General features: G+C 33.1%; 6 protein-coding genes and 1 non-coding gene across 7 annotated transcripts; 4 read left to right on the top strand and 3 right to left on the bottom strand.

Moving 5' to 3' along the window:
• The first annotated feature begins 37,951 nt into the window (after positions 1-37,951).
• On the top strand, positions 37,952-39,637 carry LOC107909305 (ethylene-responsive transcription factor ERF054-like). The gene has a single exon (XM_016836785.2). It carries the CDS (start codon positions 38,065-38,067, stop codon positions 39,298-39,300), a length of 1,236 nt encoding a protein of 411 aa, XP_016692274.2. The 5' UTR covers positions 37,952-38,064; the 3' UTR covers positions 39,301-39,637.
• A 2,800-nt stretch (positions 39,638-42,437) lies between these two features.
• LOC107909304 (protein STABILIZED1) lies at positions 42,438-46,100 on the bottom strand. The gene has a single exon (XM_016836784.2). The coding sequence runs from the start codon at positions 45,965-45,967 to the stop codon at positions 42,866-42,868; it is 3,102 nt and encodes a 1,033-aa protein (XP_016692273.1). The 5' UTR covers positions 45,968-46,100; the 3' UTR covers positions 42,438-42,865.
• A 1,537-nt stretch (positions 46,101-47,637) lies between these two features.
• Positions 47,638-51,775, bottom strand: LOC107909303 (uncharacterized). Its single transcript, XM_016836781.2, has 2 exons — positions 49,829-51,775; positions 47,638-49,262 (listed from the first exon to the last, which is right to left on the bottom strand). Exon 1 carries the CDS (start codon positions 51,265-51,267, stop codon positions 50,263-50,265), a length of 1,005 nt encoding a protein of 334 aa, XP_016692270.1. The 5' UTR covers positions 51,268-51,775; the 3' UTR covers positions 47,638-49,262; positions 49,829-50,262.
• Positions 51,776-52,225: 450 nt separating this feature from the next.
• Positions 52,226-52,298, top strand: TRNAF-GAA (transfer RNA phenylalanine (anticodon GAA)). The gene has a single exon. It is a non-coding gene; the product is annotated as a tRNA-Phe (tRNA).
• Positions 52,299-53,106: 808 nt separating this feature from the next.
• On the top strand, positions 53,107-55,558 carry LOC107909302 (probable polyol transporter 4). The gene is made up of 2 exons (XM_016836780.2): positions 53,107-53,627; positions 54,094-55,558. The coding sequence occupies exons 1-2, from the start codon at positions 53,411-53,413 to the stop codon at positions 55,455-55,457; spliced, it is 1,581 nt and encodes a 526-aa protein (XP_016692269.2). The 5' UTR covers positions 53,107-53,410; the 3' UTR covers positions 55,458-55,558.
• A 574-nt stretch (positions 55,559-56,132) lies between these two features.
• LOC107909301 (clathrin light chain 1) lies at positions 56,133-57,855 on the top strand. The gene is made up of 3 exons (XM_016836779.2): positions 56,133-56,720; positions 56,823-56,976; positions 57,063-57,855. The coding sequence occupies exons 1-3, from the start codon at positions 56,293-56,295 to the stop codon at positions 57,522-57,524; spliced, it is 1,044 nt and encodes a 347-aa protein (XP_016692268.2). The 5' UTR covers positions 56,133-56,292; the 3' UTR covers positions 57,525-57,855.
• A 7,535-nt stretch (positions 57,856-65,390) lies between these two features.
• LOC107909300 (expansin-B3) lies at positions 65,391-67,567 on the bottom strand. The gene is made up of 4 exons (XM_016836778.2): positions 67,066-67,567; positions 66,630-66,939; positions 66,356-66,485; positions 65,391-65,940 (listed from the first exon to the last, which is right to left on the bottom strand). Exons 1-4 carry the CDS (start codon positions 67,256-67,258, stop codon positions 65,746-65,748), a joined length of 828 nt encoding a protein of 275 aa, XP_016692267.2. The 5' UTR covers positions 67,259-67,567; the 3' UTR covers positions 65,391-65,745.
• Positions 67,568-72,089: the final 4,522 nt, after the last annotated feature.

Here is a 72,089-nt window from a genome sequence, read left to right as displayed (position 1 = left end):
ATTACTTGGCTAATATGATATAGATATGTATTTAGATTATGGCCATGTTGATTTGGATATTGCCTGTATACTTACCTTATATGTGAAATAATGGTAAGTTAACGAACTTACTAAGCTTAAAAAGCTTACTCTATTTTATTTCCCCTGTTTTATAGTAATTCGAAAGCTCGTTGGGTTGGAAGCTTGACAGAGATATCTCACACTATCCATCAGTTCATTTAGGTATAAATAGTAAATTAATTTTGTTTATTATGGCATGTATAGGATAATTAGCCAATGTTGGCATATAAATGTTTTAGTTGTAACCAGCCATTGGAATGGCTTGTGATAGACATGTTTTGATGTATATATAAGAGGCTATATCATGTTTGATGAGAGTGTTTGAAATGGTTGAATGATGTTTAACCAATATGCATATTAAGGCATGGTTTGAGTTAGTAAATTTGTTAAATTATGCATATATGTGTATATGATTCTTTTGGTAAGTTTGAATACTTGACTATATGACATGATATGTTAGGTATAACACATGAGTTTGACTTGAATTGAAAGTCTTGTTGTGATTTGTGATTGTGAAAATTGATGTGTTTAGGTTAATGCCAAGTTTGGGTGAGAAATAAGGCTTGGAAATGGCCTATTTTTGTCCAAACGGGTAGAGACATGGGCGTGTGTCTCAGCCGTATGTGACACACATCCTTCTGCACGGGCATGTGGTTTGGTCGTATGTCCCCATACATCTTGTAAATTGCAAAACAGAATAGCCAAAAATTTTCACACGGCCTAGCACACGGGCGTGTGACTTGGCCGTGTGACCCCTACACTTATTTAATGCAAGTCAGTATGTTCACACGGCCTAGCACATGGGCGTGTGGGTTGGCCGTGTGACCCAATCCAGTATACTCCCAAGTTTGGGCACGGGCTGGGACACAGCCGTGTGTCCCTATTTCAAATGTCTACACTGCCTGAGACACGTGCATGTCTCTTGATCGTGTAAGACACACGGCCTAGCCATACGGGCATGTGTCCCTACATCTTGGACAAATTTTGATATTTTCCAAAAAAATTTCTGAGTACCCGATTTAGTCCTGAATTGTTTCTAATATATGTTTTGGGCCTCAATGGCTCATATAAGGGACATTATAATTGATTTTGAACATGAATGCTAAATGATATGAAACTTCTGATTATTGATCTATAGGTTTCGGTAATACTTCGTAACCCTATTCTGGCGACGGATACGGGTTAGGGGTGTTACGAATCTATTGAGAAATATAGATATGGAATAAATTGATCAAAATAGAAAGACGCAACTCAAGTACAATTAAATTCATGAATTTTTTGGACCAGTAGTCCAAATATCTAAAGGTATAAAGCCAGTGAGTGTTCAATTGTAGTTTTGCAAAAGCGGAATAAAAATATGAAGTTTTTCACTAAGTCCTGGCATTGATTATGAAAAGATATAATATTCTTCTATGGTGGATGCAATAACCTTTATATATATTATTAAATTGACAATTCATAAAAGATTTAACTTGCGTCTAATGATTATTGTTACAACCTTTTATGAATCACTATATAGTAAAGTTTATATTAAATTCTTTGAAAGATTTAGTATGCTTGAAGCATATTGAAATTCTTGATAAATTGTTCATTTATATGAATTGAAATAATTTAAACATATGTGGTAAATTTGGCTTAGTGAATAGTAGTTGAAGGAGGATTATAAAATGATCCAAAATACCTATTTGTGTTTTTATAAAAGAATCATGATTAAAGTTTGTTATGATTATTGTTGAATCTCCTGAAGAGATCAAAATATATTTTCCCAAATTTCCCTCACTCATGACTTTTAAAAGAATGGTAATATAAATGCTTAACAAATACATTCAAATTGTGATAACACTCTAGAATAACGTATTTTTATGTATTAATTATTTATTTATTCTGAGTATGATCCTGCTAATTTGAGCTATTTATGATTTTTTATCTCATAGGGACTAAATTTGAGACAAAAGCAAAATTAAGGGCCAAAAGCGTGAATTTAGAGATAAAATGGTCCAATGTGTGACACATGGAAAAGTTGGTGCCAAAAGTGCAAGCATGGAGGACACAAGGGTTGAAATGCAAAAAGAAGAGATTTTATTCTATCAGACTCTATTTTAATTATATTAGGATAATTAATATTGAGATAATTATTAAGAATTATTTTTAAGATTTTATTTTATTTATCTTTAATTAAATGTATTTATCTTTTGGGAATTTAAGTAGGATTAGACTATCTCCCCTAGCACTATAAATAAGGGGTGAAGTGACTCAAAAGAGGATCCCATCTTTTATCTTTTTCTGTAAACACTCTCTCCCCAAAAGTTTAGGCTTTTGTTCTTCTCATATTTCCTTTCAATAAAATCTTCATTTTTATTTTATTTATTTTCTTTTCCACCACCACCATGAGCCACTAAACTCATCTAGCCGAAGGTTGTCGATATTCCCTAAAAAGGGTTCTTGAGGCTTAGAGTCCGTACTTAGCCTCCTCGCTGAGTATTCATCGTTTCTCTGCACTACGGGGCTGACGCTTCCGTCCATGTCACTTAAGAAGTAAGCTTTTCAACGTATGCAAAGGCGACCGCTTTGTATGTTTTGGGAAGGTTGCACAGTCGGTTCATTAGCTTACTGCGTCAGAGGTTGGCGAGCCCAAGAGACAAAATGGCATGGGATTCGCCATTGAGAAGTGTTGATCTAGCATAAGACGATCCCACAGAATCGATTATTGGCTAGAGTCAGGTTTAACTAAATCGTAAATCTAAATCCTTGGAGCTGGTGGTCGTAGGCGTCCTCTTCCACTATAACTGGCTTATTTGGTTTGGGAAGGATCATTTAAAAGCCGAGGATTGAACCTAAGGTGAAACAAGACAACTGGAGGCTAGAATCTCCATAAGAACGCAACTTTTCTTGGGCAAGATTCTGCCTGGGATTTCACGAAGCAAGATATTGTGCAAATCCAATCCTTGAGGATTTGACCCTACTTCCCATTTTACTATTCTTTTCATTATTTATTAAGGATAGGATATTTTTGGTGCTTTCAACGACCACATCAAATGGTCATTTGAAAAACTAGTATTCAAGATTGAATACATAAAATATGAAAAAATATGTGATGTTTTCATCAAAAGGGAGTAAATACGCGTTGCACTCTTTTTTCCCTTAATCGAGGTTTTGTCCCATTGGGTTTTCCTGGTAAGGGTTTTAATGAGGCAACATATTATGCGTATTATAGATTGTGTACTTTTTTTCCTTCATTAGTTTTTTATTCCATATGGTTTTCCCTGATAAGTTTTAACAAGGCACATTATCTACCAATGGACATCCAAGGGGGAGCGTTATGAATATCTTATTAAGTGGATATACATTCTCTATTGCTTTCATATTTTCTTTGTTCTTAATTCTCTTCATCTCTCTTTATTTTATAACAATCACAACCTGTTTTCCATATATTATATGTTTGCAGATCTATTCAAGTAATAACTCTATTTTTAAATTAGCACAATTTTTTAACTAATAATTATAATTTAATAAATGTGTAATTATTACAACTTCTATTAAATTATAATTTCTCTTTAAATTTATAATTATTGCTACTTCTATTTTATTTCAACTTTTTCAACTAATAATTCTAAATTAAATATTATAATTATTTTAAAATATGAATTTAGTAATATGCTGAAAAATAAAAAGTATTTTTTTTAAATTCTAAACTCATGTTTATATATATTATACATAGAATATAGATTATATATTAGTCGGCGGTTTATTTTTCAAAAAGCGCATGCGATGAGAAAATTAAATACTAATGCTAGTGATGGATACCTAATTTAAAAGAAAAAAAATGGTATCAACTCTCACCACTTGTTACTATACTAAGATATTTACGTCTAACATTATTTTAGACAAACATACTCGCGTTACCTTTTAAGCTAGCCAAAGATGATTCAAATTCCATAATCCATTTTGTAAAGGCCAAAATTCGTCCGGCCCAATAAACAAAACAAAAAGGAATAATAATAATAACAAAGTCTAGTCCATCATACAAGCCCAAACCGAGACCCAAATACATTACTCAATCTAACAAAACCCTAAAAGCCCAATATTACCTCAATCCAAGCCCACAACCCTAAAGATTAACAGAAACCCTAGCAGCTTCAGTGACGCTCTTTCACAACTTTAGCGAACACGCTACCCAAGGTCCCTCCCCCTCCTTTCACTGAAATGGCAAGGTGCGGCTCCCCAGCACCGTTGACCTCTGCCACCACCACCTGCAAAGAAAAAAGAAACGAGACAAAGGACTGAGATAGAAGAAATAGTGAAAAAGAAAAGAAAAAATATATATGTAATATGTAACACCCCTAACCCGTATTCGTCGCCAGATTAGGGTTATGAGACATTACCTAACACAAAATGGTCTAACACGGTCATTTATCACAACTCATGTCTACTAACCATATCTCATATACAAACCATACTTCTTTTCCGTGCAAATCAATTTCACAATACAATTCATACACTGAAATTCAACCAAGTCATAGCCATTCTACTATTCAAATTTCGAACCAAGTAACAAACATCGAATCATATTACATTATAACAAAACACATCCACCAACTAAATCAATACTCAAGCCGAATCTTATAACCAAACATTATCATACATATATACCTTGAAACATACTTCCCAAAAGAGCTTATTACATGACTGAATATACATAAAAATTAGTATCTCTAACAAGCCATTTCACATGGCTACTTATATACAATTCAAAATTAGTCATAGTCTATACACGCCATATGTCATAATATCAAGCTTTCCAAATACCGAAATGGCGATTGATAGTGTGACAATAATCCTTGACGATCCCCGAGCTAGAGCTAGCTTTATATATCTATAAAACAATGGAAGGATGCACAAAGTAAGCTTTGGAAGCTTAGTAAGCAATAAGAAAATAAATCATCTCAATGATATTTATAATTCAATTCAACTAGGTCGAATTCAAAAAATATCTCAAACACATATACATTTAACTAACTCATATCAATTCATATTATCACATTAAGTACTAAACTTACATTAATATTTCATGAACATATAACTTCACACATACATGAACCATTTAACCCAAATTCACATTCGGAATTTTTAAGAACACACGGAAATCATATAAAGCTCGTACAATGTCATATAATACATCAATCCAAGCCCAAATTCACATTCGAAATTGTTAACACATATCGATGCCCCTGTCCCAGACAGTGTCTTATACGAATTATATACGATGCCAATGTCCCAGACATGGTCTTATACGTTTTTTCACTTCGATCCAATGTCCCAGACATGGTCTTACATGAAATCACACCTCGGAAGTCCTTATATCATGACATCAATATCCTATACATTTCCTAAGGTCCATTCAGACCTTTCGACTTCGTAATTAAATCCATTCATGCACGAAACCAGTCATCCAATGCTCAAATCAATTCGGCAATATATATGTATACATATACAAATCATTTCGGCAATATATATACATATACAAATCAATTCGGTAATGTATATCTATATACAAATCAATTCGGCAATGTATATCCATATACAAATCAATTTGGCAATGTATATCCATATACAAATCAATTCGGCAATGTATATCCATAAACAAATCAATTCAATAATGTATATTCATATACAAATCAATTCGGCTATATATATATTTATCTATATACAAATTAATTCGACAATATATATATCCATATACAAATCAATTCAAAAATATATAAAATATATACATTTGAATTCAAAAACATTTATTTACTTATGAACTTACCTCGTACGAGAACGAACGGATCGGATCAACTAGTCGTTTACTTTCGATTTCCCCCGATCTACATCTGATTTCTTTCTTTCTTGATCTATAAGAATTTAAATTTAACTCATTTAATCACCTATTCATTCAATTTCATCCAAAAATACCTATTTGGGCATTTTTGCACTTTACCTCCTCAAGTTTCACATTTTTTCAATTTAGTCCCTATTTCACAAATCCACAAAATTCACACAATTCAATATAACCCAAGCTTATCTGATTCACAATTTAATCTCTATTTGACATTTTTTTGTCAAAAATCACTTTACAAGACATCAATCTATCAACAATTATTCATTTTCCATCATCAACATTCAAAAACATCAAGCTATCATTAATGGCAACTCACAAATTCATCAACCAATTCAAAATTTTGGGCATGGGCTACCTAGAACATAAAGCAACGATCTCAAAAATGTAAAAATTATCAAAAATCGAACTCAAACCGTACCTTAATCAAGCTATGTCTGTGTCGAACCCTAAGTGTTCATCAATAGTGTAACAACCCGATTTTGACCCAAATCGGAACAGTGGTTTCGGGACAACACATCCGAGTCTGAAAAATATTTTAATATTTTTTTCTGTGTTTATTATGTGTGAATTTATATGTGTGAAAGTTTCGTGAATTAATTTTATTGTTTGAGTACTTAATTTGAGAATAGGGCTTAATCGAGTAAAATAAAAATTTAGTGGTTATTTTTAGAAGGGCCAAATAATGGTTGTTCTTTTAATATGAAGGTTTCATGTTGCAATTTTTCCATTGAATTAATGAATGGACGGCACTATGTATATATTATATAGTTTTTATAGTAATTATAAAGGTTATAATAATAAATAATATATTATAAAGTTATTATAATAAAAAAACAAACATAAATTAAAAAGCCATTATCATTTCTTTTGTTTCTACTAACCGAATGTAAAAGAAAAGAAAAAGGAAAGAACAAGCTAAGGGTTCGGCCATTTTGAATTTTGATTAAGGTTAGTTCTTTGTTCGGTTTTTGATAATTTTTACGTTTTTGAGATCGTTGCTTTGTGTTCTTTAAAGCCCATGCTTCAATTTTGTGAATTGGTGATGATTTTGAAATTTGCCATTGATGTTAGCTTGATGTTTTTGTGGTTTGATGATGAAATATAAACTTTTGTTGATAGATTATTATGTTTAATTAAGTGATTTTTGATAAAAATGTGTATTAAGGATTAAATTGAGAAAAGTGTAAAATTCAAGGTTAAATGTGTGAATAAACTAAAAATATTGGCTGCTAGTAGTATGGGTAGAATTCGACCTAACAAGGATTTAGTGAAATTTTGTGTATTTTATGTTATTTTGAAATAAGGACTAAATTGAGAAAAATGCGAAATGTTAGGGGCTAAAATGCAAATTACCATTTATATGTTCTTGAATGAAAATTTAATGAAATGTTGAATAATTAAGTTAAATTTGATATTAATTAGATTGGAAAAAGTGGAAATCGGATTTGGATCGGGAAAATCGGAAGTTATCGATTAGTCGTTCCGGTCCGTTCGCGTCCGTACGAGGTAAGTTCATAAGTACATAAATGCTGTTAAATTTGAATGTATATAAGTTATATGTGCTGAATTGATCTTTAATAAATATATGTGTATATGCCGAATTGAATTTAGAGTTGGAGAACTAGTTACGAGCTTGAATCGATAGAATTATGACGTCCGAAAAGCCCCGTACGAACCATAGGAATAGTTAGGATACATATGTCATGACATAGGATTTCGATATGTGTTATCGTGTAAGACCACGTCTGGGACGTTGGCATCGATTTGAGATTTATGTATAAGACCATGTCTGGGACATCGGCATCATATTTGATTTCGTGTAAAACCCTGTCTGGGACAGTGGCATCGATATTGATTACATGTAAGAACACGTCTGGGGCGTTGGTATTGTACGAGTTTTTTTTTGAGCTATCCAAGTATCCTATTTGATTCCAAACAGTTCAACGGGCGTTCCGAGAAATAAATGAGTATATGAATGTGCATCCGAATCAGGTATGTTTGTGATGAATATGAATTTGAGCAATGAAAGTGAGTATGATTATGATTATTCGTTATATAATTTATGTGAAAATGAGATGTGAATATTAGCAAGTGAACTATGAACAAATTAATCATATAAGAAATGTAGAATTGTAATTGTGGTTTTGCCATATATGATTTAGGTAAAAATGATTTGTATATGAAATTTTGATATGAAATGTGAGTATGATTAAAATGATGATATATATGAAATATATGATAATGAATGATGTGTTATATATGCTCGTTATATGAAATAATGGTTCTATGTTTCGAACATGAGAATTATGAAACACGGAACATGGTTTTGATGTGTGAATTATTATGGTTATTCGGGCTTGGAAGTGTATAAAAAGAAATTCATATATTTTTACGAATAAACTGCAATAAATAACCATGATTCGGTTGGTATGTAATGAAATTGTGGAAGCTTAATCCTACGAATGAGCTAATGGTAGATATATAAATTTGAAAACACGGTTTATATGTCCATCCATAATTAAGTCTAGTGAAGTTACCTAATGTGGTCTTAAGAAATTACAATTATGATGAATGTATATGTGGTTGAGATTTGTTAAATTCAGCTTAGTTAAATTGAATTATAAACATTATTGGAATGATTTATTTGCTTATGGCTTACTAAGCTTTCAAAGCTTACTCTGTGTGTTTTTCCCATGTTATAGAGTTTCAGAAACTTACTCGGGTTGGAAGTCTCGAGAGATCTCATCACACTATCTAGTATTCATTTCGGTAAATAAACGCTTTGAGATTTGGTTATGTGGCATGTATAGGTTAGTTTTGATATATTTGATTTTTGAAATTTGTATATGTATATAGCCATGCGAAAATGGCTTGTTCATGATGCAAATGTTGGTAATTATATTTGGTCATGTTATAAGCTTAATTGAGAGGTATGATTTATTGTAAATATGTTGTGATGTTGGTTATATGATTTGACAATGAGAAGTGGTAAGTAGGGTATATATTCGGCTTATTAATTAACTCACTTTGGTGGCATGAAAAGTGGTATAATATGGTTTGGTAAAGGGGTCATTTGAATATCTATAAATGACATATTGTTTTGATGTTAAGATATGAGATACTATGTTTATCTTATAGACTGGGTGATGGAGATGTTATGATTTATTGAGTTAAATTTGATAACCGAAATGTTGTTTTTTTTTTAAATTGTTGGACATTTGAGATATGAATACATATGCCTATTTAATGTTTTCTTGTAGTTTCGTTTTAAAAAGGTCAAATCATTGATTCAATGATGGTTATAAAATGTGTTATATATATAGGTAGTTATATGTTCGGCTATGGTATTTGACTATTTAGGCTCGATTTTGAATGACAAATAATGTATATGATCTAATTGATATGGAGGTTAATTGAATAATTGATTATTGAAAATATTAATTGGTTGTGTATATGAATTATAGGCATGATAATTCGCATGCGAATTAGGTATGGGGTTCATGTGTGTGGTTGAATATAACATGTTAGATATGCTATTTAGCTTGCAAATTAGATATTTTATGACTTGGCATTTGTATTCGAAAATGGTTAAATTTGATTTAGTAAAATGTACATAAGGTTATAATGTTTAAAATGCTATGATTTGGTAATTGAATTTAGAAATGACTTTTGGTTTTAGGGTGTTATGCACATGGTTGGATGATGTAAAAAAAAACTTAGTTGGTCATGTATAAAGTTACCTAACGTTTTATGTGCAAATGGTTATTAAACTGTGAGATATGGCTAAATTAGTTTAACAGGTGTATGTATAATTTTTATTAAATATTACATTTGTTATTTAGTTTGGTTTTGATATTTGATGGCTTGGCTTGAAAGTTTTGAATTAGCAAACGTAATTGAAATGGTTAGATATTGAAATATAGTTCGTATAAGAGAATGTTCGATAAAGCATGATCTGTGTGGTTAGATATGTGATTCGAATAAATGATTTTAACTTGTATGAATAAGAGGTTGGTTTATTAATTTATTTCAAAAATTTTTATAAGGGAGAATACATTACTGGGCCTATGAATTGTAAAGAATGTCTGTTCTGAACTATGTTTTGTTTGGTAATACCTTGTAACCCTAGTCCGGCGACGAACACGGGTTAAGGGTGTTACAAATAGTGTCTTTCTTCTTCAATATTCTGCCAAGGAAGAAAAGATGGACAAAATTTTAGCTTTGGTTTTATTTATTTTATCATTTATTTACTTATTTACTATTTTACCATTAAAAAAATTAGTAATTACACCAAATGCCACTCCACTATCATCCACTAACTCACAAATGACCTATTTACCTCTTAAGAACCTTTACTTTAATGTTTTATAGCTATTAGACACCTTTAACTTATAGAACACAACTTTTACGCTTTACGCGATTTAGTCTTTTTACCGAATTAAGCATACAAACAGTAAAATTTCTTTACGAAACTTTCAGACATATATAATCACATGCTGTAAATACCAAAAATAATATTAAAATAATTTTCTATCCTTAGATTTATGGTTTCAAAACTATTGTTCCGATTTAACTAAAACCGGGCAGTTACAAACTTTCCCCCGTTAGGGATTTTTGTCCCCGAAAATCTTACCAGCGAATAGATTTGGATATTGCTTTCTCATAGCATCCTCAGGTTCCAATGTAGCTTCTTCTATCCTGTGTCGATGCCATAATACTTTCACTAATGTAATTTTCTTATTTCTTAGCTCTTTGATCTTACGAGTTAGAATTCGGATAGGTTCTTCACTGTATGACAAATCTGACTAAATCTCAAATTCAGTCGGGGAAATAACATGTGAAGGGTAGGATCGATATCGTTGAAGCATCGACACATGAAATACATTATGTATCATTTCTAATTCAAACAGCAATGCTAACCGATAAGCCACTGGTCTAACTCGTTCGATAATTTCATACGGTTCGATGAATCTCGGGCTTAATTTGCCTTTACGACTGAATCGAATTATTTTTTTCCACGGTGACACTTTTAAAAAATCTTATCCCCGATCTGAAATTCAATATCTTTCAATTTCAAATCTACGTAATATTTTTGTCAATCTGACACTGCTTTCAAACTATCACGAATTAATTTCACTTTTTCCTCTGTCTCCCTAATTAGATCGACCCCGTGAATCTTATTCTTGCTTAACTCAATCCAGTACAATGGTGTTCGACACTTACGACTGTATAGAGCTTCGTATGGTGCCATGTTTATACTCGATTGGAAAATATTGTTATACGCAAATTCAATCAACGATAAATATTTTTCCCACGTACTTTCAAACTCAAGAATGCAACATCTCAACATATCCTCGAGCATCTGAATAACTCGCTCAGATTAACCATCTGTCTGCAGATGAAAAGAAGTACTAAAGTGCAGCTTTGTACCCAATGCATCCTGCAATTTCTTCCAAAAATGAGATGTGAATCTCGAATCTCTATCTGAACCAATGGAGATAGGTACTCCGTGCAACCTTACAACCTAAGAGATATATAGCTTTGCTAACTTATCAAGTGAATAATCCGTGCGTACCAAAATGAAATGAGCCAACTTAGTCAGTCTATCGACAATTACCCATATCGCATCTTTCTTACTCGGTGATAGAGGCAAACCCGATACAAAATCCATCGTGATTTTCTCCCATTTCCATTCAAGAATCATAATCGGCTGCAGTAACCCAGACGGTACTTGATGCTTAGCTTTGACTTGCTGACAAATTAAACATTTCGAAACGAATTCTGAAATATCAAAATTTCATGCCATGCCACCAAAAGAGCTATTTCAAATCATTATACATTTTTGTGCTTTCCGGATGAATAGATAAACGACTACTATGTGCGTTATTCAAAATCATTTGAATCAACTCTAAATTTCTCAAAACACATAATCGACCTCTAAATCTTAAACAGTCATCGGAATCAACTTGAAACTCTAAATCAGGGTTTGAATCACATTGAGCTTGTTTTGCTAATATTTCATTATCAACTTTTTGAGTTCCACATATCTGCTGCAAAAACAACGGTCTCGCTTTCAACTCAACTACAACCGAGCCATCGTCAAATAGAGTCAACTAAGTATTCATTGCACGTAAAGCAAACAAAGATTTCTGACTTAATGCATTAGCAACAACATTTTCTTTTCCCAGATGATAGTCAATTACTAACTCATAATCTTTCAACAATTCTAACCATCTTCGTTGTCGCAAATTCAAATCTCTCTGAGTCATTAGATATTTCAAACGCTTGTGATCAGAATACACATGACATTTCTCATCGAACAAATAATGGTGCCAAATCTTCAATGCAAACACAATGGCTGCTAACTCTAAATCATGTGTCGGATAATTCTTTTCATGCGGCTTCAACTGTCTCGAGGCATAAGCTATGACTTTGCCTTCCTGCATCAAAACACAACCTAGGCCATTCAAAGATGCATCACTATAGATCATAAATTCTTTACTCGATTATGGTTGTACTAACACTGGAGCTTCAGCTAATAGGGCTTTCAATTGATCGAAACTTTTCTAGCACTTCTCGGACAATTCAAATTGATCGAAACTTTTCTAGCACTTCTCAGACAAATCGTCTATAATAGCCTGCGAGTCCCAGAAAGCTATGAACTTCGAATACATTTCTCAGAGGTTTCCAATCCATTATTGCAAAAATTTTGCTCAGATCAACTCTTATATTTGATGCTAACACTATATGTCCCAAAAAACCAACTTCTCATAACTAGACTTCACATTTACTGAACTTTGCAAATAATTATTTATCTCGCAGAGTCTGCAACACGATTCTCAAATGCTCGGCATGCCCAATTTCATCTCGTGAGCAAATCAATATATCATCAATAAATACGACAACAAATCGGTCTAAGTACGGTCTAAAAATTTGGTTCATCAAGTCCATAAACACTGTAGGAGCATTCGTTAATCCAAAAGGCATAACTAAAAATTCATAATGTCCGTACCTTGTTTGGAAAGCGGTTTTTGGCACATCGAATTCTTTTACTCGAAACTGATAGTAACCAGATCTTTGATCTATTTTTGAGAACACAGTAGCCCCTTTCAACTGATCAAACAAATCGTTTATTCTGGGCAGACGATACTTGTTCTTGATTGTCATTTTATTGAGCTGTCTATAATCAACGCACATTCTCATAGTTTCCTCTTTCCTTTTCACAAATAATATCGGAGCACCCCAAGGAGAGAAACTCAATCGTGCAAATCCTCTATCGATTAATTCTTGCAACTAAAATTACAATTCTTTTAACTCAGCCGGAGCCATTCTATATGGAGTTATTGATATCAGAGTAATTCCCGGTACTAGTTCAATACCAAATTCAACTTTTCAAATCAGTGGTAATCCCGGTAGCTCTTCGAGAAATACATCTGACTATTCATACACAACTGGCACAAATTCAATCTTCATTTCAGTCACTTTTGTATCAAGAACATAAGCAAAGTAAGTTTCATACCCTTTTCTCAAAAAACTCTGAGCTTTCATTGACGAAATCACAGCCGGCAACCCATTCATATCATCTGACTCAATCCGAATAATCTCATTATTCTGACATCTCAAATCGACCATCTTTCGTTTGCAGTTCACAATTACATCACGTAACGTTAGCCAATCCATACCCAGAATTATATCACATTCATCAAATGGTAACAACATCAGTTCGGCCGAAAAACAAAAATCTCGTATCATCAACGGACAGTTCTTGTACACTTTATTTACCAATACACACTTGCCTAAAGAGTTCGATACTCTAATCACAAATTCAGTAGACTCTACAGGAAAAGTCTTACTAGATACAAAATTCATATATATACAAGAATAAGTTGAACCAGGATCTATCAATGCAATTACAGTAGTATCATAGAAAGTGAAAGTACTAGTAATAACATCTCGAGACGAAGCTTCTTCGCGAGCGCGAATAGCATAAGCTCTGGTAGGTGAGCGAGTTTCAGATCTAACAGCAATGTCTTTAGTTCCTTTCTAACTACTACTCACATTACCCGTGTTTCTGGGTGGTCTACCTCTAGCTGTCGTGTTACTCGGTCTTGTATTCAGCACAGTATATTTTTCAACCAACTCAGGACAACCACCAATGAAATGATCTAATGATCCACACTTAAAATAGGCTCGATCACTCAATCTACAATCATCGGGGTGACGTTTACCACAATGTATGCAATCGGGTCGATAGGTCTGATGTTACCAACTACTCACAGGTGGTTTGTCTCGATCTCATATAGAATGACCCACAGTAGCCTTTGAATGGCTAAAATCATCTTGGAACTTCTGTGATGTCAACTGAATGACTTACCCGATGATCTTTTTCGTGAATCTCTAGTTTCAAAGTCAGCTTTTCTTTTCTCTTTCCCGAGTTCTTCAGCTTTACATACTCGCTCAACAAGTACCACAAATGCTTTGATTTCCAAAATCCCAACTAATAACTTGATGCCTTCATTTAAACCATCCTCGAACCTCTTACATATGATTTTTTCGGTCGATACACATTCCCAAGCATATCTGCTGAGTCTCACAAATTCCCTCTCATATTCTGTCACTATCATGTGACCCTGTTTCAACTTGAGGAATTCTTTACGTTTCTGATCTATAAATCCGTGACTGATATATTTCTTCCTAAATTTAGTCTGAAAGAACTCCCAAGTAACACGTTCCTTAGGAACCACAGATACTAAGGTATTCCACCCATGGTACGCAGTATCTCTAAGCAAGGAAACAGTACATTTGATGCATTCATCAGAAGTGCAAGATAATTCATCAAACACTCGAATAGTATTATCTAACCAGAACTCAGCTCTCTCAGCATCATCATCAATAGTAGCTCTGAACTCTTCGGCCCCATATTTACGAATCTTATCAACAGGTGGCTTACTCAAGCGTATCGGATCAATAACTTGGGGAGCTACAAGAGCTTGCAGGGGTGAAGGTTGTTGAGCAGCCAAATTTGTTCGAACGAACACTATAAACCACTCATTCATCATTTGGAAAAAGAATTGCTTTGCCTCTCCTTCGTGGCTACTAGCAACAACTCTAGAATCAGATTGTAATGCCCTTTGAGTGGGAGCGGGTACATTACTTTCAACATTGTCAGCTATGGCTTGATCGAGATCCATTTGCTATACGTGAACACATTTTGAATTGTCAAGAATTCATCGCACTATCGCAGTATATAAATATGGCATGTATAGCTAAATACTCACACGCTACTTTAGTTTGAGAATCAACTAAACCGTAGCTCTGATACAACTTCAAATTTAACACCTCTAACCCGTATTCATCCTCAGATTATGGTTACGAGGCATTACCTAACACAACACAGTCTAACACAGTCATTTATCACAATTTATGTCTACTAATCATATCTCATATACAAACCATACTTCTTTTCCATGCAAACCAATTTCACAATACAATTCATACACTGAAATTTAACCAAGTCATAACCATTCTACTATTCAAATTTCGAACCAACTAACATACATCGAACCATATTACATTATAACAAAACACATCTACCAACTAAATCATTCCTCAAGCCAATCTTATAACCAAACATTATCATACATATATACCTCGAAACATACTTCCCAAAAGAGCTTATAACATGACCGAATATACATAAAAATTAGTATCTCTAACAAGCCATTTCGCATGGCTACTTATGTACAATTCAAAATTAGTCATAGTCTATACATGCCATATGTCATAATATCAAGCTTTCAAAATACCGAAATAGCAATTCATAGTGTGACGATAATCCTTGACGATCCCCGACCTCGAGCTAGCTTTATTTATCTATAAAATAATGGAATGATGCACAAAGTAAGTTTTGGAAGCTTAGTAAGGCATAAGTAACTAAATCATCTCAATGATATTTATAATTCAATTCAACTAGGTCGAATTCAAATAAATCTCAAACATATATACATTTAACTAACTCATATCAATTCATATTATCACATTAAGTACTAAACTTACATTAATATTTCATGAACATATAACTTCACACATACCTGGCTCATTTAGCTCAAATTCACATTCGGAATTGTTAAGAACACACGGAAATCATATAAAGCTCGGACAATGCCATATCTCGGATATGGTCTTACATGTTAACGCATATTGATGCCTCTGTCCCAGACAGGGTCTTATACGAATTATATACGATGCTCATGTCCCAGACATGATTTTACACATTTTCTCACTTCGATGCCAATGTCCCAGACATGGTCTTACACGAAATCACACCTCGAAAGTCCTAATATCATGACATAAACATCCTATACATTTCCTAAGGTTCATTTGGAGCTTTTAACTTCGTAATTAAATCCATTCATGCACGAAACCAGTCATCCAATGCTCAAATCAATTCGGCAATATATATGTATACATATACAAATTATTTCGGCAATATATATACATATACAAATCAATTCGGTAATGTATATCCATATACAAATCAATTCGGCAATGTATATCCATATACAAATCAATTCGGCAATGTATATCCATATACAAATCAATTCAACAATGTATATCCACATACAAATCAATTCGGCTATATATATAAAAATTAATTCGGCAATATATATCCATATACAAATCAATTCGACAATATATAAAACATATACATTTGAATTCAAAAACATTTATTTACTTTTGAACTTACCTCGTACAGAAATGAACGGATCGGATCAACTACTCGCCAACTTTCGATTTCCCCCGATCTACATCTGATTTCTTTCTTTCTTGATCTATAAGAATTTCAATTTAACTCATTTAATCACCTATTCATTCAATTTCATCCAAAAATACTTATTTGGAAATTTTTGCACTTTAGCCCCTAAAGTTTCACATTTGTTCAATTTAGTCCCTAGCATCCCAAAAATTAACCAAATTACTGTAATCCCTAACGTTTCACAAATACACAAAATTCACACAATTCAATATAACCAAAGCTTAACCGAATTACTATAGTTCCCCTAGCAGCCCAAAACTTTCATTTATTTCACATTTCAACCACTCAATTTGCATATTTCACAATTTAATCCCTATTTGACTTTTTGTCAAAAATCACTCTACAAAACATATTAATCTATCAAAAATTTTTCATTTTCCATCTTCAACATTCAAAAACATCAAGCTATCATCAATGGCAACTCACAAATTCATCAACCAATTCAAAATTTTGGGCATGGGCTACCTAGAACACGAAGCAACGATTTAAAAACGTAAAAATTATCAAAAACTGAGCTCAAACCGTACCTTAATCAAGCTATGTGTGTGTCGAACCCTAAGTGTTCATCAATGTTGTCTTTCTTCTTCAATATTCGGCCAAGGAAGAAAAGATAGACAAAATTTTAGCTTTGGTTTTATTTATTTTACCATTAATTTACTTATTTACTATTTTACCATTAAAAACATTAGTAATTACACCAAATGTCACTCCACTATCATCCACTAACTCACAAATGGCCTATTTACCACTTAAGGACCTTTACTTTAATGTTCTATAGCTATTAGACACCTTTAGCTTATAGAACACAATTTTTACGCTTAACGCGATTTAGTCCTTTTTACCGAATTAAGCATTCAAACAGTAAAATTTCTTTACGAAACTTTCACACATATATAATCACATGTTGTAAATACCAAAACTAATATTAAAATAAATTTTTGACCTCAAATTTGTGGTTCCAAAACTACTGTTCTGATTTAACTAAAATCGGGCTGTTACATTATCGGCTATAAAAGCCTAATCAACAAATTGTAGTTTTACAGAGAGAAATTCAAAAAAATTTGAGATTTTGAAATAACAGAGAGCAAAGAAAATAGAAGGTATTTTTTATTTTATTTTTTTTTGAAATCACTCATATATTAAAATAATTAAATAAAAAAATTTTTTTACCGTTGCTGCCATCGTCGGTGTCTCCTCTAGTCTGAAAGGCTGTCAAATCCTTAGGGATTCGCCCAAGGCTGCGGCAAAGGACGACTAGAACCGAAAGACCCTTTTATTTTGTTTTCGAAGTTTGATCGGATCTAGGGACTTTGACCCCAGATTCGGATTCCCTAGAAGACAGGGACAAAAAGGGGACTTTTTTTTGCTACTCCGGCCACTGAAGGCGTTGGCCACCATCACCAATGACTGGTGGCCATGGCAGATTTGCGGTAGCTCAATGGTCGGACTGAGGAGAGAGTTGAGAGGAAAAATGAGGCTTAATTTTTTTTTTTAAATCTAAGCTAAAATGATTTTTTTTTTAAATTTTCGTTTAAATAGGAATTACCAAACGGCGCCGTTTTGGCCAGGGTTCATAAGTGACAAAACGGCGTCGTTTCAGTCCCGACCAGTTGGCCCGACTCGGTTCCCCTAGGATCCGCGTGTTTTCGTGGGAATGGTCTATTTGTTGCCTTAGTCCTTCTGCCTCTGAACCCTCTTCAATGTGGTCCAAATTCTTTTTTTTCTCTTTTGTAGATTATACCCTTCAATTTTAACTCGCTTCCAATTTAGTCCTCAGTTTGCTGACCTTCTGGGGAATGACACGTGTCTTGGGGTTTGGAATAATTACCCATTTGGTCCCTGTTTATTTTCGTATTTTTTATTTTAGTCCTTTATTTATTTGTTTATTTATTTTTATATATAATTTATGCTTTTAATTTCATTTGTCCTTCATTTATTTAATTTCACCTCTTTATGAACTTTTTTTTATTTTTTTATCTCTTTACTTTTTTAAATACTTAAAATTTATGTTATTTATATTTTCTTTTTATTATGCATATTTTTTTACCCTTGTTATTTTTTAAATTATTCATATTAATATTATGATAGTAATTATAACATGATTATCACTATTATTACTACAAATTGACGTTTTTACTATCATTATAGTTGCATTATTATTACTCACTAGCATAGCATTTTTATTTTATCTCCTATTTTATTTATTTATTTACCTATCATTTTAATATCATCGTTTCATTTTTTTACCCACTACTATGTTACTTTATTTTGCTAATATCCATGTCGTGTATCGTATTAAAACATATCCATCCATTTTATTACTAGGCCTAGGCAAATCAAAAAGCATATCATTTAAAAAAAGGGTTGCATTCGTTCTACCTAATGAATAGGAAATATTTGAAACCAATGTAATGTTCATTATTTTTGAAATTTGGGGAGTCGTGCTCCTAAATTACGGAGTATGTCCTTTTTCTAAAACCGAAGTAATTGAATATCTAATTTTAAAAATAAAAAAACGAGATTTAAGTAATGATCAAATGGTGATTATTCTTTTTTTCGAGGATTCAAAGCATCGTGTCTTAACTTACGGGGTATGATCTTTTCTTCTTGATTAACTTGAAATAAGGCCTTTTTGTGAAAATTAATTTAGTTACGAGATATTTTAATAAAAAATATCATGCAAAGAGAGATCGTATTTTAAATTCTCTTCGAATTTTTAATTTTCGACATCAAAACATCAAGTAACCAACTAGATACCAATTTTGGGTGGTATGAGCGTGCTAATCCTTCCTCATACGTAACCGACTCCCGAACTCATATTCTTGAATTTTGTATGCTAAAAATCATCGTTTTAATAAAATCTAATCTTTTGTTAAGATGATTAAATTTTGAGGTTACCCGATCACACCTAAATAAAAATGATTGGTGGCAACTCCATTTTTATGTTTTAAATAAAAGTTGATTTCAAAAAAAAAAAGTTTCGACACATTTGATTAAAATTCAATCAGATTGAAATAATAACTCTAAATATATTGATATGGGTTTATCTTGAAAAATATTTTCAATTTAAACCGGTGGGCAATGCAAGCTGAAATGCGTTAAAACCATTAGTCCAATTTCTGAAAAACAAGAAGGAAATCAAGCAAAAGAGAAATAGGTGTTGCTTCCTTGTCAAAGCATATATGATGGCATATATATTGTGAATCAGAAGACATGAAAAGAGCCCTATAATACGGAACATACTTGTGCATGTTCCCGTCTCTGTTGAAGATTGCTGGTGCCGAAAGCGCCTTATAATTGTATGAAACGATCATGAATATTTTTGTCCTCAATATTTTGTGTCTAAAGAAGAAAAGATATGTTATGTTGGTGGCTGATCGTTTGTTTGGGGTCAATGGGACAAAAGGATGTCCCCAGCTTTGTCGCTTTGTCCCCCGTATGGACGTTGAACTTGAATGCCTCTAGATATTTTTCTTTTCCATTCCGATCATTATACTACTTTTTATATTAATTTTAAGCATATTTATTATATTCATGTATAAAATTCGTTTATTATGATTAATAATTAGATTGTATCATATATTAAAAGACCGAGACTTTCCATATTTTGCGATATTGAAGCAAACAAGAAACTCAATATTGATAACACCTGTCGACCTAGGATCACCACGTTTAAAGGAACCTTCATCGTCATCTCGGCAATTCGGGCTGTTAATATTTCTCCTTCTATAGATTTGCGGCTGAGTTAAGCTTGAATAAATAGATTTCTGTTTTATGTTTATTTGTTGGTAAATGGTTGGTGTTGTTAAGAATTTCAAGATTAGTTTATTGAAAATTATGTGTTTATTTTTATTTGTTTAAGTTAAAATGAATTTGTTTGTACTTGTTAGGGTAGAGAGAAAATTGGAAAGATGGAAAATATAATTTTTCTTTTCATAGGTGTACTTGGTAGGAAATATGAAAAAATTGAAAGAAGAAGTAAATTTGTCTCCATTCATTGCTTTATTGAATTGAAAAATGAAAGGAAAGAAAATAAAACATTCTAAAAATGTATAGTTTTGAACTAACATATGCATGTCTTTCATTTTCCGTCCTCTCATCATTTCAATTTTGTAACGCCCTGAAATTTTAAGAAATTTATTGGAAGAATATGTAGTAATTAATTTTTGTATCTCTGGTTTTGTGCTCTGGTTTTGTGTTTAAAGTCTGAAGTTCGAGTTGCATCGTTAAAAGTTTTGTTATTTTAAAATCAACCATTAATCATGCGTTACCCGGTTAAGTCCAATTTAATATGAGATTATGCCAAGAATGAGCTTGTTGGTTTACTAGTTAAGCATATGTTTGTATTTTATTAGGTCTCATGTTCGAGTCCCAAAAGGGACAATAAAGAAATTTTTTGTCAATTGCCAAAAGTCTGTTTGGAAGTTAGGAATTTAATTAACGTTAGTTTCGTTTATTTTTATTTATTCTTCTTCGCTTTCATTTTCTTTTTCGGTTCTCTTTCGTTGTGATTTATTTTTTCTAGTCAGAATCATAGGGATATGGGATTAACGGAAAGTTTGTTGTTAGTCATTGGTCAAAAGGCTATCGGGTAAGTATCTGGCAATGTGAACGTTCTCGCGATTTACTTTCATTTTTGTGACTTGCGAGGAATATGGTATTCTGTGAGTTCGAGAATCTCTGATAAATGATCATTTGTTTTCTAATAGGCGAGAAAATTAGCAATAAGGAATAGCAACTCAACAACTTCCGAAGTTGTTGCTGAAGTTTCAGTGAGTTTGTTTCCGTCGAAGGTTTCGTGTTGAAACTTTCAACATAAGCATTAAGTACGTAGTTGAGAAATTATGCTAATTAAATGGCTAAATTGTATTACTGAATGATCGTTCTAGACTCTTAGGATCTTTTGCGTTGTTGTTACTTTGAAATTTCTCCAGGTGCGTATTGAAAACCTTAATTTTTGCAAGTTTCAATCGCCGAAAATGGTGGTTGTCGATGCCACACGGCCGTGTAGCAGGTCGTGTAACTCACTATTTATTGAATTGGGGCCACACGGGCATGTGTCTAAGCCGTGTGTGGCCATGTTAGTGTAGGGTTCACACAGGCAACGGACACGGGCGTGTGTCTAGGCCGTGCAATTCACTGTTTGAGGAAAAGAACCACACGGCCAGGGACACGAGCGAGTGCTGAGGCCGTGTAACTCACTGTTTGTGGTATAAAAGCCACACGTTCAGGGACACAGGCGTGTACCCAGACCGTGTGAGTCATATGGGCAAGGACACAGGCATGTGTCCAGGCCGTGAAACTCACTGTTTATGGTTTGGAACCACACGGACAAGGAACATGGGCGTGTGACCTAGCCGTGTGGCACGTTATTGGGGCCCAAAATTTGTTTTCGATGTCAGAAATGTTACTTAACACTGAACTGGCCTATTTAATGTATGAATGATTGAAATTGATGATATTAGAACTATCTGATACTCTAAGATTGATCTATGAGCAACTTAGTTATAAGTACACTATAATGCTTGTTTAGATATTGAACTATCTTATTGATTGTGAAATGAATTAGAATGACTAAATACATGATATGGGTACTTGTGTTTTGCATCAGCATGGGTTGGGATATTACGAAGGAGGAAGAAATCTGTTCTGAACTCATGGCTATGCCACAATGAGTATAAATCTGATTTTGGTGCTTGTCGCATACTAAATTAACAGCTAAGTTGTGTTTCTGTAAAAGTGTCAACGAACACTTTATGGTGAGTAGGGTTGGTTGGGCATTGAATGTCCTTAGTGGTGTGTTGGGATGGCCGAAGACGGTGTGTAGCGGGCGGGAATAGGAATACTGCATCTGAATCTGATCGGTATCGCATATGAATTGGAATTACATATATACACGTGTAACTGGTCTGCTCTGAATCTGAACTGAAATTACTTCTGTACCGAACCGAATCTCTGAATTTGGGACTACGCTATAATGAGCATTAACTGAATAAATTTCTTTTACGCACTGAGTTTACAACTTATTCTGTTATTGCTTGGATTTTAGGTGATTCGCAGACTTTAACGGGTCGGTGCCGCGGGAGCTCGATCGAACTATTAGCTTTCTTAAAACTATTTCAGTAGGAGTCTCGTTAAACTATAACAAAATGACTTTAGTAGATTATATACTTAACTAATATTTGTGTTGAATTTTATGTGAATCATAGTTTTGTATTATTGTGTCTTGTGTGGTATTTGATTTTTCATGTAACTCTCTAAGCTCGAATTGGACATCTAGTCTGAGTTTAGGGTGTTACAAATTTTAAATTATTAATTTTTATACATTAGGATGAAAACTAATTATCTCTATAGGGATGGTAAAACTCAAACCGCCTATTGAATTCCAAACCGACCTACTTCAAGTGGAGTGGATTTTTTTTAAAGTAGACGCAATGTGAGGTGGAGTGAATTTTCTCTTTTTGATAGTGGATATGGAATGGTTATGGTAATTGCTTGCCCTGCCCCAACTCACTCTACTATATGAAATTATAATTTTATCATTGTATATATAAGCTATTAAAATGGTAAAAATGTAATAACGTAATATAGAAAAAAAAAACTCAAATATTTTATGTTAAAAAATTCTTTTTTTGAAGAACTATGTTTAAATATTCACTTAACTTAAAAAATTGAAAATATTAAAGATAAGTAGAAAAAATTAAATTGAAAAGGAGCAGGGTAGGGTGGGATGGGGTGAAGAATGATGCATTCAACATCCATAAAGGCGGGAGTGACTTTTAAGATCATATATCCATAGTGGAGCGAAGCAGGTGGTGAAATAGAGCATGTCAACTATGGAGCAGTGGTGGATTTAGCAATATTTGTCCCCTCCCCACCCCATTTCCATCCTTACATCCCTCCTATTTTCTTTATCCTCACTTTCTTCCCTCTCAAGTACACCCAATTTATTTTCTTCCACTTTTTCACTCTTACCAAGCACACACTAAATGAACATGTTTGTGAATATTAAACGAACAAGTTCACAAACATGATTATGAATATAATTGAACATGTTCATGAATAATAAACAAAAATTAGTAACATATAAAATAATCAAAATTTAATATGAATAATTATATCATAAATAAATAAAATAAGCATTAGGAATATGGTTACGGAGCATTACATGAATATACAGATCAAATACTGACATTTCATATTATTTAACATTCATATCAGAAACTAATCATAATCAATCATTTTGTCCCTTATATGAGTCCTCGAGCCCCAAAATACACATTAGAAACAAGTCGGGACTAAACCGAGTACTAAAAAAATTTTTGGAAAATTTCAAAATTTTTCCAAGGTGTAGGGGACACATGCTCGTGTGGCCAAGCCGTGTAGGCATTCGAAGTAGGGCACACGGTCGTGTCCCAACCCGTGTCCAAATTAGGGTGCTCTGACTTGGGTCACACAGCCAAGCCACATGCCCGTGTGCTAGGCCATGTGAGGATTCTGACTTACATTAAATAGGTGCAGAGGTACACGGCCAAGCCACGCCCGTGTGCTAGGCCGTGTGAAAATATTTTAAGTATTCTATTTTGCAATTTTAAAGATGCAGGGGACACACGGCCAAACCACACGCCCATGTCTCTGCCCGTGCGGATGAAAATAGGCCATTTCCAAGGCTGTATTTTTCACCCAATTTGTCTTCCACGTGCATTAACACTTTAACATATCATCAAGCCACACCAAAGCATTCAAATCAAGTCAATATCAAGTTTAATTCATGTCATAACACTCCATATGACCAAATATTCAATCTTACCTAATTGACCATATAAACATATATGCTTATTTATAGTAAACTTACTACCTCAACTTTTTCATCAACATGCCTATAAACTACCCATTATTCAACCACACCAAACATATATCAAGCATGATAAGATCACACACATATATATACATCAAAATATATCCAGCATAAACCATTCCAATGGCTAATTACAACCAAACACACACATGCCATCATTGGCCAAATTTAGCCTATACATGTCATTATAACCCAAAATTTAGTTTGTTACATATACCGAAATAAACTGATGGAAAGTGTGAGATATCTCCACCAAGCTTCCAACCCAACAAGCCTCTTAATTACTATAAAATAAGGAAAATAAAACAGAGTAAGCTTTAAAACTTAGTAAATTCGTATAACATGGAATTTAACTTACCATTATTTCACATATAAAGTAAGCATACAAAACATATTCCAAACCAATTTGGCCATATGCTTAAACACATATCCTTATCAAGCATGTTAGTCATATGATTCATATAGTAAGTCATAATCACAAATGTATGTAGTCACCAAGTAAGTTTCATACGCATGTATCTTATATCTCGTTTTTCAACATGTCACATAACATCATTTTTATGTACTTCAGGCATATAAGGGTAATAATTCATTTCATATTCATATTGTTTCATATTAGAATTTTGTCCGTTGATTTATTTAAAATATCGATGGATACACGGGTAGTACACACGGAGTGTACAAATCTGTAATCCGTTAATTCATATTCGGGAATGCTCATATGAGCACATTAACGGGAAGTTCTTTCGATCCATATAGCAGGAAGCTCATGTGAGCCATGTAACAGGAAGCTCCAGAGAGCCATTAACGGGAAGCTCATAAGAGCCATTTATCGGGAAGCTCTGAAGAGCCAATTATCGAGAAACTCTGAAGAGCCGTAAACGGGAAGCTCGTAAGAATCATATAATAGGAAGCTCATAAGAGCCAAATATCGAGATGCTCATGAGAGCTAATAACGGGATGGTCTTTCGAGCTGTAGTGTGTCTGCAACACATGCAGGACCACAACCAATTCAAGAACTCTATATCCATTGAATTTCATTTATTCAAACGGGATTTAATACTTATTGATTATTGCCGGATATGAGATTAATTTCATACATGGTAATTTACACAATTCACATACACAACATTTAATTCAAATATATAAATATACAATTTAGTTACACGATCTTACCTCGACAAGTGTTCGTGTACGCAAAATCTAGTAAACCGACACTTTTTCTTTTCCTCGATCTAACTCCGTATTTGGTCTATCCGAATCTATATGAATGAATTTAACATCAATTTAATACAATTCATACTCAACTCAATCCAATACACATCTTTGGAAAAATTATCATTTTGCCCCTATACTTTTAATTAATTACGATTTCATCCCTAGGCTATGAAAATGAAATTCATGCAATTTAATCCTTATTCCAAGCCTAGCCAATTTTTACATATAACATTTTTAGCCCATGTATTTCAAAAAATTTAGAATTTTTTCCATAAATTTTAAATCTTTTCAATTTAGTCCGTAAATCATAATTTCATCAAAATTTCATTTACAAAAGCTGTTTATCTATCAACAACCTTTCATTTTCTACCATAAAACTTCATAATTCAATCATATTCATCCATGGAAAAATCTTAACACTTTGATAACTTTACAAATTAATCCCCGAGATAGCTAGATTAGGCTATCACGATCTTGGAAACATGAAAATTATTAAAAACGGGACAAAGATACTTACCCAATTAAGCCAAATAAGCTTGCTACCTTCAAGCTCTTCTAACTAGGGTTTCCATGTTTTTAATTTGGGAAATATGATATAAAATGATTATATTAGATTTTTATTTTATTTATCATCTTTTATTTATTTACTTTCCAATTTAGTCCTTTTCTTTATTAATTTTTCCAATGATGAATAAACATACTTATCTACTAAATCCTCTAAATGGTCTATTTTTCATATAAGGACCTCAAAATTTTAATTCCATAGCTATTTGATCCATTTAGCTACTAGAATTCAACTTTTACACTTTACGCAATTTTGTCCTTTTATCAAATTAAACATGTAATCGGTAAAAATTCCTTTACGAAATTTTCATATGACATTTCTATCATAATGTAGACCATGAAATAATATTAAAATAATTTTCCTTTTGGACTCGAATTTGTGGTCTCGAAACCACTGTTCCAATTTTACTGAAAACGAGCTGTTACAATTAGTAATTATATAATAATTGAACAATATATATGTTTCAGTTAATTGATTAAATGATCTCTAAACAAACACAAACTTATTAGTATAAATGAATTCAACAAGCTTTATTAATATATATTTTTTGGTAGAAAAGGACAGCATTAGGCAATTACATTAGATAAAACCATAATCAAGAGGAAATAGACATGTTGCGATTTCTTTCCAGCAAGTTCATGACCGAAGCCGGCGGGAATCTAAATAAACGTATCAAAGAACTACCTGTATCAGCACATTTAGTCATGTGATCAGCAACACCATTAAGAATTCTCAAGATATGTCAAATATGAATCTCCCATTTTCAACGCAAAGCTTGATGTAACAACCGCAGTTCGATTAAACTACTACTAGCTCCTCCACCAGACAAAAGTAATTCAACCAACAGAGCATGAATAGACCAAAATTTTGTTCATAATTATTTGTTTTACTTAATAAATAGACCAAAATTGAATTATTTATAAATTATTCATCCAACGCCTAACCATGGAAAAGGGACATGTATATATTTGATGAAAATATAGAAAATATTCTTTCCCTAAGAAAATTAAATTAAGAATTTGAGTAATATTTATATTAATATATCTTAAGCTTAACAAATAACAATCAAATCATTATGAAGCATGAACTCAAACACATACAAACATGAACATAACACAAATATATGTATATGCCAACATTTGTATTAACAAAATAATTAACCATTAACATATTCATCCAAAAAGAAAAGCATGAAAGCTTGCTACCATTGTCTACAAATAGCAATAATTATTGTATAACAAGTCACTCTGACAATTGTTTTGCCTAGACCTATTTATTTTTGTTTCATGAATTTTGTGTAATATTTTGAGAGATTTTGTGAAGCAAGTTTGGTGATGTTATAAAAGAAGACTTATTTACAAGTAAAAGAATTTTGAATATGCTAGTCTCATCATATTTCCTTAAATATAAAATATGCCATCATATGTTATTCTAATCACACCAGTTGGGCTACAATATTTATATATTCAACACTAGTTTTACTATATTTCACATAGAATTAAAACACAATAATCTATACATTGTGGGAAACATTTCTAAGTACAATGGTTACATATTCAAAATGTCTGTATAAGAGTAATACGAAATGAAAGTGAGTGAAGTTGAGTTAAAGTCATTGCTTGTATTGAAAAAAATACAATAAATTACTGTCTGGATAAGACCTTGTAGATTTAAAATTGAATCTAAACTGCATAACCTATTGACTGTGCTCATTGTTTTTTTTTTCAATTTAAAGTTATTTCTTTAAACCATAACTAAATAAAACAACTTAATCGACAACTCAACACTTACAATTGGTACCAAAACTTAACACTAGATGGATTGGGTGAAGATTGGAATATTTTAATATTTATAAATCTTGATCTTAGTATTTATAAATTGTAATATTGATATTAATATTTTAAAATTAAGATTAAAAATTATTAATATTAGACTTGGTTCAAGTTAATTTTTATATAAAAATTAAATTACGGATAAGAAGCTATTTTTTGGAAAATGAATTATATTTTTCAAAAGAAGTCAATTTAAAAAAAATCTATTTTGTTGATTAAGTAAGCAATGTTGTCTAAATCAAACCAGTCAATCGGATTGGGAATTAGTCAGGGTATCAGTTTGAAGAGGGGCTTTGAACCAATTGAGTCGGGAATTAGTGCGAACTAATTGAACTAGGTAAAAAATTCGATTAAATCGGGGTAGTTGAACCAAATTTTTTTATTTTGTTAATTTTTTTTAATTGGACCAGTGGGACCAACAAACCAATAGCCTGACCGATTCAACCATTGATCCAGTTTAAAAAAAAACATTGTAACACCCCTAACCCTTATCCATAGCCGAAACAGGGTTTTAGAGCATTACTGGGCTTTACAAATTAAATACGAGCATTTCATAACATTTAACATACATTTCAGGAACCAATCGTAAAACACCCATATTGTCCCTTGTATGAGCCCTCGAGGATCAAAATACGCATTAAAAGTAAATCGGGACTAAACCGAAAACTCAAAGAATTTTTCCCAAAATTTCAAAATTTTCCTTAGGTGCAAGGGACACACGTCCGTGCGGCCAGGCCATGTGGGCATTCGATGTGAGGTACGCCATCGTGTCCCAACCCATGTCCATACCTGTGTAACTCTCTGACTTGGGTCACACGACCAAGCCACACGTCTGTGTGCAAAAACCTAGGCATTCTGTTTCTCAATTTTAAGGATGCAAGGGACACACGGCCAGACCACATGCCCATGTGCTAGGCCATGTGTCACACACGGCTAAGATACATGCTCGTGTCTCTACCCTTGTGGACGAAAATAAGTCATTTTAAGGTCACTTTTCTCACCCATTTTGATATCAACCTATACACAACATTTTAATACATCAATACATCCCAAACAAGCAATCAACACAAGCCAAAATCATTTTTTAAGCATGACTTAACATCACAAATACTCAATTACTTAAACTTACCTATTTAATCCATCTCATTAATTTTTCGAAATCTACTACTAATTACATACATATAAGCATATATCATTCACAACCACATTTCAAATTATTTCATTTCCAAACCAACCCTATACATGCCATACAAACCAAAATATACGTTGCAAAAGCTACCGGATTAAGTTGGATAGTGTGGCTTGATGTGTTGATCGGATCTCCCGACCTCACGTTAATCTACAAGAACATTGAATAACACAAGTAAGCTTTATGAAGCTTAGTAAGTTCGATAGGTTAAATATAAATCTTACCGAACTTAATATAATAAATTAAATAGTAAATTAGTCATGCACTCTCCCTATCATACACAACATAAATCGATGAACTCACTTCTTTCAAATCAATATCATTAATAAATGATAAATCTTTCAATTTCAATCACATAAGTCATTTACCAAATCTTAACAAATCGGAGAACGGCTTACGGATATGAGTACATCATTTTCAGAAGCCTAAAGGCTAAACAGAAGCACATAAGTGCTAAACTGAAACTCGTAAGGGTTGAACGAAAGCTCATAAGAGCTGAACGGAAACCCATAAGGGTTAAACATAAGCTCAAAAGAGCTGAAGGGAAACCCATTAGGGTTGAACAGAAACTCATGTGAGTTAAACAGAAGCTCGTGAGAGCTAAACGGAAAGTAAACACCAAAGTTCGCAACAAATGCTGACCTCAATTTACTTGGGTAATTTTCCGTCAATTCTTCCTTTGCTATCTATCGTCACACAACGATTGTACTCAATCTCGCGTTCTAGTTAAATGGATATTCACTTCAAATTCATAATTTAACAATATTTCAGTTTTCAACAACATATTAAATACATAATATCATTCATAAATTTAATATAATTACTAAACTTTAACCATACGAACTTGCTTGGGTTAAATTGTAAAATTTGTAGTAATTTAGGGACTATTCTGTTAATTTTCTTTTTTCACAATTGTTTACGGGCTCTTGATCTAAAATATAAAATTATTCATTCATTAGCATATATTTCAGTTCCAATTCACTTCACACTTAATACCAAAATTTTCAAAATTACATAATTACCCCAACGTTTACAACTTTTGCAATTTAGTCCCTTTTACTAATTAGTCTATCAAATGAATTTCTCAATTGACAATTTATATAAATATTCTAGGCTATCATACAGCCCTTAGTAAACATAAATTTAATACCAAACCCTAATACTTAACATTTTCACAATTTGGTCCTAAAATCAATATTTAACAAAATCACTTCATAAAATCATCATATAACAAAATTAAAGCTCTAAATCCATGTTTATTCATCTAATACATCCTATATTCATCAATGGTAACTTTCAAAATTACCTATAAAATCAAAAACTAATGAAATAGCTAGTTGGACCTAGTTGTAAAAGTCTTAAAGACACAAAAATTACAAGAAAAAAACAAGAATTAAACTTACATGAAGCTAAATTATGAAAAACCAGCTTAAGGAGCTCTTCTATGGCTGTTTTTGGAAAATGTCAAGAAAATCTTTTAATTGGTATTTTATTTGTTTAATTTTACAAAATTTACAATTTTGCCCTCCATTTGTTTTATTTTATTATTTCTCAATAGCATGCCGTCCAACCCTTTTATTTTGGGCTTAATTGCTTTTTAAGTCATCCCTTATTTATTTATCAAGCCATTTAATCATTATTTCTTTTAATTAGCAAGTTTTGCACCTTTTTCAATTTAGTTCTTTTTAATTAATTAACTATCAAAACGTTAAAATTTTCTAACGAAACTTTAATACTACCTTAATGACTCTCCTTAAATATTTATAAAAATATTTACGGCTTGGTTTATAAAATCGAGGTCTCGATACCTCGTTTTCTAAACCATTTAACCTAATAAATCCTTAAAAAACACAAATCACTAATTCAAAAATCTTTCTAAAATCACATTTGACTCATAAATACTAAATAATAAAATTTACGAGCTTAATCGTCAGATTTGGTGGTCTCAAACCACTATTTCCGACACCACTACAAGACAGGCTGTTACAAACATTGCTAGTAAGCCATTTTCTGTTAGCCAAACTATTTTTCATGAAACAAAGACAAGAAAATATAGAAAAAAAAATTGATCATAAGTTATTTTTCATGAAACAAATTTGTCCAAGTATTTAAAAATCAAGCTTAGAAAAAAATTATATTTTTTTAAAAATCGTTGAACTATTAAAATGTTTTCCATATTTTTGTGAATTTTCAAAAATTTTCTAAATTTTTAAAATTTTTAAAATTTTTAATTTTTTAAATGTTTCATAATTTTTAAATGATATTCTGATGTAATATTTAAAATAAAAAAGAGTAACATTAACAATTAAATACATGTGACACATTATATCAGTGAATATCGTTAACCATTAGTCAACTGATCATGTTAGTTTTTTTATCCAAATATAACCTATTCGATAAAATTTAAAATATTATAGGTGAAACTGAACAAAAAGTTACATTTAGAAAAATATACAAACATTAAATACAATTTTTTAAAAAATTACAAAATTTTAATTAAACCAAAAAATACAAAATTGAAATATTATGCTCAGAATTTTAAAAAAAAATCAGGTTTTACAAGCTAATTTTGTAAAGCACTATGGTTAGGGCTATAAATGAACCGAGCTTGAACGAACAAACCTCTGTTCATGTTCGTTTGTTTATTTTTAAGCTTGTTCGTGTTCAGTTTGTGTTCGTAAAGAATTTCAATTTTTTGTTCATGTTCGTTTATTTAAAATTATGTGTGATCATATTCGTTTGTTTAATGTTCACGAATATATTCATTTAACTTAATCAAACATGTTCACGAACATTAAATGAACATGTTCATGAACATATAATTGAACATGTTCACGAACAATATCAATAAATAATAAACAAACAATAAATAAATAAATACACATATATTGTTTAGATATAAAATAGTCAAATATAAATATTAATAATTATATTATAAATGAAAAAAATACAAACCAAGATAATTTTATTAATATATACTAATGGAACAATAAACCCTCTCCCTCTGTCTCTATTCATATTCCAAAATATCGAAACAGATTACTAATCCAAGACCAAAATATTCGGAGGATTCTTCTGACCAAAATAGAAAATATATAAAAAAAACTAAAAAGTATAATAATAAATAAAAAAATAAAAAATTACATATAATTTGGAATTTTTAATTGTACTTTTAGAATTATATAATGAGTTTTAAGATAATTTTATTAATATATATTAATGAAATTTTTATTAGTAAATATCATTAATAAATAAACGAGCTTTTAAATGAGCTTGTTCATGAATATAAACAAACCGAACACATCTTTGTTCGTGTTCGTTTGTTTATTAAATGAACACAAAAATTTTGTTCATACTCGTTTATTTAGCTTAATAAACAAACGTTATACGAACGGTTCATGAACAGTTTATTGAACTTTTCGTTCATTTATACCCCTACATAGTTGAAGTAGATAGCCCTAATTATCATGTGATAAAGAAAAAAGTTGTTACTAAAACTGAAATAGAAGACTTGGGTAAAATGATACGGTAAGAATAAGTGTTGGGTGTAATTATAAAATACATTATATTTTTAAAAAAATATTAAATTTAAAATTTGAAAAATAATATTATTAGAAGTGACAGGTTAAAAAATATGATGATTTATGTAAAAGAAAGTCGTGATGATTGGATGTAATATTCCCGTAGAAGCTGGTTAACACATTAAAGAGAGAGTTGAGTAGCATAGATCTATCTATTCGAGGATGTTGAGATAGACTTGTATATTTTAATAATGCATTTTTACTTCGGTGCTGCGCACTTCCTATTTTGCTTATTTCTTAATCAAACATGAAGAGTTATTTTGGTTGGGTAATTGTGCGAAAATGTTACCACATCATTTTTCTAATGTTCTAAAATTTTATATATAAATAACAAGGAGAAGAAGTATTAAATAAAATTAAACGTTTAAAAACACAGCATCTCATAATGGGTGGTATTTATTGATTTAATCTATAAAAAAATATTCGATAATATAATTTATTTTGTATAAATAATAATTTTTTAATCACTTTTCAATTTAGTTAATATCCGATAAATTTATAAATGATAGCACCAATTCAATAAATAATTAACTATTTTATTATATTTCAATTTAAAATATACTAAAAATTTGGTTTTAAATACTTAATAATAAAAGTATATAGTTAAATAAGAAGTGAAGATCAACTAAGTTACCATGTAGATCATAAAGATGTCAATGAATCCCAACTCATTTATGCAATGCCTCTAAACATACCTACTTAATATGATGCGTTTTTGCTCATAAAATTACAAAGTTTTTTCCATCTTTTAATATAATTATTAGTTTGTCATTCATGTATGTAATAGCAAATGAATTGCATTAGATTTTATGTTTAAATTTGAATAACCATTTTTCTTCCACCTTTAATTGAATATATATAATGATAGTATAATTATTGTTGAATTGTGAATTATGCTATTAGCTTAATAGTAAATTTGTGTGGATTTTAAATTAATTGATATTTCGTAAATTCTGTTCAAATTTTATTGTATATAATTATTCATTTGTATAAAAAAGGTTTAAAAAATAAAAGCTAATTATTTTAATGGATTAAACACGAAAGGTAAACCCATTGGTAATACTAAATCATCTCATGGTGGAAACAATTACTATTTGTTAATTAATTTGAATAAAAGAAGATGGAGATGGGCATCATCTGATTAAAGGAGAGCTTGAATTAATGAGTGTAAGCGCTTTGTGGAATAACCTTGGCCTCAAAGTAAAGATTAGCATAAAGATATTTTTGTTAGACCAAAAGTTTACAAAATTATACAAGTTGGTTTTAGGGAGGGGGGAAAATGATGATGTGGGAGAAGATGATTGGATGGGTGCCGATTTGCACCGACTTCTCACGTATACCCTTATTTTCTTGACATTTTAACGACAAAATGGATCCACCCTCACCATTATCATTTCCTTTTTTGGTTGCTCAGTCCCCCTTCCCACCGAAAGTGAAACCCTTTAGCTAACGTGTATGGTACACAACAGTTCACTGTGTTTGCACATTTTATACATGAACGCCACCTATATTTGAATACTAGTATGATTTTCCATAACATTAGATCGATTGTTTATTTATGTCAAAGTATTAAAATATGTTTTAAGTTTTTAGACATAATCTTACTATTTTTTCAAATTTAAAATTTTAAGTTAAATGTTACCGCTATTAAATTTACTGCTGTGATTTTGAAATTAAATATTTAGTAGTAGTGTAATAATAAAATAATGTTAAAAATGGTTCAAACTCGTCATTATAAAAAAAATTTGTTAAAAAGTTGACATTAATATTTTGATTGAAGTAGTTAATAATATTAAATATTTAGACTAACTAATGAAATTATAAAAGTAGAGGAATCAAATTATGTAAAAAAAAATTAAAGTATACAGATAAATTCTCAAGTTTCAACTAGTATAAGTACCAAAATTGAAATTTAACTACTAACTTGTGCAGTAAAAAAATGCAACGCTAATCCAAAAAAAGGAGAAGGCACATTTTAATCTCTAAAACTCTTGGGTCATTCAAATTATATATAACCATGTAATATTTTAAACGAAAAGCTAACAACATTAATTATTTTGACTAATTAATAACATTATAAAAATATAAATATTAAATTATGTTAAAAATTAAAATAGTAAAATTAAATTTTTAACCATGTTTGAAAAAGAAATTAAATGTGAGTATACTCTGGTCTAACCCATAAAATGATAAACACTTCTTAACCTCCTATATATAGGCCTTTGATTTCTACAAGAAAGAAGGACCAAAGGGCGACGTACGTTAATATTCAATCAAAACAGGCACTTTAAATGTCGCCCATTTGCACACTCGACAATTACAAGACCGAGATTATCTTGTCGAGGTTCATCTAATAGATATTGGCATTTCCAGGACATGTAAACTTCAGCTAAATTCTCAACGTAACTAATATCTAATGGGAAAAGATAGGATTTGGAGTAGGTTTAAATGTGTATTTTTTTCTCTGAGAGGTTATGGTAACAACACAATATTATATTTATAAGCGAGGTTATAATTATTATCAAACAGTGATAAATTTTACACTAATTCACCAAGTCGTCAACATTACATCCCCCATATTAAATTGATTAGATAAATGAAAATCCTTTTTTTTATTATATTTGGAGCCCACTCTTTTTCTCTCTTTTAGGAATTGATTTTCCGAGTCTACCCTAAATACGTAAACTAGAAGAAATTGAAATAAAGCATACCCTAAATTTGGGGGGAGAAATTAATTGCTTCTCCATAGATTATAGTCACGAGGGGGTGCTATGGATAGTCTTTTCTTTATTACTTTCTGGTTCACCCTTTATTACATGTGGGACTGTGGCCTATTTATAGCTTTGAAGTAGAAGTCAATATAAATAACATAGTTTTTCTTAATTTTCATCAATTGGTTTTTTTCTCAAACCATTTAATATTTATTAATTTTTAAAGTAAGTATTTAAGGATAAGTATTAATATTTTTTATCAATTGTATATAATTTTGATTATTATAATAATAAATTTAACCCTTAATGTTTATATATTTTATGTAAATGTTGCATGCTAAATTTGTTAAATTAAGACCAAGTTGACAAAATGTGTAAACTTTGAGAACTAAATTTGTTATTATACTATAAAAAAATTATGTACAATTGATAAAAATTTAACTATCTTTAATTACTCTAAATTTTTAGATGAACAAATTTATTCAAGAAAGTCAAGAAAAGTTAATTTTAAAAATATATTAATTCACTCCTACAAAAATGTTAGTGTAGTTATTATGGATGTCACACAGAAAAGAAGAAAAGAAAGTCGGTTTTGATGTGTCAATCCAAGTGGGAAAAATTCTACCGTACCCCAACTAGTAAAGCTCGTTATAGGAGAGGCCACCTATTATCTCTTTTATTTTCATCAGTCAATGACTAATGAAATTAATTCAACATTTTTATTAACGACAGACTTCTTAGTACTTACAAAGATTATCGTATGTTGGAAAATTTCGTAAGTTCCCATGTAAAGCGATTAAATTGAGTAATAAACTGGTTTTGATTTTAAGTATTGGAAATAGAAAAAATAATATTTGGAAAAATTATTTTCGTTACAATTTGATTTAATTAAAATTCAATATAACTTTAAAGAGATGAGAAAAGTGTTGGATTTATGTCTATCGAAATGTCGATAACAGACTGTTGATATAGACAAGTTGGTGGCAATGATTGTCGATCGATATTGTTTAGGATAAGGCGAAGCTAGAGTTGTTTAAAGGTTTTGATTGTCCACTCTCAAGGTGTCATGTGTTGAGTTGATATTGATAGGGTCAAAGGCAAGTGATTTGACACTAAAGTCTTAAGTAGAGTGGATATGATTTGCTATAGATTATCTCGGATCGGACACAATAACTAAAACTCCATATGAAATTTAATGAGTGAACTTAATTATCAAATAAGTTGCTAGCCGAAAATATCTTCATGAGGAGTCATGAGTGAAGATTATGCATGACTGTTCAATGCATGATCATTCAAGGATCTGAACGAGATGTAACAATGACCAAGTCCATAAATCTAGTCGAGTCTAGCCAAATACACAATACAGCTCATCCCAATAGGACCTTCTTGGAGGGAAAATGAGATTAAGTATGTTAATTGAAAACTTAAATGCCATGAAGAGCAAAGTATTGAAGACTGTTTTTATAGAAAAAAGAAAATTAAAAATCTTGTTCTCCCGAGTAAGTAGCGTGTTTGGAGTCGGGAAAGGGTGATTCCATGTCAAATAGTGGCACCTACAGCTGGGCCAGAAATGGGGTAAGGGGTTGCCATCGCCGTCGTGGTTGGCTAGGGAATGACCAGCATTGTGGGTTCGCAGTGTCGCAGGCCAGAAGGAATGAATCCATTTGATAGTATCTGAGAGGGAAGGATTGTTTGGGCTTGCACTCCACATTACCAGCCACAATGTCTCCTCTTCATTTTTTTCTCCCAATTTGTTTTGTATTCTCTTAGATCTAATTTCTAAAATAAGTGTCACCAGTTTGATATTTCAGGATTTTCCCACTTTTATTTGGTTAAATTTTACTATTATTTGTAAATTGTAAATTTAGTTCATGATGTCAAATTTGATTAGTCTTCTATTTTATATTTTTTAAAATTTTAAAATTTCAATTTTGAAACAAATATAGCTAAATTTAATGACGAATTTTTTAAAATAACTTAATTAATTTAACAACTGTGATTATTAAAAATTTCAAATTAAAAAAATATAAAAATGACGAAATTAAAACTACATGAAACAAAAATGACAATTAAAATATAAGTAATAGTACAATTCAATCATTTTCTTTTGAAATACAAAATAAATAAATAAAAATAGTATGCTACAAATACAAATCCCAAACAAATATTTAAGGCTCCAAATTCGTTCCTGCTTTTTTTTTTTTATTCTTACCGAGGATTGTCTTCCTCCACCTTCATTTGAGTCGAGTATTTCCAACGTATTTATTTTATTTTATTTATTGAATTTATCAAAAGCTTTATTTACATATATAAATAGAGAGAGCAAGGCAGCTGCCAGTGATTATCAGCACCAATGACAGAAGCAAATAACAGAGGCAAATCCCAGAAGGGTGTGGTTGATGAAACAGAGAAGATGACAACATTCCAGGATGGAGAGACTGAGAAAGGCAAGCATCTTGATTCTGGGTCGGAGAGGCGTCAATGGAAGCCAGTTTTTGATGAAGCTTCCATCTCTCAAAGACCTCTCAAGAAGATTTGTAGCCCTGAACGTCATCACCCTCTTCCATCCTCTGCTTCTTTGGCTCATCACTCTTCACCCTCTTCTTCTTCTTCTTCTTCTTCTTCTTCTTCTTCTTCTTCTTCTTCTTTGCCATCTTCCAGACTGGTTTTTCCTTTTGCTTTTGATGCATCTCAGCCGCCGATTTTCTTTCCTCGACAATATGGAAATACTCAGCAACAGCAGCAGCAACATGGTTTAATCTATCGGCCATTGTATGCTGCAGAAACATCCCTATCACCTCAACAACAGCAGCAACAACAACAACTTCTTCAGCACTGGAGTGATGCACTGAATTTGAGTCCCAGAGGGAGGATGATGACGACGACAACAAGATTGGGGCAGGATGGTGGACCAATGTTTCGGCCTCCACTGCAGCCTGTCCACACTACCAAGCTTTATCGTGGCGTGAGGCAGAGGCATTGGGGCAAATGGGTAGCTGAAATTCGTCTTCCTCGTAACAGGACTCGCCTTTGGCTTGGCACATTTGATACAGCTGAAGATGCAGCTTTAGCCTATGATCGCGAAGCATTCAAGTTGAGAGGTGAGAATGCAAGGCTCAATTTCCCCGAGCTTTTCCTCAACAAAGATAAAGATACGTCCTCCCCGACCCCAACTTCGACAGTTTCCTCTCCGCAAACTCCCCATGAAAGTTCAAAGCAAGAACAGGGACCAACACTGGAAATAAACCCACCACCACCAGCACAGCCTCAGGGAGATAATCCAGACAGTGATGAGATGCATATAACAGCTGCAGAGGGTAGTTCTGGAGCAGGGGAAGGCGTCTCTGGTTCTCAGGAATTGGTGTGGGGTGATATGGCAGAGGCTTGGTTCAATACAATTCCAGCAGGTTGGGGTCCTGCTAGTCCAGTGTGGGATGATTTAGATACCACAAACAATCTTCTTTTTCCCTCCAATCTTCCTTTCACCAATCAAAACCAGCAAGAGTTGAATGATTCTGATCACCAAAAACAACATGTCTCTGCTTCAGCTTCTTCTCCAATGAAACCCTTCTTTTGGAAGGATCAATAGAGTCTAGACCCTGACATATTTTTCACAAATCCAACTAGCGGTTCCTTGAATGGCATTATTTCTTAATTCTTATCATTTAGGCTTTGAAACATCCATTCCCAGAGATTTGTTATTCACTTCCATCACACCTGCAAAAAGGTTGCGTATTTTTCATGCCTTTTAGCAGCTTGTTGTTGTTGCACTAAGCTTTCTGGTCCTAGTTGTATCCAGTATATCAACCCAGATAGTGTGATTAGCAACCCTTTTTAGCCGATTATGTTTGATGTAATGTTGCAGATGTAGCTATAGTCCAATTTGATTGCAGGAAAGAGTGGTTATCTCTTTCTCTATTCATCTATATTTTGGAGTTGGTTAAATTCATAATCAATTAAAATAAAGATAAATAAAAAAGAAGAGCCTATCATAACAAATGCAATGATGCATTCAGCAAATTTGCAGCATTAGCATTGGTCATAAATCATGGTACTTTTAACCAATCCCAATGAAGATTTGGATTGCTTGCCCTACTTCATACATTTTCCAACATCATGTTTTAATTATATTTTCCTTAAGAAAAAAAAGTATGTAATGTTTATTACACCCTACTTTCATCAATGTGTTTGCATAAACTTTAATTTGGAATACTCAAAGATTAATTACTTTCTATGTGCTTATAGAATCAAGGCATTTGATGCTGAAAGGTGGGACCAATCACCGGCCCATGAGACCATTTTCTTAGTTGCGACGCCCTAATGATGAACCACACACATAACAATCTGATTTAATTAACACTCGTGCTGTTAACTTAATAACATGTCACATCAGTTGTTTAAACCAAATCCTACTCCTTTTACTTTCATTTTACCATATGAATAGATATAAAAGTTGACAAATTAATTAGAATTCAGTAAATTTATTGTAAAAGCTGCATACCCAACAATTTGAGTCAATTTTGCTCAAATTTATTTTATTTATTAGATAATAATTTTAGAAAAATTCAATTCCAACCAATTTGAATCAAATAAATTTAGTGCTTCTTTTCTTGGTGTTGCAATGGAATAGAATTCTTGATGATGGAAGTAAAGATGTTTATGGGCCGAATCGAATTGAGTTCGGGTCAGGCTTAAGTATGATATTAATGTATTTTATATTTGTCTAAACCCGATCCAGGCCGAAATATGAACTTCAAATTTCACCCAGACTCGCCCATATTTATAACCCAAACCCATTTTAATCCTGCCCATATTAACTTTTAAATTTTTTTAAATACGTTTAATTTTTTTAATTTAATATTTAATAATTATATATTTTTATTTATTAAAATTTTGTATATAGCCATCTTAACCTTTTTTAATATTATATTATAGTAGTATATAAAAATAACATAATATATATCAAAATAACATTTTTTAATACTACTATAGATTTAATTTTTATGTATTATAAATTTTATAATATATATAAAAATAACATAATATAAAAAGATTACAAACTTAAAAACAAGCTAACCCAAACTCGGGTTTTAAATGTTCAAACCAAAACTTGACCCATATTTTAAACAAATCTTTTTTTTTTTGGCTTTTAAGCTTAATATTTTTGAGCGAATCCTCTCAAATTTTCAGCAAGCCTTTGAACTTGAACAGATAATCTGACTCATGAATAAGTTTAGAATGGATGAACAAGTACAAAGAATATTGATGGGTACGAGTGCAATAGCATGACTAGTGAGTTCTTATGTAAAATAACGATTATAGTTTTGTTTTTAATCACTTCTCCAATATCTTGGGGAGGATAATTAGGCATCACTTGGAGAAATATAAAGGAAATAAATGCTCATCAAAACTTGAAACCTTTGTTTAAGTTTGTGTTACGTGTCAGTATGACACAATTTTATGTTTGTTCTTTGTTTGATTTGTGCATTAATTCTTTTAATGTGACATCTTCTTTAGTAAGTGGCCAGAGTATGATTGTTGCCGAAAAGCAGTGGGTTAAAAACGTCTTAAAAGGAACTGTCTCTGCAAGATTTTAGATGGCAATGCTCAATTCAAACCAATTTAGACCAATGAAAATACAAGACAAGTCTAAAACTTCAATTTTTTATTGGATAATATAAACTGATATTTGATTCATTTCATCCTATGACAGCCCAAAGCCAATGCTTGTGTTGTCTAAAGGAGACAAGTCTTTTTGGTGTTTCGTTTTCATCCCATTTTCAAAACTGAACCTACCTTCTCCGCTGGCAGCAGTCACCAACATGCAAATCTATCTGTCTTCATTTATGGTTTTCATGTTGACAATGAAGTGATGAAATTATTGCCGACATACATGACAGCTCCAAGCACAATATTAAGTCTTATCCGGACATTTCCAAAATGACTTTCATCATAAAATAATTGAAGCTCTATGCCAAATGCCAATATCCAAACACAGTAGGTATACCTGCTACTGAGGCAAATAGGTTCAACAGAAGAAAATGACCTTAAGGAAAGGTGTACAAAAATACTGTACAAGTGATTAAGAAATGGGCAATGATATAAAGACCGTAAATCTTCTACTTCTCTTCCACCCAATGCAATTCCAGGAGAGAAAAACTCCTTAGATGGAAATGTGCCCCCAGCTTTGAAGGACTAGAGAGCTCGCCAATGGCAAGGATAGATGGAGTATACTGCATGGTGCCAAGGCATATGCAGGCAAGAAAGTTTGTAATAAGCTCACCATGAAAGAGTTTCACAGGCGCTACCATTAGGAAAGATGCCAAATAATATAACTTGAAAAAACAAACATGTTCACATGTAAAGTGTGGAGTGGCTAATTTTACATTGTATATGAACCAAACAAACCACCTGTGTTGCAGGTTGTGAGTGACCTAAGTCTGACAAATTCAGGTGTTCACCGAAGTCGGAAGAAGAACTCAGATTCATTCCAAAACCAGCTGTCTAAAGAGGCAAGTGATGCAGCCAAGGCAGAAGATAAAGAGAATAGAACTATAGATATATTTTACCATTGTTTTAATAATGCACTACAAAAAATCATAAACCAAAACATTCTTAGAGATTGATGCTTTTTTCAATTAACTCTAGTTTCAACACGGAAATCTCAGAATAAAACTCCATCATCAATGGTAAAAGTACTGCACTACACAATGAAGGCATGGCATATGCATCTGAAAGTTGATTATTGATTCTTCATATTATATATACACTAAACTAAGCAATAGTAGTACATACTAACGATAATTTCGAGCGGTCATGAGATTAGAACTATGATGAGATATAAAGAGCATTCGAATTCTTTTGGATCTTTTTAAGCTTTAATACGCCAAATACGGATGAGTACTCTTCTACTCTAGCTAAACAGGACTGATATCCACTGTAAACCAAACTCCAAAGCTTGTCTTATTGTTATTTCTCTGGAAACAATGGTAAGCAAAACGAGGCAACAAAACAAGTAGACGCTATATGCTAAAAACATCATAGTTGAAGATAAAGTCTCACCATAATTGTCCAAAAACCAAAGAAAACATGCTTCAGAATTGATTCAGCTGGCACTACCCCCAAGTACACGAGTAACTATTAGTTAAAAGTAATTAGTGTTTACTGTTATTTTCCGCAGCACTCTCTTCCTTGCCCAACACAACCACTACTTTCTTTAAAATGGCTTCAGTAGGCTGGTGAGAGTTCTCTACAGCCTTTGAAATAGCTTGCCATTTCTCACCATGCTTCGGTTCTGCAGCAACACACCTTTTCATCACATCTTTCTGGTTCTCCTCACTACCATGCTGAAGTTCAAATTTGTAATACAATGCCCAGAAATCCCCAATATCTGGAGCAAGAGTCACAGCCCTATTTAGCCAAGTCCTGGCTTTATCCACCTTCCTATCATGCCAAAATAGCTTAGCCACCGCGGCAATGACATGGGGATCATGATCACACTTCTTGAGGGCATCCATGCTCTTGGTTTTACGTTGAGGCCTTGGAACCATCTCAATAGATGCTGCCCACAATATACCACTATTTGGACACTCTTGTAATGCCTTGGCCATTAAGATATCGGCTTCCTTCTTGTAGCCATGTCTTGCCTCAGCTCGTATGGCAGCAAGCCAGAGTTCAGGTTGTTGTGGATTCTTCTTCCTTGCCAAGGTGAGTACAGCTCGAGCCTTAGCAATCCCATTCATTTTCTCTTCAAGAATAGCAAGAGAAACCCATAGAGGTATACAACTTGGGCAGTGCTTTAAACCTGATTCATAAACTCCCTTTGCCTTTTCTAAGTTACCAAGCCTTTCCTCGAGCTGCCCAAGCATCAACCACAGTTTAAAGAATGATGGGAATTGCTTCAATCCTTCATCAAGCAACCTCCTTTCTTCCTCGGTGTTCCCCAATTCTCTCTCCACAATGGCTGATTTCATCCATACTCTCTCTGTGCCTCCTCTTTCTCGAGCCTTGGCAAGAAGTATTCTTGCTCTCTCAGGCTCATGGTTTTCAAATTCAAGCTTAAACGCAGCAAGCCATATCTCCTCAGAATTAGGTATGGCAGCATATGCTTCTTGAAGGATAGCTCGTGCAGCAGGCACATCCCCAGCAAGCCATTTCTCTTTGGCACCCATAAGCCAAAGAACCTCAGCCTGTGGCCGGTACGTGACTGCTTTACGAAGAAGAGCATCAAGAGATTCCCTAGTCCCATGACTCTTCTCCAGCTGAGCTGCTTTCAGCCAAATGCTCTTCTTTGTCAAAAAGACAGTAAGAGCATGAGCATAGATAGCTCTAGCAGTCTCAATTGAACCCCGCTTCTTGCATTCTTCAGCATCAGCCACCCAAGTTCTCTTCCTATCCTCTTCCTCCACTCCAATCCCAATTGTATTTCGAATGATTGCCTGGCATGTCACAACAGAGCCAGCCCTTTCTGCCGCCTCAGCCTCTTTCATCCAAGCCTCCCTATCAATCACAAATCCTTCTCTTTGTAATGCCCTAATACACCTCTCAATAATTTTTCCCACCATAGCATTATTTCCATTAGCCTCCTCCAACTTCGCAGCTGTAATCCATATAGCAGGCTCTTTAGGCAACTTCTCCCTTGCCCTATTAAGCACTTTCTTAGCTTTATCATAATCCTTCAACCTAGCAAGTGCTAACCACAACTCCACATGTAAAGGACAGCACTCCACGGCCCTTTCAAGCAAAGTCGCTGCATCCTTCTCATTTGCAAGCTCCACAACAGCCTTCCATAACCTCACAGAATCTGGTATGTTCTCCAAACCCCTCCTCAAAACCCTGCTTTTATTCACATCATCATGCTCTAATTTAGCAGCCTGTAACCACAACTTCACTGAATTGGGAATTGATTTCACTCCCTTAGCAATCACAGCCTTGGCCTCATCCGGGCTCGCAAGCCTACAAGCCTCCAGCCATACATCTTCATTCTTGGGACACTCCTCACACCCTTTCTGAATCAACTGCCTAGCTGTCTGGATCTTCCCAGCCACTTCCTCCAGCCTTGCAGCCGCAATCCAACCGGGAGGATGTTTGGGATTGGTCTGCGTAACACTTTTCAACAACAACCTGGCCTTCTTAATATCCGAAATCTCAGCATCACTAGTAATCTTCATACTTTTCAAATCAGTCAAATAACCTTTTGGATCCACAACAGTTAAACCCGAAACAGAATCCGATAACCTATCTAACTTCAAAGACAAGACAGTACCTCTCCCTTCACCAACAGCAGTTAAATCGGTTACAGGGGTTTGCGCCCACGGAGTTTCCGTCCCACCCGCAGCCCTGCTCTTTGGGTCCAAAGCCGTAACATGCTCTTGCTCCTGCCTTGCCTTCTCCAAAAGAGTATCTGGGACTGGCACAAAACTCTCGAACCTCCTTTTCTTATTCCTCAACGAATAATCCCCAATTTCTGGAATACTCTCCCACTCCTCGTTTGACAAAGTATGCAACTTTCTCTTTAAATCCGCGAACTGCTCAGTAATTTTCGGGTTAGACGCTCGGTATTTCTCAATCTCTTCCTTCAGCCTTGCCTCTCTTCTATCTTTCCTCCTTGAATCCATCCTCTTATCGATGGCCTCCCAAACAGCGTCAGCTTCTTTATCATCTTCATCATACTCCGCGGAGGCGAAAAGACCCACGTCGTTTCCTTCAAATTCATCAAATTTCTGATTTTCATCGTAACCCTTATCCTCACCTTCATCGTCTTCTTCGTCTTCACCAGGCTTTCCGCGGCCACGGCCAAGCCCAGAGGGCGCTGCAGCACCACCAATAGTAGTAGCGGACCGGTCAGGTAAGTCAGGAGCAGCACGGGCGGGACCGATATCAGACCGAGTGGTAAAGCCCGTGGCACCACGCCCCAAACCAGCAACATAGTTAGGGGGAGGCTTGGAGTTGAGAAAATCTAAGCGTGGCTTGGGCACAGCGGCACCGCTGGGGCCAGGTTGGGTGCCGCCGCGGAGGGGAACATGAAGGAATAAGGTAGAGTAAGGGGTGATTTGGAGTTGGGAAAGAAGGACGGAATCGGGATCGGGGGAATGGAGAAGGGAAGAGGTGGGGTTGGGGGAGAGGAGAAGGTGTTGGTGAGAAATAGGGATTTGGGTGCGGAGTTGAATGGATTGTTGGAGGGAAAGGAGAGTGGTGGTTTTAGGGTTTAGATTTAGGGAAAAAGTTTTGGAATTTGGCGTTGCGATGAACACCATCTTCTTCTTCGATTTCGATTGGGCTCTCGCTTACGTTCGTATCGAACCAAGAAAACATCAAAGAAAAAGTATTGAGATGTCATATTTTGAGTACTAGAGGGAGATTTGAAGGCTAAGGCCGTGTTCAGCACGACACACAAAGGCGGTTGGATTTGGGCTTTAGCCTTCATATAAAAACAAAAAATTATTTTAGTTCAAATGGTAAATGAAAATAGTTTTCAAATGGATAATTTTTTATTGATTTATAAACATATAAAAATAAAAATATTTTTTTTTATAATTTCCTAACTGAGTTAAAACTTAGTTGATGAGTGATACTAACTCAATAAAAAACTTAATAAATAGTATAAATTCATATCAACAGGAAAAAAAACTAAAACATTCTTTAAAATATGCCTTTAAGCTTTTGCAAAACACATTATTCATAAATTTAAGTAGAGCAAAAAAATCAATTCCCCCATATAAAGTGTCTATTCATTCTTAAAATAAAGGGTAAAACTAATAGAAGTCAAGCAAAAAACATCAAACCAAATAATCAAATAAAAAGTTTTCCTTAAAAGCACTTCCTTAGGGATAGACCCTAAGCACCGTTAATGATGATTGATCTCCTTGAAGTTTTCCACCCTTCGAGGCTCCTTAGTCGCCATTTCACTACAATCGCATTTATTTCCCTCTTGTTTTCCCCACTTTCCCAATTTCATCTCTTAGTTCATCTCATTTTCCCAATGTATTTTCTCTTCCTTCGTCATTTCATCTTTCTCTCTTTTTTCTTTCTTTCCCCCTCCTTTCTTTACCTCATCATCATTACCTTATATCTGGATCGTTCCAAGTTCTTGTAATCTTTTTTTGTCCCTTCTGCTCTAATAGTCAATTCGTTTTCTTCCCTCAATCTCTTTGATTCTTATGACTCATAATCGTTTTAAATGCTAGGAAACTAGCTTGCATGGTTTTTTTTTTCATCAAATTCACTTCTCTCTCCTATCCCTCAGTCATTTTCCCCCTACTTAAGTCTCCCCTTAGTGTTACTTGTTCTCCATCCAAACCTCTTCCTCCCTTATTTCCCTTACCCAAAATGAGCCTTAGTTCTATCAGAGATTGTAGCTGGTCAAGCAATTTAGCTTCAAAAACCTCCTCTAAGGATGTCAGCAGCATACAACAAACAATCCAAGTCGAACTCTATCACGCTAATGTTGCAATTATAAGGAGACAAGTTGTCCCTTTCCATAGTCAAAAATTAGAAATCAATAGGGCACACTAGAGCCACTGCCTTATTGGTTATATTAATATTATAAGACCTTTTCCCTAGACCTCTTCTAGAGGATCATAAATAAATTTTGAAATCTCAAGGGGTTGAAGTTAGCTCAAGACATGGTGAGTTCTTTAATTTTTACTTCGATCTTATTTCAGATCTCCACATTATTTTGCGTGAAGACCTTTGGTCTATTAAGGGGCACTTCTTTGCTCACCTGATGGTCCCATAATATTTCGCCTAGCCTGGACATTTTTCACTCATTGCATGTTTAGATCCAAAAATGAGGCCTTCCCCTTGATTATTTGCAAACATTTTTTACTGCTTGTCTATGTCACATTGCAGTCAAAGTCCTACAGATTGATGATAATAATGGAAACCCATGCAATATTTGTTTTCTCAAAATTTAAGTGGATGTCAATCCTTGGAAGCCTCTCATTGTTGGATGTATCATTCAATGGGACAACGGTGTTAGACAATGGATTGAGTTTCACAATGAACACATTTATAAATTAGGTGTGGTGCCATTGGACATAAGAGAAATGATTGCCCGCATAGAGATAAAAAAGTTGAAGAAATGCTCAACGAGCAAATGGAAGAAAATTTTCAAAATTTGGGTTATAAAATCGAATTGGATGCCAACCACATTCATTTTAGAAGCACTATCTAAGCCTCGAGAGCTAGGGGTACCAACAGGTCAACTTATGTTGATCTCAACCCAAATGCCCTCATTTGCACCAGTTCTTCCTACCCTTTTTTCTTGTAGCCACTCTCATTTTAAGAGATGTAATATAGTGCACGTTGATGATAATGATGATGATGACAGTGGTGAACACTTGAGAGATAACACTAGTGGAGATGTCGTTGCTAATGATGTGTCAAATATTGCAGGTTCTATTTTAGCCGCCCCCAAGATGATAACTCCGAATCGAATCCCTTCATGGTTGTCGATGTAAATGATCAATCCCCTCTTATTGTTGTTCTTAACCAACCTTATCCTAATCAGGCTCAACCAGTTGATCCCCTACAGAACCGATATAAACTGATTTGTCTAAATTGTGTAATCATCTTCTGCCCTTGAACCTTAGGTAATAAAACAAGTAAGGTTCTGTTGATTCTAGCATCCAAAGGACACCCCTCTATCACCTGCCTTACTAGTGAATAAACCGAAGACCTAACAGTACCCCACTCTGCCTCATAGAACTTGGCATGAACTTGTCTACCCCTGGTACTTTAAGCGGAGCCATTCTGAACACTGAACTCCAAACCTCCTCCATCGAAACTGCAAGCTGAAGATTTTCCCTCTCAAATAGTAGCAATTCAAGAAATTTTCCCGTACATGGAAGGCTTCCACTGACTTAAGAATCCGAATAATAGAGAGTCTTAAAAAAAACCCACCACATGTTGTTCCAACACATCAGAATCAAAACACCACTCCTCACCCTCAATTTTAAGACCCTCAATCTTATTTTTTCTGCGTCTAGCAAGCGTGCTTCGTGTTTCTATCTCCCTTCAATAGCCAATTTGATCAAGACTTTTGAGACCATGAAAGTTCCTCATGCTTTAGCACCTCCTCAATTTCTTGCTTCAACTCCAACTCTCGATTACTAAGTCTAGGAGAATCCCTCACTTCTAAGATCCTTTGTACCCTTGTAAGTTCAACAATTAAATTGTGTTTACAAGAAAACATATTACCATACACCCTTTTATTCCATTCCTAGACTTTTACTTGAAACTGTTCAATATTATCCACTATGGACTCACTAGAATTCCAACTGCTGTCAACCAACGCCTTAAACTCACCATGTAGCATCCAACTATCAAGACAATGAAACGGCTTCTAACCCTTCTTAATCACAGGTTTCAGAGAAACTAGAATCGGCTGATGGTCGAACTTTAAATGATGAATGTTGAGCACCACACATTTCGACGCAAACGAATCCCAAACAGAGTTAGCAATTGCTCAATCCAACCTTTGAGATAGACCTCCTCTAATCCATGTAAATCGGGAACCGCTACAACCCAAATCGCAAAGGTCATAAATTCCTGAAAACAAACACATCCATTACGAGTTATAACTGCACCACTAGTACGTTCCAAAACATCCAAAATTGAATTGAAATTCCCTGCAAGAAGTAAATGTTCATCAATCGAGCTTGCTAGAGTACCTAAGTAGTCCCAAAGTAAACACCTCGTCACCACTTCGGGACTAGCATACACTGCCAGAAAAATAAAACTAGACAAGTTGTTACCACTTTGGATATACATGTGAAGGACTTGTGAAAGTAAATTCAAAATATCAACAGTGATCATATCATTCTAGAGAACCCAAATACCCCCTGCAAAGCCATTAGCTTCAATTCTGCACAAATTCTGATAACCAAGTCTGCCAATAATTCCATCAGCACGCAACCCACTGATCTGGGTTTCGAACAAGCATAAAATATTAGGCGTAAACTCATTCCTATATTCAGCAATAATTTTTTGGAAACAGGGATAACTTGTTCCTTGATAGTTCCAAAACATCAGACTCAGATCCTTAAACAAGTAGGAAAAGAGAAACAATGACAATAAGCAGATAAAAAAAATCTATAACAACATCAGTAACTTACCCCCTCATCCTAGTTAGACTCCGCATCCATAACCTCCACCACTGTCTGTGACAAAATTATCGGAACATACTGGTTTTGCGACCATTCGATACGATTCACAATCCCTTCCATGGTCGTCGACAATTCCACCATGACTTGGCCAATTTTTTCAACTCCATTGTCAAGTGGTTTATTTTTTTAGTAAACCCGTTCCGACGTACTGTAATTTTCTTGTTCGAAACTCCTATCCCTGGTTCCCCCAACATGACCACATTATTCTCTTTTCCTAAACATTTTCCAATTTGCTGAAGCTCTTTCCCCAGTACTTGTAACGCCCTATACCTCGAAACGTCAAGAATTGGCTGAACATTTACTGCTTGAAATTGAAAGTTATCCATTTTTTCAACATTACCCAACCGATCCATTAAAGACCTATCATCAAACCCACTAACCCTTTATTTACATACCAGACTTGCCCCATTATTGTTAGGTTTTAAAATCTGTCGGCCCACTTTATGCCCATTACCCACGAAAATTCCTTTCCCATTAGCCCTAGCAATATTTTGTTTCCTGCTACTCTTATCTCCAGCCAGCTTTACATCTTTTTTGCCCGTGATTCTCGTCGCAATCCCCTCCCCGTTAACAATTCCATCAGATATTCCTTCAATCCTGGCGCGACGAGCGGGATCTATGTCAGCGTTATCAATTTCCAGCACCGAAAAGCTCGACCCATCGACGTGGGTAACACCACCATCGATTTTTGTTTCCAATGAACTTTTCCATTTCCCTTTCTGCCGACAATCCACTAACATCCATGGGCCAAATGGCTCATCATCAACACGATTTTGTAAGTTCGGTTTCTCACCCTCTGACTCGTTCTGACCAGCAGCCGCCTCAACCCCAACTGCTTGACGCCCCAAATAGAAGCTCGAACTATGCCCATACAAACCACAAGTAAAACAAACGTTTGGTAAGGACTCATATTCTACCATTTGCAATCTACCATTAATTCTAACCTTAGAGACCAAAGGTTTGTTTAGATCCACACACATAGCCATCCAGGCAAATCTTCCTCTCGCTGCTATGTTGGTGTGTGCATCAATTTTAACCATGAGACTAATAACTTGGCCAATGGCACGAAGCAGAAATTTTGAGTAGCACCCCTTCGATAGCTCAGGTAATCTAATCCATACCACTTGTTTGTCCAAATTGTTATTAGCTATAGAAGAGTCCGATGACCACGACCTCTCAATTAGATAATGCCCAAAAATCACCCACAGACCACTCATCAACACCTTGTCAAAGTCATCCTTATCCTGAAATCTAACCAAGTAAAAATCATTTTCCAGATCTATGAGTTGAAATCTATTCCCAAGGCTCCACAATGCCCATACCTTATTCAGTAATGCGTTAAAACCTACTTTCTTCCCTAGGACTTTAACAATAACAGTGAGAGCCATTTTCCGCTCAATAAACTAGTGTACTCGATTAGAAAATGTGATTGATGAAACGCCGTCAATCACCTCTGTAGCCACATCTCCATCCTGCAACTCAAACATCTTCTCCATATTAGCACATGCATTTTGATCCGAGGGGGTTCCCAATAATTTTGTCTTGTACGAAACCTTTAACGCGTTAGTGTCCCGCACGGCCTGCCCATTTTCATCCACAGTCGGGTCATTCAGGTCCGGGGGTACATTTGTGCGGCGTCTTACCTTCTTCATTGCGCTGCCAACACCACCACTCGAGCCCGCAGAACTCTTCCCCACCTCAAAGTCCACTGCAGACAAAGTCTCAACCATTGCAAATTCTGAATTTGAGCAAATTTTAGTTTTTATAAAATTACTGATACTTCTTTATTGTGTTGTTAAGTTTGGACTGCCTATTATAGATTTTAGAAAAAAATTAAATCAAACTTGAATAAATAAATATAGGGAATTTATACATGAATTTTAGTTAAATGTGCAATTTGATACATTAACATTGTTTTGATCCAATTATACACATAAAAATTAATTTTTAGTTCATATGTATACATGGAACTTGAATTATGATTCAATTATACACATTTTAAAAAATGCATACATTTATTTACATATTGAGTTAAGATAATTATTTGTATATGCAACATATCATCGTAAAATAGTGCTAGATTGATAATGTTGTTATTGATTTGTAGAAATTGAATCAAAGCAAAATTTTATGTATAAAATTATACAAAATTAATATTCATATGTAACATTATACATTAAATCAAAATTCATATATAATTATTATATTTATCCCATAAATATAATATTACAAATTCTGGAGGAGCACTTGTGAGTAAGACCACGAAATTTTTATAATCTTCGATTATACTAACCACCAACACTGACTAACAGGAAGAATATATAAATAAGTTTCACGTCATCAATTGCGGGGATAGCTCAGTTGGGAGAGCGTCAGACTGAAGATCTGAAGGTCACGTGTTCGATCCACGTTCACCGCATTGTTTTTGGGCTCTCTTTTAATGGACTCGTTCTCTGCTTACTTTTAATGGGCAAATAAAAACAAGGCTCAGTTTCAGTGGAGCTCTGTCTGCCCATCAAATAATTATTCACATTGATATTTTTTAAAAACATTTCGATTAAATTATCATATTTGACTTTTCTGGATTAAATTAAAACTAATCCTATGTTGTAAAATTGTATAGTACAATTATAGATCTTAGATGGAAGAACAAGTATATGAATAAGACATAAGGAAAAGGTAATTGCTTATTTTATTATAATCTAAAATGATAATGATAAATTAATATTCTAAAACAAATTACACTTACTTTAATTTCAAATTAATTTGAATTAATTACTCATTTGTAAAATTTGAACTTAAATGATTTCAAATTCACCATTTTAATATAAGTTACAGGCAAGACACGTATACCTCCACGTACACGTGAAAGCGGTGAATGGTGAGGAGGGTCCGGGAGAGGAGAAGAGACACCCTGCGAAATCCACGGCTCTTCCTATACATAGAAAGCGACAAGATGGATTGTCGGTGAGACCAAAACCAACCCAATGTGTGCTTATTAATCCAAGCTCTCGAACTGTGCCTGTTATAAGACAGTCTATTTGTTTGTGTTTCTAAAAATAGATCAAACCAACAAGTCGTTAACATAATTGCTGAAAAAAGCAACCCAAAGGATGGATTAAGAAAAATTACACTCAAAGGTAAGTAGTGCCATTTGCCATTGCATTTCAACTTTTAATAGAAGTTGAGAAAAGCCTATAAATACTGACACATTATCTTGAGGAGCTGTACTTGTTACCTTGAAAACATAAAAACCTTTTGTTTACACTGTGATGTTTTAAACTGTTTGTTTTTTTTCATGTTCCTATGTTAAGTAAGGTTTAGAAAATTATCAAGTGGCCTGCTTGCACAATAAATAATATATATGTATATATATATAAGGGAACAACTTGCTTATTACACTTTCTTTATCTTCATTTCTAGCTTTAGATCTAAACTCCCAACTCATGTCTTAATCCTTCTTGTTGACCAGAAAAGGCAACTCTTCAGGGTCTGTTCTCTTCTCTTCTTTTTCCTGTTTTTGTGGGAGCTATGGGGTTGGTGGGTGTCCAAGGAGATGGGAATGGAGAAATGGCTTTGTCTTTGGGTAGTAAAAACAAGTACAAAAGAATGGATTCTGAACTATCTGATGATTTCGAAGATGATGCCTCACATCATCACCATCAATTGGAAAGGAAGAAAAGTACCAGGAAATATGTTCTTGCTTGTGCCATCTTTGCATCTCTCAACAATGTGCTTCTTGGCTATGGTAAGTTTTTCTTTTCTGTCTTCATCTCTCATATTTTATATTTACTTTGGTTGTTTCTGGAGTTATGACTGCTATTATTATTATTATTTCTATGTGGGAATGGTTGAATTTTGATACTTCTTAGTATTTTTTTTTTCTTTGTCGACCTGAATGAATTTAGCAGGAAAAGAATGGCTAATTCAAATCCTTGGATTTTAGCATTATAAAGTTCATTGATACTGTAGAGCCAAAAAATATAGGCATAAAAAATTAGCAATATTTTCTGATCTTGCCAGTAATAATATTTGATTGTTAAGCATCAAGCCTATAATCAATTGACAAGCCAAACTTTAATGTGGAATAACAGAACTTCACTGTAATTAATCTCCTTGGGATGCTTAAAATGCACCATTTTGGCTCAAAATCTTAGTTAGAAATCACCACTTTTGAAACACATTTTAAATAAGAATTTCTTTTCTATGTGCAGATGTAGGTGTTATGAGTGGAGCAATTATATTTATACAGAAAGACCTGAAGATAACTGAGGTGCAAGAAGAAGTTCTTGTTGGGATTTTGAGCATCATTTCACTGTTAGGTAGCTTAGCTGGTGGAAGGACATCAGATGTTATAGGTAGAAAGTGGACAATGGCCTTTGCTGCTATTGTATTTCAAATTGGTGCAGCTATAATGACACTTGCATCGTCATTCGAAGTACTAATGATCGGACGAGTTTTGGCTGGGGTCGGTATAGGGTTTGGGGTCATGATTGCTCCAGTCTATATTGCTGAGATATCACCAACTGTTGATAGAGGCTCTCTTACATCCTTCCCTGAGATTTTCATAAATCTAGGAATTTTGCTTGGTTATGTTTCAAATTATGCATTTTCTGGTCTTTCAGTACATATAAACTGGAGGGTAATGCTAGCTGTTGGAATTTTGCCTTCAGTCTTCATAGGATTCGCACTTTTCATCATCCCTGAATCACCAAGGTGGTTGGTCATGCAGAACCGAGTCGAAGAAGCAAGATCAGTGCTGTTAAAAACAAATGAAAATGACACAGAGGTAGAAGAGAGGCTGTCTGAAATAGTAGCTGCAGCTGGAATTTCTAATGGAGAGAAGAATGAAGAGAAAGCTGTTTGGCGTGAACTATTAAGCCCTTCGCCTTCACTTCGTCGAATGCTGATCACCGGCTTCGGAATCCAGTGTTTCCAACAAATCACTGGAATAGATGCAACTGTGTATTACAGCCCTGAAATCTTCCATGATGCTGGAATTGTGAACAAGTCTAAGCTGCTTGCTGCAACAGTTGCCGTGGGTGTCACGAAAACTTTATTTATATTGATAGCTACATTCCTTGTTGATAGAGTTGGGAGGAAGCCCTTGCTCTATGTGAGCACAATTGGAATGACGGTCTGTTTGTTTACCTTAAGCATTAGCCTCGCCATAGTGGGGAAGGGGCAGCTTGGGATAGCAATGGCACTATTGTGTGTTTGTGGGAATGTAGCATTTTTTTCAGTGGGAATGGGTCCGGTTTGCTGGATACTGACATCTGAAATCTTCCCTTTGAGGTTGCGAGCTCAAGCGTCTGCACTTGGGGCTGTAGGTAACAGGGTATGCAGTGGCTTCGTTGCCATGTCATTCCTGTCTCTCGCTCGTACAATAACGGTGGGAGGAACCTTTTTCCTGTTTTCACTGTTTTCAGCTCTTTCAGTTGCCTTTGTTTACAAACTTGTTCCAGAGACGAAGGGAAAATCATTGGAACAGATTGAGTTGCTTTTTCAAAATCACAATGAATGGGATGGAAGTGAAATGGAGCTAGGAGATGCTCAGCATCTAGTACACAAAGCTTGAGTAATTAGGGATTCTTTAGTGTATTTCTCAAGGTGGAATCTTAAGAATTTTTTTTTATGGTTCAATTAACCACAATATCAAAATTCATATCTTTAAACAAATAAACATAATCTCTCAATTATTTAACCTTTCAAAAAAAATTTAAACAAACTTTTTAATAGAAATGTTGACTAAAACATTAATTCTTTTAACAATGTTGATGTGGCAACTTGCATGACAGCTCTCATGTACTTTTATGCTACCGTAACAATGATTTGACTTATATGTTATGTCAAAAAATAATTTTAAAAATATATATATACACTTGAGTTGTCATTTGACCTATCATGCAAAAAATTTAACATTTTAGTTAATATTTTTGTTAAACAAATAACAATTTAACTCTTTTTAAATGTATAATTGTTAAATTCGACTTTTTTAAAGAATTATAACTAAATTTAACTAAAAAAAAGCTTAATTGACAAAAAATATAAACATTAAAGATTAAATTAAGAAAAAAAAAGACTTTTTGCTTAAAATCTAAAATATCTTGAAGGGTATTTCACCTATAATTAATTTATAAATTAATCATAATATTTCGAATGGTGATTAAGTTGCACTTTTGATGATATTTTATCATTTTAAATAGTTAATTATACTGCAATAATAACAGGTAATACATATGTTGATATCGCCCAACCCCAACGAACTCCCTTCTTCCCTCTCTGGATCCGAATATAACGATGTATCTCGAGCAAAAATAGCTCAAAGCCAGCAACCCTCACCCACACCCACACACTGCCATAGAAGTCCACCAACGTAACCGGAGCTTTTAGGATTTTCCATTTGAACGTCAATGGAATCCTTCGATGCGATGAACAATGACGGAGGAGAAGACATTAATTCCTCATCTCGCCCTTTCGATGACGATGCCTACATGGGCTATGATTCCTCCTCTTTCCCTCCTCCTCCACCTGGACAAGCTTTCCCTCCCCATGATCTCACCTCTGATACTACTCACCACGTTCCTCACAATCTCAATCGCAGTTACAGTAACAACCTTGCTTATATTGCCACCACCACCAACAACATCCATACTAACAATAATAATATCGACCCTCCCTCCCCGGATGTTTATGGATCTTTCAGGGCGTCTGCCATGGATGGTAGTGGTATCGGTGGTGATGGTCATGGCAATGATGGGTTTTTTGCCTCTGAAGGGCCCGTGTTGCCTCCGCCTGATGAGATGCATGAGGAAAGCTTCGCTCGACGTGAATGGCGCCGGTTTGTTTCCTTTTACCTTCTTCCTTGGGGCATTTCTTATACTTGTGAGCATGACTTGTATGTCATTGTTGATTAATGTTTTAAATTCCTGTGGATACACAGCCAAAACGCCATTCATCTGGAGGAAAAGGAGAAAAGAGAGAGGGCGATGCGAGATCAGATAATAGCTGAAGCAGAAGAATACAAACGATCTTTTTACGAGAAAAGGGATCAAAATTGTGAAACGAATAAGGCTAACAACAGAGAAAGAGAGAAGGTACAAACCGGCATTTTTGATGATTCTCTTTGCTTGTTTACAAGGCTGAAGTAAATCAAATTTTGTTTTGTTGAATGCTGATGCAGCTATACATGGCTAATCAAGAAAAGTTCCACAAAGAATCTCACCTGCACTACTGGAAAGCGATTGCTGAGATCATTCCTCGTGAGGTGGCTACTATTGAGAAGAAGAGAGGAAGAAAAGATCCTGATAAAATCCCTTCGTTTTTTGTGATTCAAGGTCCAAAGCCTGGCAAGCTTACTGATCTTTCCAGGATGAGACAAATTCTCCTGAAGCTCAAACAGAACCCTCCACCTCATATGATGCCTCCACCCAAAGATGAAAAAGCTGGAAAAGACGGGAAAGATGGAAAGGAGGCCAAGAATGGGAAAGGCTCTACTCCAGCAGATTCTGGTGGAGAAAATAAACCTGCGGCAGCAGGGAAAGATGCTGCTGCTAATGGTGGCCCTGTACAACCAAAACCAGAGACTTCAGCTTCAGCTGAGGCTGATAACAAAGTCAAACCCGATCCTGATTCTTCCAAGTGATGTCAAACCTTAATTGATTTTCGTCCTTCTTTTGAATTTATGACTTGCTTGCTTTATTTATTTATTTATTTTTTAAAGTTTCGGCTAGCAATTCACAGTGGAGAATAAGAGCAGAGACCTTGGATGGATTTCAAGTATGCAACATGAGATTGTAGACAGACATATTTTCCTTCTCATATGATATGATGATGTTGAAACTTGATCGAGGAAAGTGAGGACATTAACGATCATTTGGCAACTGTTTTTAAGTATTTCATTCACTTGTCCAAGTTCTTGTCTTGCCTGTGCAACTGTACACCTATTTTTCCATCACAGGTTTTTAGTTGAAGTACTTGAATGACTGTTTCTTTCCGTATAAGCCTTCAATGAAAAGGTAGACAGTGTTATTTCTCGCAGCAAAAGGCTTATTGAGAAAATGGACTGGTTTCAACATCTTAGACTTTGCTTAGTAGAGTGGAATGAAAAGAAAATTAGAAAGATGAAAAATTAAAAGAATGGAAAACATAATAATAAATAGAAAAGAAAATATCAACATTATTCCAATAGAATTTAGTGGATATTGTAATTTTAAATAATTTTACTATTGTAATAGAAATATTTGGATAACTAATTTATATCCCTAACAATTTAACCATACTTTATTTTATTTTATTTTGAAATATATTTAGGGCAAAAAGGTCGGAGCCATTGATGCGGCTTTAATGAGCAATCTCTTTGGTTGCTGAGGTTGATCATGGCATGGGCTATCTCTCAACCTCTACCTTCTTGCTTAGCATGCGCATCCACATGTTCATATTCAGGTGGAGTTAAGTTGAATGTAGTAAGTCTGGTCAACCATTAGATTTCATCGTAGATGACAGAACAAACCTTTTTGTACTTGGAATGGATTATTCAATGAAAAGCTTGGTTTGGGAAGAAAATGGAGTACTCAGCTCTCTCTTTTATTACTTATAACCCATATTTCCTCCCAATATGCTTCATTATTTCTCTTCACTCTTCCATTCCTTATTGTTGTTTTGGGACAAACTTCACCTAAAATTACACGAAATAGTAACTGTGATATTGACTTAGTTCACTCAGACATGAAACAAGGCAGTTTTTGATCTCTCAAGGTTTTGGTAAATGATTGAGCCCTGCTAATATCTTAAGCATTGTTTCACACTTTTAAAGCGCAAGAGCGAGCTAGCACAAAGGTTTGCTCGTCTCACAATTTCATTTGTCTACTGTGTCACATATGTTTATGTAACAGTGTTGCATTTTGGATCAAAATAAGTGACGGAAACAAGACTTCTCCTGACCCCAAAAAAAGACCAACATTAAAATTTAAAGGTTACTCTAGAAATTAGAGTGTAGTGAAATTTTGACAATTTTTATTTTGGTTGCAGATATGGGATGTATTCCATTTCTTTTTGCATCTTTTGTTTCTTGTTTTCATTATTGCCCCTGTTCTTCGATATTTTTATCTCTATAATCCACACAATATGTAAACTGAAAAGTTTGTTTTGCAGGAAGGTTAGCCCCGCGGCCTGCTACTCATGCGCCATCGAGCAAAGCTCCTTCAAGCCTCATATTTTTGTTTCAAATTAAAGATTCTGCTCGCGATAGTGTAATTAGTTATTACCAATATTTTTTAAATAGGATGAAAGATTAAGTCGGTCAAGTCACCGATTTATTAGTTTGATTAAAAATTAAAAAAAATTAAAAATCTCAATTCAACCGGTTTATCTGATGGTTCAATCGACTTTTTAGCCGGTTCAACTAGTTCGTACCAATTCTTAGTCTGACAGGTTCAAAACCACTTTTTAGATCTATTTCTTAGCCGGTTCCTAATTCGACTGGCTGGTCCGGTTCAAACAGCATTGATTACTATAGCAATGAAATTGAATACTGTAACAATAAAATAAAATCAAAGATGGTGTGCATGTTTAGATAATATCACAACAATATCAATGAGGTAAATTAAGATGAGAAAAGTGAATTATCATTGATAAGGACATTAAATAAAGTGCATATATAAAATAAATTAATAATTCTAAAAAATATATAAATTCATAAATTAGCCATATTTTGTATTAATTATTATTTAAAAAATTTCTTGTTTTAATTAATTATTCATTATATTAATAAAATATATGTCTAAGAATTTATTATACAATATACAATAATAAAAATAATTTTTTTAGTAGATAAAATAATAGGTAACTCCTATCACATATGTAAACAACATGAAATTTTAAAATAAAAATTTTAAACGAGCAAGGACAGTTCTCCCTGCACAATTTGCCTAAACAATTTAGATAGAAGGAAAAAAAAAATCAAGGTTAAAATTGAAAAAAATATATATTCAAGTGACAAATTGTTAGGTAAATTACATTATTAATTAGTCATTAAATTATGTGTAAATTTTTATTTTAGTCATTTAGCTAAAAAAAAGTTACAGTCATTGAATTATTCAACATTTTTCATTTAAGTCACTGAACTATTCAAAATTTCTTATTAAAGTCACAAGCTGTTAAGTATTTTTTTAAAGTTCCGCTAACAAGTTTCAAGCGATGATTAGACGATTGGTACAATGAATTAGTATCCATCAATATGTTTTCTTTTTATTTTTCTTAGGTGGAAATTAGGTTGACAACTTATTCCAATTGATATGTTTCAATAATAACTTAACCACATTGTATTTCTTGTTTAAATTCAAATTTTATTTTTACTTATTGCTATGTCAAACAAAATTGATGAAAATTGTTAACATGCTAATTATTTGTTTTTATTTTTTAATTTTTAAAATTAATAGAAACTAAACTATTTTTTAAAAGTAATTAATTTATTTAATTTCGAAATTAAAAAAAAACTTAAGAAGGTAATTAATATTTTTTTAATATTTACATCACAATATTTTATATTATTATAACTTTATTTTTTCTAAGTTTTATTTTGGCGAACTTAAGAAACGACAACCAACTTGTATATCCAAGTTTAGGACAAGCGCCTACAATGGCAGTAACACATTTGGCAAGCTTATGGAACAACAACCAACTTGTATACCTAATAAAGTGGAAAGAACTCGCAAAATACAAAGGGATTTGAATATAACAGAAAAGCAACAAGGAAATAATAGTACACCAAGTATTTGAGTAAATACTCTCAAAGTATTTTTTTTAACTCAAGAATGAGGTGATTACAAATGAAGGGGAGACTCTATTTATAGTTGAGCTCCTCTAGATCCAATGGTATAGGTTGAATTACATCAATGGCTGAGATTAGTGTCTATCTACAATATGAGAGTCCTAAAGAATTTAAACTCTATACATTTTATCTTTAAGGATTTACGCTAATTATCCTAGTAGAAATACAATTTACTAGGTGCTTACATTTCAACCAAAATCTAAGTAGATGACCTTTGAGTCTCTTCTAAGCAATGAGTTAGTCCTATCAGACCGAATGACTTCAAGAGAATATAAAAGGTTTGAAATGTGCACATCAATTGTGGACTCTTTTGCGCAACCTATGATACTAGGGTTTTATTAATTTCTCTAGTGTAAACATTTGTCCTAAACTTGGACAATTCATTGCTCCCAAGTTTGCTCATGAAGGATACAATGTCTCCATCCTTGTCAGTAAGGCTAAGGAAAAAGCTGAAGGGAGAATGGAGAGGAAAAGAAAAGAAAGAAGAGGAATATAGAAAATAAATGTAAAAGAAACTTTTAAGGTTAATTAGTTAAAAGAAAAAAGAAAAAAATTGAAAGGAAGGGAAAGGGTAACAAATTAAAGAAAGGAAAAAAGAAAAAGAGAGGAAGGTCTAAACATATATTAAAGTTTAACAATTTTTAAACATTTTTAATTTTTTTGAAGTGTAACAAGTGCAATGCAATTACAAATAAGTTTGAGTAACCATAAATATCAAACTATTAGAAACGAACTATTTGAGTAACTACAAATAGACTAAGAACCGATGTAAATAAAAAATGAATTACAAAAGAAAATTATACTCTGTTTGAATCAAGTTGAAAACTCTATCATATGTTGGTGTTTAGCCATTAGGGCTGAGAAGGTTAGACCTTGCTGTGTAGAGTTTTGTCATGCCCTCACTGCTATTACAATGGACAAACCTCAAGCACCCAATAAATGCAAAAAGCTCGAGCAAAAATAGGCAAACTAAAGATGCCCGAGAGCTCCCAAAAATGGAAAATCAAACCCTTAGCAGGGGAGCCAAGCAATGCATTATTATGTCGGAAAAGAGGATGCTCATTCGCATCTCATTGGCATCCACAAGCCGGTACTATGCCGACTAATACAAAATTCAATGAGAAGGAAGATAAAAGGGGAAGAGAGGGTTGATTTTCAGCCATATAATCATCAACAACCACACTGTCAGCCGAAAGGTTAAGGCCTTACTTTAATAGCAATGTTGACAACTTTAAAAATTCATATTTAAATTACTCTTGCCACTAATACAAAAATATTTATAAAAAAATAATTTAAATAATATAAATTAATAAATAAATTATTTTGAAAAATTACACGAATTGTCGTCTACTACCACCCATATTTATCAAAGGAAAAACTGGTAAAATATATGCAATTACCATGCCTAATTTTGGGAATTTTAGGTTGGTGGAAAAAACCTACTAAGATTAAAAGGCAAAGTATAAAATTCTTCAATCCTATTATCTCCTCTAAATGATCTAAACTTAACCCACCATGGCATCCCTTTATCTTTCTTCGATTTTTCCACTTCTATCGTGTTGTCTAAGATCACTGCCACTGTAAATCCCACCATTATCAGCGGTGAGAACACGGTGTTCACGAATGCATTGAACTGCAAAAATCATTCACACAGTTCAGACTAAAGCCAACAAATTAAGACTAATTGGAATAAACAAAAAAGGAAAATAAAATATATTTGTTTTAAAATATATGTTTATATTTTATATCTTATAAAAATATATATTATAAAATTTGAATATTCTAAAAATTTTAAAAGTTTTTGAAATTTTAAAATTAGGGCCAAATTGAAAGAATATGTAAATATTAAAAGTTAAATTTGTTGATTTTTTTTAAAATTAGAACTAGATTAACAAAATACGCAAACATTGTGAGCTAAATTTATAGTATACCATATCACATCAGTAATCTGTTAGGTGACCAAACACATTTTAACGGTAGAATAGTTAAAATATAAAATTAAGTTCGGGAGTAATTAAATTAATAAAAAAATCAGTAAGTAATAAAACTTAAATGATTATCTGAATAATTTATTTTTAATTTTTATACGATATAAATTATACAGAAATAACCAGAGTTGATATAAAACCAAGTGAAGCGTTAAATATTAAAACCAAATTAAACCCATATTTTAAATTATGTTAATTTTTGGGTTTTTTACTAAAATATTACAAAAAAATAAAAAATACCAAAATAATATACAAAGAAATTATTTACCAAAATAATACCAAAAAAAAAAGTAGTGGAGGGCCTGCCACAGGCGGCATCAAACTGGTGGAGGGCCTGCCACAGGCAGCACAGGATTGAAATGTAATGACCTAAAGTTTCAAGGACCTGATATGCAAATTTACCATTTTAAATTTTGAAAGTGAATTGGTGCCGTGGGTGTGGCGGCACTAAAGTTGAAACATGGCTAATTGCCTTCTAACCCTCTTTATTTATTATTTTCTGTTTATTCCCCTTCAACTCACTTTTTTATTTAATAAACAAGCCCAAACCTATTTTTGTAGTTAAATAAGCTCTTAATCTATGATTTTTACTCATAAAAGCCCTTTATTTTATTATTAAAGTAAATATATTTTACCTAAAGTAAAGCTATTTAAGAAAATATAAACTAATTGGCATTTTATGTTTATATGAATTTGATGAGAATAGTTTATTAAATAAAAAAATTATGTTTATCAAAGGCTTATAGCTATAATAGTCCCTTAAGAAAAAACCAAAAAAAGTTACTAAGCCCCTTGACTTAATTTGAACCCAGTTGAGCCCTTATCATTAACCTGAAAAATTAATTAAGCTCTTACATTAATAATTTTCACATTTCATTACATTAACCATTAAAATCAATTGACGGATTAATTAGATGAGGAAATATGACCGCCTGTGATTTAATCTTTCATATCTCCAATAAAAATCATAAAAATATCTATCTATAATATATATAAAAGCAAGAGTCTTAAAAAAACTTTTGAACTGACAAAAATATCCTTTATTGTTAATTATATTACTAAACTACATTAGAATAATAATTTATTAATATTATTATATAATAATAAAAAGTAAGATTAATTAAAATAATAATATATTAATGTGAAATTAATTAATTTGGTCATATATTATAAAGGCTCTACTTAAAAAAATAATATATTATTAATTAATAAAACTATAAATCTTTAAAATCATTGAATATAATTGGATGAATTTAAAATAATAAGAATTCAAGTTTTTTAATTAAATAAAAATATGTTTATATATAAATACTCTTTATAAATTTAAAAAATAATTATAATTTAATAGAAGTTGTGAGAATTATGTATTTCAAAATAATTATAATTTAAACTGCAATTATTATTAAAAATATTGTGCTAATTTTAAAATAGAACTGTTATTTAAATTGAACTCTAAGCATAAAATATAGGAAAAAGACAAAAAAAATTGTGATAATTATAATTATAATTTATTGTTATTAGTTAAAAAAATTGACGATGCTACTTTTATTAAAGTAAAGTAGAATTATTACTTAATTAGAATTCTAAGTATCTTAATTATCACTTAACTAATATTAGATTTAATTAAAAAAATTAATAGAAATACCAAGCATGCTTTATTGAAAAACCAAAAGTAATAATAAAACTGATCACCCATAAATGTAACCCAAATAGAAAAAATAAATTATAATTATAAACTATTCTCATCAAATTTAGTAAATATTTTTATTTAATAAACTATTCTCATCAAATTCACATAAACATAAAATGCGAATTAGTTTATACTTTTTTAAATAGCTTTACTTTAGGTAAAATATATTTACTTTAATAATAAAATAAAGGGCTTTTATGAATAAAAATCATAGATTAAGAGCTTATTTAACTACAAAAATAGGTTGAGGGCTTGTTTATTAAATAAAAAAGTGAGTTGAAGGGGAATAAATAGAAAATAATAAATAAGGAGGGCTTAGAAGTCAATTAGCCACGTTTCAACTTTAGTGCCGCCACACCCACAAGCGGCACCAATTCACTTTCAAAATTTAAAATGGTAAATTTTCATATCAAGTCCTTGAAACTTTAGATCATTATATTTCAGTCCTGTGCCGCCTGTGACAGGCCCTCCACCAGTTTGGTGCCGCCTGTGGCAGGCCCTCCACCACTTTTTTTTTGTATTATTTGGGTAAATAAATTTTTATATATTATTTTGATATTTTTTATTTTTTTATAATATTTTAGTAAAAACCCTTAATTTTCCTATCCCAAAACCACTTTTCCAACTTAATAATTTTCTCAAGTCCTTTCAAATGTCCACAATTAACCTACAGGACAATAAATTCCTAAAGAGATTCCTTTCAAAGAGGATTCAATGGGGATCTCGTCCACGTCTGTGATGGTCATATACCTCTTGTCAGCATTCTCTATTATCCCCTCAGCGACTTTGCTCCGACATTACCACACTCTGCATGTGATTGAATAGTGTGATCCACCGCCTCAATATCTATACTATTCTACTACCATCAATTCTATGCACTTCAACATTCTTGCAAATTTTGACAATCCTTCATTATTAATTTAACTCAATAGTTTTTCATATATAAAATATCGCCTTAGAATTAAAGAAACGATTGGTGTGGATGCAAGTGGCATAAATAAATTGACAACCTGAGTAACATTTTTTTTACATTCAATGCTCCAAACTTACATTAAAATCTAACAAAATCACAAACCTACATTTCTTCAAACGTAAAATGGCATTAACAATTCTAACGCACTCTCTCCTTTGGAGAGGGCTACAACAACTTCAATCAAACACTTGCAACTATTGAAGAAAAAAGAAAAGAAAGAGGCCTTGGATGCTGTCCAATGTTACCTTTGCTTAACAAGGGAGCAAGGAATAGTTTTGGTATCTACCATGGGGGAACTAGAGAGCCTTTTTGACAGTAAAAAAAACAGGGTCTTCGTTCCCTCATAGTCATGGACCAATTATTGTTACTTCGAAGGGTTAAAACTTAGAGGAAGTTAAGGCGAGAGGTGTAAGTGGCTTTTGGCGACCAATTCCTTGGGATCACATCCCTTGCAGACAATGTTCTTCCAGTTGATAATGTTGTTAGTTTCACTGAGAATGGTCCCTTCAAGGGCCCCCTATTTACGCACCAATTTGCTCCCCATAGATGATTCATCTCTATCCATTCATTAGAATTTGCCTGCCATTTGTCAATATATCTATTACTGGCCATTTAGGATACGTTAGAAGATAATACTTTTATATAAATATGAATATGTATAGAAAAATACTTAAAAAATGAAGCATGCACATGCTAATGTAATGTCAGGACATTCAAATCATTCCTTTAGAAGATGCTGTAGGGAGAGGGATACGACTTTTGAGTGTGGCCTGGCCCATATATCACATGCAAACACTCTTAACATTCAAGAAATTCGGTTAAGTAGTCTCAATTGAAGAAGAAGAACCAATTCAAGTGCTTTTCAGCACTTTGCACGTTGGCTCCATTAGCCAAAATCATACGCCCTACTGCTTTTGCCTTTACATGGAAGTGACGAATTCCACTTAGATTTTATATAATCAAAATATTCATGGAAAAAGAGAATATCACTTACTTCTCTTATATGCATTGATCCGATATCTCCATCTCCATCCTCATATTCCACCAGAAGAGATAGCCAATTATCATTTGAGCCACTATTAACATGGAATGCAATATTCTTCCCGCGATATTTACATGGGGTCCTACAATTAATTATTCACTTTAGAATTTCCAAACTAGACGTTAAAAATTCGTAAAAACATTGTGACAAAAAAGAGTAAAATATATAATTTTTTTTTATCGGAACTCAGCATCGGCTATCAAAAAGGACATAAACAAACACATACCTTCTGTACACGACAGGGAGTTCGCCTCGGTTCCTCAGCTCTGTATTCCGGCCGTGTACAGCCATATGGCCAAAGGCCGCACCGCTTAGGTCGAAGTGGGGGCGACCAATATTAGCGCCGTAATTTCCAGGGCTCTCGTCAGTTATAATGATGGTCACCGCCCTCCTTGAGCATATGCTCTTGTCTAGACACCTAACTTTGTAGCAAGCTCCACACCCTTCCCCTTTCTTGAACAGCATTGAGCTCACCGCTCCCACTCTGGCCCTAAACGGCTTCACGTCTACTAACGATCCGTACCCACATGCCCCCCCTGCCGCAATATAAAAAAAACCACACATAATTCAGCACTACAGAAACCCTCTTACAGATCTCAAATTAACACTTTAAAACCGTTGGACATTTTAGGCAATAGAGAAGAAACTGTTGGGGCACTTACCGTCGCTACCATCGCCTTCAGGACTGCCGTACCAAGTGGCGACGGCACGATGCCAATGTAGGTCAGAAACTTCCTGTGCGAAGGGGACATTACCAGCAACCTTTAAACACTCCAACAACAACAGGCAACACAATGTAACAAATCCAGTGAATCCACAGCGGCGCTGCATTGTGTTCAATGTCGGCGCCACCATTTGTTCTGGAAGGTGTGTAATTTGCAATTAAAGTGAAGGAATATTAGCTAGCAAAAATGCAGGTGATATATATAGTTAGCTAGTTCTGCCGACAGTTTTATTTGCATTTGATGTTGGAAAGACTGAAGGCGGTGGTGTTCAGATCTCCATGCATCTATGGCATGTACATATAGATAAACGCACATGTGAAAACTTAGGTTAATATACTATTTGGTCCTCTATTAGGCTTGAATGTTGAATTTGGTATCAAAATTCTTTTGTCCCAGTTGAATTTGTTTTAAATTAATACTTATGTAGAAATATCCAAGTTTGATAAGGTGTCGTTGCATCTCATTAACAGTTGTTAATACTTCATAAAAACCTTAGAAATAAAAATAATGATTAATTTTTTAAGTTATAAACTATAATTGTGTTAATAATTACAACCAGAATCAAAAGTAACTCAACATAGATTTCAGATAAATACTATTTACCGTGCAAAGTTTGAAGTTTAACCAGTACAAGCACAATTCAATTATAAATATAAGTTTGAGTAACTATCAATAAGCTAAAAGTAACTGATCTAAAATTCCCATGCATGAGAAGACTCAAGACTTTTGCCAATTGAGCCAAAGCCTCATCGGCATTATTTATATTTTTTAGATTAGATTTAAAATTAATTAACAATACTTACCAATTAAAAAAACTATTTATATTTGAAGACTTTACTAATTTAATTGTAAAAACCATTTATAAAATCGTATGTGAAAATTGCATTGAGATCACCCCTAAAAATCATATCCCTAACAAACTTTATTTATAAGTGTGAGTTTTTTTGGACTTGAAGTACTATTTCTCTTAAAATAGAAAATTATCTTTAAAATTTTTAAAATTTTAAAATAATAAAAGTAAAATTATACTTAAAAATAATAAAAATATAAATTATTAGAATAATAAAATTACTCCAGACCTAGATCTGATGAAAGCATGAAAAATGTTTGAAGAAAATGATTAATTATTATTATTATGTGTGTGAAAATGGATCCACTAGTTTTGGATTTAGTTACATAGGTGACCGTTACCGTTAATAATATTTATTTGTGTGATTGAAGGTTTGTCGCTACGGAATTATTGGTGCTCTAATTCAGCATGTGCTAGCGAAATTCTTTGAATTATTTCTCTTTTTCTAAAATGAAACTCTTGAATTATTGGTGGCCCTACCACTGAAGTAATATCATAGTGTGATATCCATAAGTTTTTCATATTTATTTTTAATGTTATGGGGATCAATATATGAGACCATCTGCCAATCTCATCAACTTTTAATTAAACAATGCTAGGTAAATGAAGGATTGGTATTGTTTTTATATAATAACACATAATTTTATAAAGATTAATAAGTTATTCAACCAATTTCAAAAGAATTGGAAAGAGAAAGAAAAGCAGGTTCCAAAATATTGATATTATTAAAAAGGAAAAAGTTATGATCCTTTTTCCGCTGGCTGATCAAAGTCCCAACGATTCTGGGACAAATTTCAAGAACTCCCCAAAACAATATCTCATTATCCAAATATTAAAAAGAGAAGGCGTTAATGCTCTCAAACAATATATATATGAATGTTAATTAATTAAACCAATTACAGACTAATTGAATAAATCTGTAATTACAATTACACTGAATTTCTTAATTTAATTTATATTTTTTAAAAATATTAGTTACTATAAAAATTATTAGCACGATTCGTAATAAAAATAATAAGAAAAATAAACATCATAAGCAATTTTATCTAATTGTTCTAGTGTTTCATCTTTGTGGGTTATCCTATTTTTAATATTTAATATAACTTCTTTTTCATCAGTCCTTCACCGAGTTCATCATCATCATCTAAATCTATATCTTCAAAATTATTGATTTCTCTTTCTTCCATCTACTCTTCGAAGTTTGGATCATCCCAAATCCACATCTGAATGAAGCTATGAAGTGTGCAACATGTTAGTACAATCCAACATTTTTTATACTAACTAAGGTGATATTGTTAATACAATAAATATTTTTAGAACAACAAATGTTCTCTTAACCATATTTCGAACCCTTGAATGTCTCAAATTAAAGAGTTTGCAAACTGTTTGGTGCTTGCGTGTTTGGCTCCATTCTCTCAATTGGTATCATATCCACAATATGTTGTAAGCAAACCTTTTGTATTTGCATAATTAACATCTATCATATAATATTTGAGTTCATAATGCAAATAGCCTACAGTTTTAATCATAAAAACTTATATAAACTTAATTTGGAGAAATAATTATGTTAGGTTATAAAAATTAAGTAAAAAATAATATGAAATTTATGATATATAATTTTTTATTAAAATTTTTTTTTATAAAGTGTCCAATAATTTCTATAGCACTTCTTACAAATAAGATAATTTTTTGCCATAACTTTCGAAAGTTATTATTTTAAAAAGAAATTATGATAAAAAAATATAACATTTTTTGTATAATAAGCATAATATTTTTAAAATATATTGCATGGACACATAAATAAGTTATGTCCATATTTTTGGCCATAAATTTTTATAAATAAATATATTATAATAATTTTATAACATGTAAAATTTCTTTTATAATAACTTTAAAAAAATATGATTTAAATAATATAGATTTTTTTTGTTATAACTTAATATATATATATATATATTAGTTTTATAATGTAATTTTTTAGAATTTATAATATAATAAATCTTTGGCAATAACCATGCCAAACACTCATACATGTTCATGCTTATAACATAAAAATTTATAACTTAAAGTTGTATAAAAATAGTTTTGTAAAATTAAATTTAGGTGTAATTACCTGCATAATTACTCCAAATCTCACCCCCTCCTAAGAATTGGAAAGGATAATTAGAGTGCTTCAATTACATCCAATTCAATGGGACTCATCAATTATAATAATTACCTAAATATGTCACCCCTATATAATTACAAATAATTATACTCAAATCCAGTTACTAGGTGACTTTCTAAACAATACTTAAAAAGAAAGACAAAAAAATGTTATTAATTCCTCTCAACAAAAGAGCACATGAAATTGGTACAATATGGCGCTATTAACGCCCATATTCTGCTATCTTCACTCCTCCATCATGGTTTCTCTTACTTGGTCATAGTGCATACAATAAAAAAGTGAGTGTTGATGGTTCATTTTCCTCCCCCCCTTTTCTCATGGGATTACTCATTATATTTATAAGGAATGGTTCTTTGATGGAACGTGCTAGGGGATAACTTGGTGCCATGCATGAAGACATGTTATCCCCATTGATCTGACACGTATTCTTTGAGCGGTTCTTCGAAGAGGTATCATTGTGGGTGTACAAACAGGGAAGTGGCAACCTAGGTAGTGGCTGACTCATGAGTTGAGGAGTGGTGAGCTAGCAAAGGTGGAGAGCTAATGGAAATGGCAAGCTGGATGACATCCATTCCTTGATCAGGTTGGATTCCAGATCACCCTGGTGCACCAGATTTCGGGTTTGTAAAGTGTTATATAACAATTTGTTGCCCACTTTATTGAAGAGGAGTTATAAAGTGACTCTTCTAAGATAGGTTTACTTGCCTTACCCGTGTAATTGAGGGCTTGTTACGTAAGTTTTAATTGAAACTTATTAAGCAAACTTTGTTGTGTGACAGCGGCATGTAAACTTTGATTCTTTGAACGATGTCACTAATGCTGATTTGAGTTTTGATATTATTAATATTATTTTCATAACATTAAAACTGTCACTTAATTTAGCATGTAACATTCGGGATAACAACGGTGTGTACAGTGAGCACCATAGTGAAAATACAATGAATTGTATGGAGAAAATACCTACAGTATAATGAAAATATGGCGAACTGTATATCGAAAAATTAGGCGAGCTGTACAGCAAAAATTCAGCGAGTTGTGCTTTAAAAATAGTGTAATTGGTACTACAAAATATTGCGAGCTTTATTGTGAAAATATTATACACTGTGTTGTAAAATAATGAGTAGTGTGATAATATCTCCGCCAAGCTTTCAACCCAACGAGCTTCCGAATTACTATAGAACAGAGGAAAATAAAACAGAGTAAGCTTTAAAGCCTAGTAAGTTCGTATAACGGGAAATTAACTTACCCTTCATTTACATTTAAGGTAAGCATACAAAATACATCCAAAACAATTTGGTCAATAGCCTATACACATATCCTCATAAAACATGTTAGCCATGTATTTCACATGAATTTCAAGAAACATGTATGAGCTCATCAAATTTCCATGTTCATTAACCTTCCACGTCTTGTGTTCATACATCAATTCTATATATTTTAAGTATATACTGGTATAGTTCATTTCAATTTCATATTATCTCGCATCAGAATTTTGTCCGTTGAATCATTTAAAATATTGATGGATACACTGGTAGTACACACGAAGTGTACAAATCTGTAATCTGTCAATTCATATCCAGGAATGCTCATACGAGTACATAAACGGGAAGCTCATGTGAGCCATGTAATGGGAAGCTCATTTGAGCTGTATAACGGGAAGCTCATAAGAGTCAATATCAGGAAGTTCAAGCGAGTCAATATCAAGAAGCTCCGGAGAGCCATTAATCGAGAAGCTCATGAAAGAGCCTTTAATCGGGACGCTCATAAGAGCTGCGATGTGTCTACAACACATGCAGGATCATAACCAATCGGGATGCTCCAATGATGATCACAACCAAAGTATATGGGCAAAATAGTAATTATTTCATCTTTACAATTTCATCCTTTTCTTCATTTAATTTTCCAATGATGAATCATCATACTTATCTACTAACTCCTCTTAAT

This window comes from Gossypium hirsutum, chromosome D02 (assembly GCF_007990345.1).
Source record: "Gossypium hirsutum isolate 1008001.06 chromosome D02, Gossypium_hirsutum_v2.1, whole genome shotgun sequence".
In the NCBI taxonomy this organism is placed as follows: Eukaryota; Viridiplantae; Streptophyta; class Magnoliopsida; order Malvales; family Malvaceae; genus Gossypium; species Gossypium hirsutum.
Note: the sequence above shows the minus strand (reverse complement) of the source record. Positions and strands in the feature narration are given on the sequence as shown.

Bases quoted from the DNA above. Each gene is read 5' to 3' on its own strand.
- LOC107909304 (XM_016836784.2), bottom strand. From the start codon at position 45,967: ATGGTGTTCATCGCAACGCCAAATTCCAAAACTTTTTCCCTAAATCTA.
- LOC107909300 (XM_016836778.2), bottom strand. From the start codon at position 67,258: ATGGTGGCGCCGACATTGAACACAATGCAGCGCCGCTGTGGATTCACT. The intron at 66,940-67,065 runs GTAAGTGCCCCA...ATATTGCGGCAG, and splicing joins TGAAGGCGATGGTAGCGACG to GGGGGGCATGTGGGTACGGA. The intron at 66,486-66,629 runs GTATGTGTTTGT...AATTAATTGTAG, and splicing joins CTCCCTGTCGTGTACAGAAG to GACCCCATGTAAATATCGCG.
- LOC107909305 (XM_016836785.2), top strand. From the start codon at position 38,065: ATGACAGAAGCAAATAACAGAGGCAAATCCCAGAAGGGTGTGGTTGAT.
- LOC107909301 (XM_016836779.2), top strand. From the start codon at position 56,293: ATGGAATCCTTCGATGCGATGAACAATGACGGAGGAGAAGACATTAAT. The intron at 56,721-56,822 runs GTTTGTTTCCTT...GTGGATACACAG, and splicing joins GCTCGACGTGAATGGCGCCG to CCAAAACGCCATTCATCTGG. The intron at 56,977-57,062 runs GTACAAACCGGC...ATGCTGATGCAG, and splicing joins ACAACAGAGAAAGAGAGAAG to CTATACATGGCTAATCAAGA.
- LOC107909303 (XM_016836781.2), bottom strand. From the start codon at position 51,267: ATGGCTCTCACTGTTATTGTTAAAGTCCTAGGGAAGAAAGTAGGTTTT.
- LOC107909302 (XM_016836780.2), top strand. From the start codon at position 53,411: ATGGGGTTGGTGGGTGTCCAAGGAGATGGGAATGGAGAAATGGCTTTG. The intron at 53,628-54,093 runs GTAAGTTTTTCT...TTCTATGTGCAG, and splicing joins CAATGTGCTTCTTGGCTATG to ATGTAGGTGTTATGAGTGGA.